This window comes from Lolium perenne, chromosome 6 (genome assembly GCF_019359855.2).
Source record: "Lolium perenne isolate Kyuss_39 chromosome 6, Kyuss_2.0, whole genome shotgun sequence".
Classification (NCBI taxonomy): domain Eukaryota; kingdom Viridiplantae; phylum Streptophyta; class Magnoliopsida; order Poales; family Poaceae; genus Lolium; species Lolium perenne.
The window spans coordinates 239,002,460-239,074,548 of record NC_067249.2 but is presented as its reverse complement, the minus strand read 5'-3'; the positions used below and the strand labels follow the sequence as shown (position 1 = coordinate 239,074,548).

General features: G+C 42.0%; 1 protein-coding gene across 1 annotated transcript; it reads left to right on the top strand.

Moving 5' to 3' along the window:
- Positions 1–38,955: 38,955 nt before the first annotated feature.
- LOC127305730 (subtilisin-like protease SBT1.4) lies at positions 38,956–41,579 on the top strand. The gene has a single exon (XM_051336257.2). The coding sequence runs from the start codon at positions 39,098–39,100 to the stop codon at positions 41,456–41,458; it is 2,361 nt and encodes a 786-aa protein (XP_051192217.1). The 5' UTR covers positions 38,956–39,097; the 3' UTR covers positions 41,459–41,579.
- The last annotated feature ends 30,510 nt before the right edge of the window (positions 41,580–72,089 follow it).

Here is a 72,089-nt window from a genome sequence, read left to right as displayed (position 1 = left end):
CTTTTGATTCTATTATTAGAACAAATTATGATGTTGATACTTCATCTCTTGATAATACTTGATTCACACTTTCTGCGCCTAGCTGAAAGGCGTTAAAGAAAAGCGCTTATGGGAGACAACCCATTATTTTACTTCTGCACTTTTGTTTTACATTTGAGTATTGGAAGTTTTTACTACTGTAGCAACCTCTCCTTATCTTTATTTTATTGCATTGTTGTGCCAAGTAAAGTCTTTGATAGTAAAGATAATACTAGATTTGGATTACTGCGCAGAAACAGAATTCTTACTCTCACGAAATTGAGTAGCCCCGTCTGTAGGTAATTCAGAAAAATCTTCCAATTTACGTGCGTGATCCTCAGATATGTACGCAACTTTCATTCAATTTGAGCATTTTCATCTGAGCAAGTTAAGTGCCCCAGAAAAATTCGTCTTTACGTAATGTTCTGTTTTGATAGATTCTGCCTTTTATTTCGCATTGCCTGTTTTGCTATGTTTGATGGATTTCTTTCTTCCATTAACTTTCAGTAGCTTTGTGTAATGTCCGGAAGTGTTAATAATGATTATGTCACCTCTGAATATGTGAATTTTTGATTATGCACTAACCCTCTAATGAGTTTGTTTTGAGTTTGGTGTGGAGGAAGTTTTCAAGGATCAAGAGAGGAGGATGATACAATATGATCAAGGAGAGTGAAAACTCTAAGCTTGGGGATGCCCCCGTGGTTCATCCCTGCATATTTCAAGAAGACTCAAGCATCTAAGCTTGGGGATGCCCAAGACATCCCCTTCTTCATCGACAACTTATCAGGTCACCTCTAGTGAAACTATATTTTTATTCTGTCACATCTTATGTGCTTTACTTGGAGCGTCTTTATGTTTTTATTTTCGTTTTGTTTGAATAAAATCGGATACTAGCATTCTTTGTGTGGGAGAGATACACGCTCCACTGTTGCATATGAACACATGTGTTCTTAGCTTTACTCTTAATGTTCTTGGCGCAGGTTGAAACTGCTTCGTTCATTGTTATATGGTTGGAAACAGAAAATGCTTCATGTGGTAATTGGAATAATGTCTTGAATAATTTGATACTTGGCAATTGTGTGCTCAAATAGATCATGTTTAAGCTCTTGCATCATGTAGTTTGCACCTATTAGTGAAGAAACACCATAGAGCTTGTTGAAATTTGGTTTGCATGATTGGTCTCTCTAAGTCTAGATATTTTCTGGTGAGGGTTTGAACAACAAGGAAGACAGTGTAGAGTCTTCTAATGCTTGCAATATGTTCTTATGTAAGTTTTGCTGTACCGATTCATACTTGAGTTTGCTTCAAACAACCTTGCTAGCCTAAGCCTTGTATTGAGAGGGAATACTTCTCGTGGATCCAAAATCCTTGAGCCAAAAACTATGCCATTTGTGTCCACCATACCTACCTACCTACTACATGGTATTTTTCTGCCATTCCAAAGTAAATTGCTTGAAGTGCTACCTTTAAAATTCCATTCTTTGTCTTTGCAATATATAGCTCATGGGAAAAAATAGCTTAAAAAAACTATTGTGATATTGAATATGTACTTATGTGTCTTATTTCTTATAAGTTGCTTGTTGAGCGATAACCACGTTTCTGGGGACGCCATCAACTATTTCACCTTTGTTGAATATCGTGTGAGTTGCTATGCATGTTCGTCTTGTCTGAAGTAAGGGCGATTTATCATGATCAAATGGTTTGAGTATGCATATTGTTAGAGAAGAACATTGGGCCGCTAACTAAAGCCATGTATCATGGTGGAAGTTTCAGTTTGGACAACAATCCTCAATCTCTTATGAGAATATTATCTGTTGTTGAATGCTTATGCGTTAAAGAGGAGTCCATTATCTGTTGTCTATGTTGTCCGGGTATGGATGTCTAAGTTGAGAATAATCAAAAAGCGAGAAATCCAATGCGAACTTTCTCCTTAGACCTTTGTACAGGCGGCATAGAGGTGCCCCTTTGTGACACTTGGTTGAAACATGTGCTATGCAATGATAATCCGTGAAAATCCGAGCTAATTAGGACAAGGTGCGGGCACTATTGGTATACTATGCATGAGGCTTGCAGCTTATAGGATATCTTATACATAACACATATGAATTATTACTATCGTTGACAAAATTGTTTCTATGTTTTCAAAATAAAAGCTCTAGCACAAATACAGCAATCCATGCTTCCCTCTTCGAAAGGCCATTCTTTTACTTTTATGTTGAGTCAGTTTACCTACTTCTTTCTATCTTAGAAGCAAACACTTGTGTCAACTGTGTGCATTGATTCCTACATACTTGCTTATTTGCATTCATCATATTACTTTGTGTTGACAATTATCCATGAGATAAACATGATTGAAGTTGAAAGCAACCGCTGAAACTTATATCTTCCTTTGTGTTGCTTCAAAACTTTCTACTAAGAATCTCTTGCTTTATGAGTTAGCTCTTATGCAAGTCTTATTGATGCTTGTCTTGAAAGTACTATTCATGAAAAGTCTTTGCTATATGATTCAGTTGTTTATTCATTGTCTTTACCATTGCTTCGAATCACTACATTCATCTCATATTCTTTACAATAGTATTGATCAAGATTATGATAGCATGTCACTTCAGAAATTATCCTTGTTATCGTTTACCTACTCGAGGGCGAGTAGGAACTAAGCTTGGGGATGCTTGATACGTCTCTAACGTATCTATAATTTATTATGTTCCATGCTACTTTTATGATGATACTCACATGTTTTATACACACTTTATGTCATTATTATGCATTTTCCGGCACTAACCTATTGACGAGATGCCGAAGAGCCAGTTGCTGTTTTCTGCTGTTTTTGGTTTCAGAAATCCTACAAAGGAAATATTCTCGGAATTGGACGAAATCAACGCCCAGGGTCTTATTTTTCCACGGAGTTTCCAGAAGACCGAAAAACATACGAAATGGGGCCACGAGGTGGCCAGACCACAGGGCGGCGCGGCCAAGGAGAGGCCCGCGCCGGCCTGTGGTGTGGGCCCCTCGTCAGCCCTCCGACTCTGCCCTTCCGCCTACTTAAAGCCTTCGTCGTGAAAACCCTATTACCGAGAGCCACGATACGAAAAACCTTCCAGAGACGCCGCCACCGCGAATCCCATCTCGAGGGATTCAGGAGATCGCCTCCGGCACCCTGCCGGAGAGGGGAATCATCTCCCGGAGGACTCTTCATCGCCATGATCGCCTCCGGATTGATGTGTGAGTAGTTCACCCCTGGACTATGGGTCCATAGCAGTAGCTAGATGGTTGTCTTCTCCTCATTGTGCTATCATTGTAGATCTTGTGAGCTGCCTATCATGATCAAGATCATCTATTTGTAATGCTACATGTTGTGTTTGTTGGGATCCGATGAATATGGAATACTATGTCAAGTTGATCATCAACCTATCATATATGTGTTGTTTATGATCTTGCATGCTCTCCGTTGCTAGTAGAGGCTCTGGACAAGTTGATACTTGTAACTCCAAGAGGGAGTATTTATGCTCGATAGTGGGTTCATGCCTCCACTAAATCTGGGACAGTGACAGAAAGTTCTAAGGTTGTGGATGTGCTGTTGCCACTAGGGATAAAACATCGATGCTTTGTCTAAGGATATTTGTGTTGATTACATTACGCACCATACTTAATGCAATTGTCTGTTGTTTGCAACTTAATACTGGAAGGGGTGCGGATTCTAACCCGAAGGTGGACTTTTTAGGCATAGATGCATGCTGGATAGCGGTCTATGTACTTTGTCGTAATGCCCGATTGAATCTCACTCTACTCATCATGATATGTATGTGCATTGTTATGCCCTCTCTATTTGTCAATTGCCCAACTGTAATTTGTTCACCCAACATGCTATTTCTTATTGGAGAGACACCACTAGTGAACTGTGGACCCCGGTCCAATTCTTTTACATCTGAATACAATCTACTGCAAACATTGTTCTTTACTGTTCTTCGCATACAAACATCATTTTCCACACCATACATTTAATCCTTTGTTTACAGCAAGCCGGTGAGATTGACAACCTTACTGTTAAGTTGGGGCAAAGTATTTGGATTGTGTTGTGCAGGTTCCACGTTGGCGCCGGAATCCCTGGTGTTGCGCCGCACTACACTCCGTCACCAACAACCTTCACGTGCTCCTTGACTCCTACTGGTTCGATAAACCTTGGTTTCTTACTGAGGGAAAACTTGCTGCTGTACACATCATACCTTCCTCTTGGGGTTCCCAACGAACGAGTGCTTTACCGTCACAAGGAAGCTACTTTCTGGTGCCATTGCAATCCAACACCCACGTCAGCACCCACCGGGCCCGCTCCCGGGGTCTCCCGGCCCATGTCCGGCACTGTGGTGACCCAGCGTACCACTGCATGGTGTAGTACACAAGTCGTTGACATAACACAAGTGAAACACCGTTCCACTCATATTACATCCCTCAGAGTGGTACAACAGAAACATATGCGAGTCCAAGGTATGTCTATAGAAGGACACATGAACTGTTTACATAAGATCAACACAACCTCCTGCTTTACAGTGAGGTAAAACCTCAAATAAAGATCCAGAAGAATGGCTCGTAGTCTATCTTATTGCTATCACGATCTCCAGAGATACTAGGCTTGCTATAGAATTCTGGCTACTTAGGTGCTAGGATTAGAGAAAAGTTCCCTTCTATTACTAGTCTATGTTTCCACTCTAACTGATGCAGAAGTTGACTTCATTGATTTCTTTGCTTGGATTCTTCATCTTGTTGCAGTTGACTCCTTTGTCTTCGAGTTCCACGGTAGTTTCTCCTTCGGTGCCTTGATGTAAGAAGGGGGATCAAATGGGAGGGAATGAGTACGAGTGTACTCAGCAAGTTCATATTAGGAAATAGGTGTATCATGCACTAGCTACAACCACATACTATAAAGTCATAGGCGAATGCAAGTTTTCGTAAACATTTCTTCAAAAGGTTTATTTTATTCTGAAAACTATGCCCGTCAGTCTTCACAGGTTAAACAGAGCTTCATGGAGTTCCTTTCCTGTCACGTTCGTAGTTCCCTTCCCGGAACAGGGAGTGATAGCCACAATTTGATACACTCTGCAGAGGTGCGTTACTTTTCCCATAAGAGAACTTATCCTTGATACCCAACCGGGTGATCTTTCCCGTCCACACTTCCTTGGTGTGGGGCCAGGTGTAAGGTCCAAGCCAATCACTGCCTTCTCCGCGACCTTGCATACCCACCCTTTTGTCCATCCGTACACCCCCGGTAGACATCTCCCGATCATAAGGCTTTACCCCCGGTGTACTATGGACAATCCCTCATAGACGACGAGCCTCTCATCCACACGAATGTGGATTTTAAAGGATTTTCCCAACCTACTGCAGTGTTATCCCCAACACCCAGCCAGGCTCCATCAAGTCCGTTGATATGCAAGAGGGAAAAGATACAGCTGACTTCCCCAAAGCCATTATAGATCTTATGGTTAACGCGATATGTAGGACACTAGAATCACTGGACGTCATTGGTACTTAGTCTTAGATGAGTAGTACCCTTACAATGGAACCCCCACCAATCAACACATACCATGGTTCCATTGCCCACCACATAGTCATATTCATAATTGTAAAATAATATTTTGCTTTTCAATGAAGGAGTGATAAGTATAGTACTTAATTTACATATAGTTTGATAAAAATAATCAAATGACATGAGCAAGTGATGAACTTACCTTCTTGGCTGCAAGATGATGCAGGCAAAAGCTTCGATACATGATAACTCCAAATGCTGAAATACCATCATCGTCCGGTAAGGACAATGTTTAAAGAACTGGCAAAGATGCTATAATGCATAGTATGAGATGCAATCATCCCGAGCGTAACCTAACCCCGATGATTTAGGATGGATGAGTTGTAAAGATTTCTTTAGGGTGTGTTGCACTTTTAGAATGGTTCCCAAACAAGGTTCCTATTAGGGTTGGTTGTATTAGTATGATAAACAATTGATATAATACATCATAATAAGCATACACATAAAGGATAGTAGTGGAATAATATGTAAAGAGCAGTTGTCAATTTTAAGTTCTATGGTGTATGGTTGACGATTACATATATTACACTTCAAAAGAATGACTTTTGAAGAACATATTAATTAAGAAATAATAAGTAGTTTCAATAAGAATTATTTATTTATATGGTTTACTTGTGTATTTACTTCAAAAGAATAACTTTTGAAGAACATGTTAGATAAGAAAAAGAACTACTATAAATAGGAGCTATGGACTTCTAGGGTTAACTATTGGATTCATTTAGTTTTCTAATAGATACTAGTTGGGTTCTTAAGTAGAATGGTTCTATATGCAGCAAGTATTGGTAGGTTTATTACTGTGGTTGATTATGGGTATCATATCAAATGATGGTTATCAAGTTGATGCTATGAGTTAGGGTTTACTATAACTTCTCATTTGATTCATTAAGTAACACAATAATGGACTTCTAATTTAGGTGGGTTATGATCCTTAAGTAAAGTTTAGTTGAATATGAGCATGTCATGTGAATTACTGCCTAAGGTTGGTGTTATGGTTGATCACTATGGTTCTACTAGGATATGATACTTGAGGTTGATTTAATGGTGTGATACTAAGAATGATGGTTAATGGTGATATATGAGAGTAACAAGCTAGGGTTTGCTTTTAAGTGGTACTAATGGATCATATCAGGTTTATTCAAGGGTGAAGACATGAAATGATGACTTCATGTGAATTTGTTTTATTTTGGTGGATCATGATCATGCATTCATTGGTTGATTATTAGGGTTTTATATGTAAAGTGAAACTCACTTGATCACATGTGGTATACCCCTAGGGTTTTAGAGTTGGAAACAATTTGGGATGACCACATGAAATGATGAGATCCAGATTCTTGTTTATATTAGAACTAGGGTTTCTAAATTTTAATATCATTTTTATAATGATAATTGGTAATGGATTTGAGGGTATTAACTTCTTTGAAGTAAATGAATAATGGACTTAACATTTTACTAATTTAAACAATTTCATAATTAAGATAAATGATACTTAGGGTTTAACTTAGGAACCAGGGTTTTATAATTATTGCTAGGTTTTAAAATAATAACTTGTGAATTAATTTTTTTAAAGTAAACCATTGTTGAATTACCAAAATAATATTAGCTTTTAGTATTTTCTTACTTTACTATATTTAAAGGGAATGGAAAATAGTAATTTGCAAATTAGGGTTTATGAAATACCACTAATATTTTAGTTGATGAAAATAGGATAAGGAAAACTAATTTTGACATTTTATTTTCTTACTGATTATACACTATTTTTTTGAAATTTAAATAATTATTGAATTCAAATTGCATTTAGGATAAATGAAAAGGCATATTTAATAAAGTTAAAATAATTAAATTTTCATTTTGACAAACATTTTTATATTATATTTTATTTGAATAGAGTTTATTTTTGTGAACAATTTGATATCTTATTTACATTTTTCTGAGCTATAATGAATTTGATTTATTTCTGTAAAGTTTCAGATATTTACTGGAATTTAGGATTTATACAAAAGACTACACTTACCCGACCTACTCTTACCCTACAGTCACTGACTAGTGGGTGATACGCGTACAGCACGCGTCCGTTGGGAACCCCAAGAGGAAGGTGTGATGCGTACAGCAGCAAGTTTTCCCTCAGTAAGAAACCAAGGTTTATCGAACCAGTAGGAGCCAAGAAGCACGTTGAAGGTTGATGGCGGCGAGATGTAGTGCGGCGCAACACCAGGGATTCCGGCGCCAACGTGGAACCTGCACAACACAACCAAAGTACTTTGCCCCAACGAAACAGTGAGGTTGTCAATCTCACCGGCTTGCTGTAACAAAGGATTAGATGTATAGTGTGGATGATGATTGTTTGCAGAAAACAGTAGAACAGTATTGCAGTAGATTGTATTCGATTTAAAAGAATGGACCGGGGTCCACAGTTCACTAGAGGTGTCTCTCCCATAAGAAATAGCATATTGGGTAAACAAATTACAGTTGGGCAATTGACAAATAGAGAGGGCATGACAATGCACATACATGACATGATGAGTATTGTGAGATTTAATTGGGCATTACGACAAAGTACATAGACCGTTATCCAGCATGCATCTATGCCTAAAAGGTCCACTTTCAGGTTATCATCCGAACCCCTTCCGGTATTAAGTTGCAAGCAACAGACAATTGCATTAAGTATGGTGCGTAATGTAATCAATAACTATATCCTCGAACATAGCATCAATGTTTTATCCCTAGTGGCAATAGCACATCCATAACCTTAGGGGTTCTTGTCACTCCCCCAGATTCACGGAGACATGAACCCACTATCGAGCATAAGTACTCCCTCTTGGAGTTACAAGCATCAACTTGGCCAAAGCATCTACTAGTAACGGAGAGCATGCAAGATCATAAACAACACATAGATAATAGATTGATAATCAACATAACATAGTATTCTCTATTCATCGGATCCCAACAAACACACATGTAGCATTACAGATAGATGATCTTGATCATGATAGGCAGCTCACAAGATCAGACAATGAAGCACATGAGGAGAAGACAACCATCTAGCTACTGCTATGGACCCATAGTCCAGGGGTGAACTACTCACTCATCAATCCGGAGGCGACCATGGCGGTGTAGAGTCCTCCGGGAGATGAATCCCCTCTCCGGCAGGGTGCCGGAGGTGATCTCCAGAATCCCCCGAGATGGGATTGGCGGCGGCGGCGTCTCAGTATGTTTTCTCGTATCGTGGCTCTCGGTACTGGGGGTTTCTCGACGAGGGCTATAAGTAGGTGGAGGAGATAGGTCAAGGGGTCTGACAGGGGGCCCACACACTAGGGCGGCGCGGGCCCCCCTTGGCCGCGCCGCCTTAGCGTGTCGGCGCCCTGTGGCCCCACTTCGTCTTCCCTCCGGACTTCTGGAAGCTTCGTGGAAAAATAGGAACCTGGGCTTTGATTTCGTCCAATTCCGAGAATATTTCCTTACTAGGATTTCTGAAACCAAAAACAGCAGAAAACAAAGAATCGGCTCTTCGGCATCTCGTTAATAGGTTAGTGCCGGAAAATGCATAATAATGACATATAATGTGTATAAAACATGTGAGTATCATCATAAAAGTAGCATGGAACATAAGAAATTATAGATACGTTTGAGACGTATCAAGCATCCCCAAGCTTAGTTCCTACTCGTCCCGAGTAGGTAAACGATAACAAAGATAATTTCTTAAGTGACAATGCTACCAACATAATCTTGATCATACTATTGTAAGCACATGTAATGAATGCAGCGATCAAAACAATGGTAAATGACATGAGTAAACAACTGAATCATAAAGCAAAGACTTTCCATGAATAGTACTTAAAGACAAGCATCAATAAGTCTTGCATAAGAGTTAACTCATAAAGCAATAAGTTCAAAGTAGAAAGCATTGAAGCAACACAAAGGAAGATTAAGTTTCAGCAATTGCTTTCAACTTGTAACATGTATATCTCATGGATATTGTCAATGTAAAGTAATATAACAAGTGCAATATGCAAGTATGTAGGAATCAATGCACAGTTCACACAAGTGTTTGCTTCTTGAGGTAGAGAGAAATAGGTGAACTGACTCAACAATAAAAGTAGAAGAAAGGTCCTTCAAAGAGGAAAGCATCGATTGCTATATTTGTGCTAGAGCTTTTATTTTGAAAACAAGAAACAATTTTGTCAACGGTAGTAATAAAGCATATGAGTTATGTAAATTATATCTTACAAGTTGCAAGCCTCATGCATAGTATACTAATAGTGCCCGCACCTTGTCCTAATTAGCTTGGATTACCGGGATTATCATTGCAATACACATGTTTTAACCAAGTGTCACAAAGGGGTACCTCTATGCCGCCTGTACAAAGGTCTAAGGAGAAAACTCGCATTGGATTTCTCGCTTTTGATTATTCTCAACTTAGACATCCATACCGGGACAACATAGACAACAGATAATGGACTCCTCTTTTATGCATAAGCATGTAACAACAATTAATTTTCTCATATGAGACTGAGGATATTTGTCCAAAACTGAAACTTCCACCATGGATCATGGCTTTAGTTAGCGGCCCAATGTTCTTCTCTAACAATGCATGCTCTAACCATTAAATGAGTGGTAAATCGCCCTTACTTCAGACAAGACGAACATGCATAGCAACTCACATGATATTCAACAAAGAAATAGTTGATGGCGTCCCCAGAAACATGGTTATCGCACAACAAGCAACTTAATAAGAGATAAAGTGCATAAGTACATATTCAATACCACGATAGTTTTTAAGCTATTTGTCCCATGAGCTATATATTGTAAAGGTGAAGAATGGAAATTTTAAAGGTAGCACTCAAGCAATATACTTTGGAATGGCGGAGAAATACCATGTGGTAGGTAGGTATGGTGGACACAAATGGCATAGTGGTTGGCTCAAGGATTTTGGATGCATGAGAAGTATTCCCTCTCGATACAAGGTTTAGGCTAGCAAGGTTATTTGAAACAAACACAAGGATGAACCGGTACAGAAAAACTCACATAAAAGACATATTGTAAACATTATAAGACTCTATACCGTCTTCCTTGTTGTTCAAACTCAATACTAGAAATTATCTAGACCTTAGAGAAACCAAACATGCAAATCAGATTTTAGCATGCTCTATGTATTTCTTCATTAATAGGTGCAAAGTATATGATGCAAGAGCTTATACATGAGCACAACAATTGCCAAGTATCACATTATTCAATATGTTATACCAATTACCACATATATCATTTTCCAATTCCAACCATATAACAATTTAACGAAGAAGAAACTTTCGCCATGAATACTATGAGTAAAGCTAAGGACATATTTGTCCATATGCAACAGCGGAGCGTGTCTCTCTCCCACACAATGAATGCTAGGACCCATTTTATTCAAACAAAACAAAAACAAAAACAAACAGACGCTCCAAGTAAAGTACATAAGATGTGACGGGATAAAAATATAGTTTCAGGGGAGGAACCTGATAATGTTGTCGATGAAGAAGGGGATGCCTTGGGCATCCCCAAGCTTAGACGCTTGAGTCTTATTGATATATGCTGGGGTGAACCACCGGGGCATCCCCAAGCTTAGAGCTTTCACTCTCCTTGATCATAGTGTATATCATCCTCCTCTCTCGATCCTTGAAAACTTCCTCCACACCAAACTCAAAGCAACTCATTAGAGGGTTAGTGCACAATTAAAATTCACATATTCAGAGGTGACACAATCATTCTTTATACTTCTGTACATTGCACAAAGCTACTGAAAGTCAATGGAACAAAGAAATCCATCAAGCATGACAAAACAGGCAATGCAAAATAAAAGGCAGAATCTGTCAAAACAGAACAGTTCGTAAAGACGAATTTTTAACATGCACCAGACTTGCTCAGATGAGAAAACTTAAAACTAATGAAAGTTGCGTACATATCTGAGGATCACTCACGTAAATTGGCATAATTTTCTGAGTTACCTACAGATAATTAGACCCAGATTCATGATAACAAAGAAAACTGTTTCTGCGCAGTAATCCAAATCTAGTATCATACTTTTATTAGAGACTTTACTTGGCACAACAATGCAATAAAACTAAGATAAGGAGAGGTTTCTACAGTAGTAAACAACTTCCAAGACTCAAATATAAAACAAAATTACTGTAGTAAACACATGGGTTATCTCCCATAAGCGCTTTTCTTTAACGCCTTTCAGCTAGGCGCAGAAAGTGTGTATCAAGTATTATCGAGAGGTGATGCGTTGATATCATTAGCTCCCCCATCTGTAGTGGTACTAAGGGCTTTGTCAATTTTAGGCCTATAATAATATTTTTTTGGTTTAGGCACCTTAGAGACATACATAAACTTTTGCTCCTTACCCACATAAGCTTTCTCCCTGTAATTAAGAGAAGAAAAAGTTGAACCCAAAATTCCCATAGCTTCTTCAAGTTTATTTATCCTATGGGTTTGATTATCATGAGTAGCACAAGTTTCTAAGATAGAAATTCTCTCATTAATTCCTCCTAGAGATTCATCAAGTTTATTAGTGCTACTGAATAGTATTCCCAATTTAGTTTCAATACTCGGAAGGTTTTGCTCTATGATCTCTATCTTTTTCATAATATCTTCAAGAGAGATTTCAGTTTTCACTTCATTAACAGGTGGTTTTCCAAATAGACTCTCAATAATACAACTAGCTTCTAAGGCAGGAGTACCTAGGAAATTACCTCCCGCGAGACAATCAAGAACATACCTATTCCAACTAGAGATACCAACATAAAAATTCCTGAGTAGGATAATGGTGGAGTGTTTCTTAGTGCACCTATTATGAGCATCATTAATTCTATACCAAGCATCTTTTAAACATTCTCCCCCTTGTTGTTTAAACGAACGAACTTCAACTTCCGGATTACTCATTTTAGCAGTAGTAAATAAAGTAAACTAGATAAAGTAAATGCAAGTAAATTTTTTTTTTGTGTTTTTGATATAGCAAACAAGATAGTAAAATAAAATAAAACTAGCAACTAATTTTTTTGTGTTTTGTTTTAGTGCAGCAAACAAGGTAGTAAATAAAATAAAGCAAGACAAAAACAAAGTAAAGAGATTGCGATGTGGAGACTCCCCTTGCAGCGTGTCTTGATCTCCCCGGCAACGGCGCCAGAAAAAGAGCTTGATACGCGTACAGCACGCGTCCGTTGGGAACCCCAAGAGGAAGGTGTGATGCGTACAGCAGCAAGTTTTCCTCGCAAGAAACCAAGGTTTATCGAACCAGTAGGAGCCAAGAAGCACGTTGAAGGTTGATGGCGGCGAGATGTAGTGCGGCGCAACACCAGGGATTCCGGCGCCAACGTGGAACCTGCACAACACAACCAAAGTACTTTGCCCCAACGAAACAGTGAGGTTGTCAATCTCACCGGCTTGCTGTAACAAAGGATTAGATGTATAGTGTGGATGATGATTGTTTGCAGAAAACAGTAGAACAGTATTGCAGTAGATTGTATTCGATTTAAAAGAATGGACCGGGGTCCACAGTTCACTAGAGGTGTCTCTCCCATAAGAAATAGCATATTGGGTAAACAAATTACAGTTGGGCAATTGACAAATAGAGAGGGCATGACAATGCACATACATGACATGATGAGTATTGTGAGATTTAATTGAGCATTACGACAAAGTACATAGACCGCTATCCAGCATGCATCTATGCCTAAAAAGTCCACTTTCAGGTTATCATCCGAACCCCTTCCGGTATTAAGTTGCAAGCAACAGACAATTGCATTAAGTATGGTGCGTAATGTAATCAATAACTATATCCTCGAACATAGCATCAATGTTTTATCCCTAGTGGCAACAGCACATCCATAACCTTAGGGGTTCTTGTCACTCCCCCAGATTCACGGAGACATGAACCCACTATCGAGCATAAGTACTCCCTCTTGGAGTTACAAGCATCAACTTGGCCAAAGCATCTAATAGTAACGGAGAGCATGCAAGATCATAAACAACACATAGATAATAGATTGATAATCAACATAACATAGTATTCTCTATTCATCGGATCCCAACAAACACACATGTAGCATTACAGATAGATGATCTTGATCATGATAGGCAGCTCGCAAGATCAGACAATGAAGCACATGAGGAGAAGACAACCATCTAGCTACTGCTATGGACCCATAGTCCAGGGGTGAACTACTCACTCATCAATCCGGAGGCGACCATGGCGGTGTAGAGTCCTCCGGGAGATGAATCCCCTCTCCGGCAGGGTGCCGGAGGTGATCTCCAGAATCCCCCGAGATGGGATTGGCGGCGGCGGCGTCTCAGTATGTTTTCTCGTATCGTGGCTCTCGGTACTGGGGGTTTCTCGACGAGGGCTATAAGTAGGCAGAGGAGATAGGTCAAGGGGCCTGACAGGGGGCCCACACACTAGGGCGGCGCGGGCCCCCCTTGGCCGCGCCGCCTTAGCGTGTCGGCGCCCTGTGGCCCCACTTCGTCTTCCCTCCGGACTTCTGGAAGCTTCGTGGAAAAATAGGAACCTGGGCTTTGATTTCGTCCAATTCCGAGAATATTTCCTTACTAGGATTTCTGAAACCAAAAACAGCAGAAAACAGCAACTGGCTCTTCGGCATCTCGTTAATAGGTTAGTGCCGGAAAATGCATAATAATGACATATAATGTGTATAAAACATGTGAGTATCATCATAAAAGTAGCATGGAACATAAGAAATTATAGATACGTTTGAGACTTATCAGTGGGCCTTGGCCATGTCAGCTGCCATGTTGGTAGTTGAGTGGTCAAAATCGAGACGTGGCAACGGAACTCTCTACCGGCGGGAAGTCGACGACAACGTCGGCGACTCGGGCCTTCCCCGGACGATTGGAGACTACGATTCGCTTCAGCACACGATAGGGAAGCGAATGATGCTATCGCCGCTACCAAATGGTCACCGGAGCATGATCGACGGCAAGGCGAAGTGGCGACGCTCACGGGCTCACGGTGCGACGATGATATGGGATGCAATTGAGCTGGCCGATGGCACCAGTGGAACGAGTGGCTCACCAGGAATCTGTAGAGCTTGATGGCGTAGCTTGAGGTGGTCGCAATCGACAGCGATCACGGTGACCGGCGTCGGAGAAGAGGGCTCGGTGAAGATGCTCCAGAGATCTTATGCTCGATTCGTAGCGTGGGCTGAGCAAGTCGAGGTCAGGAAGGACGATGGCGTCCACGGTGTGGCTCGGGAGTGCTCCAATCACCGGCGAGAAGAAGTGGCCGGTGAACTAGGGTTTCGGTTTGGGGAAGAAATGGTGCAGAGAGAGAAGAAACGAGAGGCTAGGGTTTCGTCTAGGGCTTTTATAGAGCTCGGTAGTGCGCCTCGTCATGCGGTCGATCAAGGAGAGGGCGACAGCAGCGAGGAGAAGGTGCGCACGTCGTTGTGCTGTCGAGCGCCTATAAGAGGAAGAGGATGAGGACGAGCTCCTCGCTGATCTTTTCGGCCGAAGGGGTAAGTTGGGCTGGGCTACTGGTGGGTTTGGTCATCAGGCTCAGCTGCTGGGCTGCGGCGGCCTACTTCAGCTGCCAAGGTGAGCTTCTCCCTCTCTTTTCTCTTTTCAAATTTTTGTTTTATATTTTTTGTTTTAGATTTTGTGATTTGAATTCAAATTGAATTCTATTTTGTTTTGCACGTTCTAAATTATTTGAATATCAATACAATTTGATAACCATGCTCACTGCCTAGTTTTGTTGTTCAAACAAGTATTGAAATTTTGATTAGATTGATATTTTGTGAGATTTGAGTAAAATGGAAATGGGTTTAAACACTTATATCAATTCCCTTTTTAATTTAAGAACCAAATTTATTTAAATGATTTGAAATTTATAACAAGTGCATAGTGAACACATCATTAGGTTTTGCTAATACTTAACAATATGGATTGTTCACATATAATATAATTATGGTTGAAGTTTAAAATAAATGGTAATGAGGATGGGGTTGGTTCATTATTTTATGTAGAGAATTATTTCTAAGGGTTTAAGGAGATGGTTGGATAAACTTTATGATGACTAAACTCATTTAGCGAACTCTAACTTTATGATGGTTGGATTCCACAGATTGTACATCCAAACCGCATTTGGAATTAGGCAACACCCATTGATTCTAACATCAAATTCCAAGCACACCCAAACGGTAGAATTCAAATTGGAAGCTAATTCATTTCCATCTTGGAATTGGAATCTTCAGGCCAATTCAATTCCAAGCTCAATTCTCTGCATCCAAACACAGCATTAGGGTAGATCCTATGTTTATCATAGTCAATTCACTCTCTCATATGGTGATTCTATTTTATAAAACAATACCTTATTTGGTAAACTAAACAAATTACTTGGATAGAAACAATAGAATTGGATATTGGTTTAACTTTAACTACCTAAATGGTATCTAAGCTTAAGATATATTCATGGCTTGGTTTTATACTTGTGATCCATGATACACAAGTTAGGACATAATATTTTATGTGAAGTGGATCCTATGTGAAAGGGTTTAGGGTTTTGATGATGCTACACTAATTGAAGTATAAATAGGCATGGGGCATGGCAGGGTTCTACTTATAATCCAAGTGGTACTTGGATTGGAAATTCAAATATGGTCTAGGGTTTTAGTAGTGATCACCCATGTGATAACAACTAGGATTAGGATATGGGCATAAGCTTTGATCATGTTTTATTGGCTAGGGTTACTCTCCTTACTTTGTTAGGGTTCATGGATCAAGGCAATGCTAGGATTGTCTCTAGTGTTTGGATAAGCAAGGTTTAAGTACAATGTCATTACTCCCCCACTCAAGGCATGATGATTGGTTTGGGGTGAACTACTAGTGATATACCTATTATTTCATGTGGTAGATGAGATCTATTAATCATACAGGTTTAACTTAACATCTAAATCTACAAGGTATGATCATGCATTAGACATGATCCACTTATTCCTCCTTAATCACTTCTTTATTATTTCTCTCATTGCACTCATTTATATCCTTAGGGTTTATGATCATTACCCAATTTGTAATGATCAAAGCATTGGTCTCCTAATGGTTTATTAATGAATCATGGTTCTCCTCTCCAAGATCAAGTATAAGTCTATATACTTGGGTATACCTCTTTAGCTTAAGCTCTCTGGAATAGGTAGGTTTCCTCTAGGGTTTATGAGCATTACCAATGTGTAATGATCACAACACTTGCCTCTCTTGGATCACTAATAAAATAGGTTCTTAGTTACCATCAAGTACTGGCTAGGTCAAGTAGGGTTTAGTACTTTACTTGTATTTCTTATATCATGAATTATTATCAATAATTACCTCACTTGGATAGGATTTGAATATTAACCTAGAGTTCTACTCAATGAATAGTATAACATATGAATGGTTCTCTCCTCTCTCTAGGGTTTAATGGAAATGAGTTTAGAGAAACAAGATTGGAATGGTCAAGGCTTAATAAGGAACTAGTAGGAATGCCCTTGACATGGATTCAAGTATTGTAGTTGAAAAATATACCATGTGCATTATGGTAGAAGTATTGATTAAGTAAAAGACATGGAAAAGATAAGTTAAGAATAGTTTCTTGTGTATTTGAGTTCTTTGATTTATAGTTGAATCAATATTCATGTGTTGTTGTAAGGAATGTCGTATTGATATCCTTTATAAGATCTTATAGTTGCTTCTGACTTAAGGTGTTGTTTGTTGTAAAGCTAATTCCATTTGATCTAGTCCCTAGATCAAATCATCTCTGCTCAAAACAAGGTTTTAGCAAAGATCACAGTGAAGTTTATAGCGCTTGACTTGATGATCTACTTCTATTCCAGCAAGTCAAGTGAAACTTCAATTGCTGTGGTAAGTTTTATTAGAAAGCGCGAAAATTCCCCGGATTTTCTATGCATGAATGCAATGCAGACTTTGGTGTTCTCTCATTTTATAGCCTCTAAATCTGGGATATTACAGGCACCACAACCGGTGGGCCACCGGACCGGCCGGCCCAGCGCCCGTTCGACCGACCCCTCCGCCGGTTGGGCTCTTTTGGCCGCTATCGGCCTAATGCACCCCGTCCGGCCTATAGTCCCGCGCTGCCGGCCTGTGCGCCGGCCTGTCTGGCGCCCAGCCCGGTGGACCGGCCGACTGGCCGGCTGGGCCGATTTTTCTGCCCATTTTCTCACCCAACGGTTCTATTTTTACTAAGACTATATATAGGCATTCTTCCACCTTGGGCTAAAAATAGTTCTTCCACTCTCTCTCCTCCATTGTTGCATTTGAATAACTTGCCCTATCTCTTGATTCCCCCCATGATTCTTACTCATTCTTGATGGATCTAAGAGAGGAGATCTAGATCTACAATCCCCACCAATCCACTTCTCCTCTAAGTGAAGGAAACCCTTTGGATCTAGATCTTGGAGTCATTTGTTGATTTCCTCCATTGTTCTTCCTCTCTAATCTCATCCTAGCATTTGTTGCTTTGGTGGGATTTGAGTGTGAAGGACTTGAACACCTTTGGTGTTCTTGCTTCGCATCATTGCATAGTGTTGAGCTCTCCACCATGATTAGTTCGAGTGAGAGACCGTGAGCTTGTTACTCTTGGAGTGTGACCTCCTAGTTGGCTTGGTTCCTGTCCCAGTGACCTCTTTGTGGAAGATTGTGAAGATGCCCGGGCTTCTCCTTCGTGGAACTTGTGAAGTAGTTGTTGAGCTTTCCATCTCCGGAGTGGAGGAAAAGCTAGCCATAAGGAAAGGGCTATTCTTTCGTGGGATACTGATACGTCCATTTTGCATCACTATTTTATATCATAATTTACTGTTATTCATTGATATATTTCATATTTAGAGGTGATAATTATGTTATTTCATCTATTTTGCATGTTTCATGATTATTGGAGAATCGCGCACCGGAGTCAGGATTCTTCGTCCCGGAAACCTAAGCTCCAGGGGATAGTCTCGAAGAGTCACAGCCGCCTCTGCGGGGCGGAAAACACCAGAGAGAAAAGAGCTCTCCGGCAGGCTGAAATCTGCCGGGGAAATTCCCTCCCAGAGGGGGAAATCGACGCCATCGTCACCGTCATCGAGCTGGACATCATTGGGATCATCATCACCATCATTTCCATCATCATCATCGCCATCTCCACCGCCGCACCTCCTCACCGATGTAACAATTAGGGTTGGATCTTGATTGTTTGATAGGGGAAACTCTCCCGGTATTGATTTCTACTTGTTATTGATGCTATTGAGTGAAACCATTGAACCAAGGTTTATGTTCAGATTGTTATTCATCATCATATCACCTCTGATCATGTTCCATATGATGTCTCGTGAGTAGTTCATTTAGTTCTTGAGGACATGGGTGAAGTCCAAATGTTAGTAGTGAATTATGTTGGGTAATATTCGATGTTATGATATTTAAGTTGTGGTGTTATTCTTCTAGTGGTGTCATGTGAACGTCGACTACATGATACTTCACCTTTATGGGCCTAGGGGAATACATCTTGTACTCGTTTGCCAACTGCGGGGTTGCCGGAGTGACAGAAACCTAAACCCCCGTTGGTATATCGATGCAGGAGGGATAGCAGGATCTCAGAGTTTAAGGTTGTGGTTAGATTTATCTTAATTACTTTCTTGTAGTTGTGGATGCTTGCAAGGGGTATAATCACAAGTATGTATTAGTCCTAGGAAGGGCAGTGCATTAGCATAGGTTCACCCACACAACACTTATCAAAACAATGAAGATTAATCAGCTATATGAAGCGAAAGCACTAGACTAAATTCCCGTGTGTCCTCAAGAACGTTTGGTCATTATAAGTAAACAAACCGGCTTGTCCTTTGTGCTAAAAAGGATTGGGCCACTCGCTGCAATTATTCTCTCGCATTTTACTTACTCGTACTTTATTTATCTGCTATATCAAAACCCCCTGAATACTTGTCTGTGAGCATTTACAGTGAATCCTTCATCGAAACTGCTTGTCAACACCTTCTGCTCCTCTTTGGGTTCGACACTCTTATTTATCGAAAATACTACGATACACCCCCTATACTTGTGGGTCATCAAGACTATTTTCTGGCGCCGTTGCCGGGGAGTGAAGCGCTATTGGTAAGTGGAATTGGTAAGGGAAACTTTTACTGTTTGTGCTGATTTTATTTCTGGCTGCTGCTATAATTCATTATGGAGAGATCTTCTCTTGAATTTCTATTTGGAAAATCTATTACTACTGCAAAGGTAGTGGATGAGGCGCCAGGTGAGAAGGAGGTTCCATACAAAATACCTATGAAAATTATTGAACGTGTTGTGGATAACCACTATGAAGGGGATGGAACTGTCCATCCTGGAGATCATTTACTGTTCTTACATGAGTTATGCGGTTTATTCAAGTGTGCAGGTATTGCTATGGATGAAGTTAGGAAGAAACTATTCTCTATATCGCTGTCTGGAAAGCGGTGCATTGGTATAATTTACTGAAGAATGGGGATTCTCTTGAATGGAAAGATATTGTGCCCCTATTTTATTCTAAATTCTATCCTCCAAGTGAAATTCACAAAGACCGGAACCGCATATATAATTTCTGGCCTCATGATGGAGAGAGTATTGCCCAAGCATGGGGGAGATTGAAGTCTTTAATGCTCAAATGCCCCATTCATGAGCTTCCTGGTAATATTATCATTGATAATTTCTATGCAAGACTTTCTTTTCAAGATAAGACCTTGTTGGATACTTCTTGTTCTGGATCATTTACACGCAACAAAGAAGAGTTTATGAGGGGCCTTCTTGATCGGATTCAGGAGAATACTGAAGGATGGGAGAACGACAAAGGTAGAGAGTCAGGTATAAACTATGATTATAAATGCATTGAAGTTTTTATGGATACTGATAAATTTTGTAATATTAGTGCTACTTATGGTCTTGATTCTCAAGTCGTTGCAAATCTTTATAAAGCTTTTGCCTCTCATTTTGAATTGCCTAGGAAGAATTTTGATAAGTATCATGAACCGTATAAAGATAAAACTGATTCATCTATAAATAAATGTGTTGTAATTGAAATTATTGATCATGTTCTTCCTGAAGCTTATATTGAAAAAACTCCTTTCCCTGCTAAAATGAAGGAGTATTCTGTTATAAATAGTGCGGTTAATAAAAGTGCAAAGAAACCTATAGAACCTGAAGAGCAAATAAAGGTTGAACATGCTATTGCAATAGTTAAGGATCTTGTGACTGAAAATGTGGAAGATGGTCATATTATTTTCTGTGAAGATGCTTCTAATATTGTTTCGCATCCTAATAAGTCTAGGAAAACCAGTGTTCCTATGCTCTCTGTTAGAATTGGTGATCATTGCTATTATGGTTTATGTGATATTGGTGCAAGTATTAGTGCTATTCCTTATGAGCTTTACACGGAGATCAAGCATGAAATTGGTTCTTGTGAACTTGAAGATATTGATGTGGTTATTCGGCTAGCTAATAGAGAGATTATCTCTCCAATTGGTATTGTTCGAGATGTGGAAGTTCTATGTGGTAAGATTAAATATCCTGCTGACTTTTTAGTACTTGGTTCTGCTGCTAGTAAGTCTTGTCCTATCATTTTTGGTAGACCTTTTCTAAATACTTGTGGAGCTGTTATACATTGCAAGAAAGAGAAAATTGTGACTAAATTTGCTGGTGAATCTTATGAGTTTAATTTCTCCAAATTTGCCAAAACTCCTTATAAAGCTGATTTGCCTAATAATGATTTTAGAGTTGAAAATGTGCGTCTATTGCTCTTGCTCCTAGTAATCCTTTGCAGCAACATTTGGAGAACAGTGAGAGTGAAGTTTTTAGGGAAGAAAGAAATGAGCTTGATGAAATTTTCCTTCGTCAACCTATTCTTAAACATGACTTGCCGGTTGAAGATCTAGGTACAACGCCACCACCAAAGGAAGATCCTGTTTTTGATTTAAAACCATTGCCTGATAATCTTAAATATGCTCATATTGATGATAACAAAATATATCCTGTTATTATTAGTTCTAAGCTTTCAGAGTTCGAGGAAGAAAGGTTGTTGGAAATATTGAAGAAACACAGAGGAGCTATTGGCTACACTCTTGATGACTTGAAGGGGATTTCTCCCTCTATTTGCCAACATGCCATTAATATGGAAGATGATGCAAAGCCTGTTGTTGAACATCAGCGTCGTCTAATTCCTAAGATGAAGGATGTGGTAAGAAATGAGGTATTAAAACTTCTTGAAGCTGGTATTATATATCCTATTGCAGATAGTAGATGGGTTAGTCCTGTACGTACATTGTGTTCCTAAGAAAGGAGGAATGACTGTTGTACCTAATGATAATGATGAGCTCATCCCTCAAAGAGTAGTTGTAGGGTATAGAATGTGCATTGATTATCGAAAAGTTAATAAGGTTACTAAGAAAGATCATTACCCTTTGCTTTTTATTGATCAAATGTTAGAAAGGTTGTCTAAAAATACTCATTTTTGCTTTCTTGATGGTTATTCTGGGTTTTCACAAATTGCTGTTAAAACTAAAGATCAAGAGAAAACCACTTTCACTTGTCCCTATGGAACTTATGCTTATAGACATATGCCTTTTGGTTTATGTAATGCTCCTGCTACTTTTCAAAGATGCATGTCTGCTATTTTTCATGGCTTTTGCGAGAATATTGTAGAGGTATTCATGGATGATTTTTCGTTCTATGGGAATTCTTTTGATAATTGCTTGCGAAACCTTGATAAAGTTTTGCAGAGATGTGAAGAAACTAACCTTGTTCTTAATTGGGAGAAATGCCACTTTATGGTTAATGAAGGAATTGTATTGGGACATAAAATTTCCGAGAGAGGTATTGAAGTTGATAGAGCTAAAGTTGAAGCAATTGAGAAGATGCCCTATCCTAGGGATGTTAAAAGTATTCGTAGTGTTCTTGGTCATGCTGGGTTTTATAGGAGATTTATTAAAGATTTCTCCAAGATTTCAAAACCTCTTACTAATCTTCTTCAAAAAGATGTACCTTTTGTTTTTGATGATGATTGTAAGGAAGCTTTTGAAACTCTAAAGAAAGCATTAACAACTGCTCCTATAGTGGAACCTCCTGATTGGAACTTACTTTTTGAAATTATGTGTGATGCTAGTGATTTTGCTGTAGGCGCTGTTCTTGGACAGCGAGTAGATAAAAAATTGAATGTTATTCATTATGCTAGTAAAACTCTTGATGCTTGTCAAAGAAATTATGCTACAACTGAAGAAGAATTGTTAGCTGTAGTCTTTGCTTGTGACAAGTTTAGATCCTATATTATTGATTCAAAAGTTACAATTCATACTGATCATGCTGCAATTAGATACCTTATGCAAAAGAAAGATGCTAAGCCAAGGCTTATTAGATGGGTGCTTTTGTTGCAAGAATTTGATTTGCATATTATAGATAGGAAAGGTGCTGATAATCCTGTTGCTGATAATTTGTCTAGATTGGAAAATATTGCTTATGATCCTGTTCCTGTTAATGATAGTTTTCCAAATGAACAATTGGCTGTAATAAAGGTGAGCTCGCGAGATAGTCCTTGGTATGCTGATTATGCTAACTTTATTGTTTCCAAGTACTTGCCTCCAACCTTTTCAGCTCAGCAAAGGAGGAAATTCTTTTATGACTTGAGGCATTATTTTTGGGATGACCCACACTTATATAAAGAAGGAGTGGATGGTATTCTGCGAAGATGTGTTCCCGAATATGAACAACAAGAGATATTGAGTAAGTGCCATGGTAGTGCTTATGGAGGACATCACGCCGAAGATAGAACCGCGCAAAAAGTTCTACAATCAGATTTTTATTAGCCAACTCTCTTCAAAGATGCAAGGAAGTTTATTTTATCTTGTGATGAATGTCAAAGGGTTGGTAATATCTACAGACCCAATGAAATGCCTATGAATTATACTCTTGTTATTGAACCATTCGATTGTTCGGGATTTGACTTCATGGGTCCTTTCCCTTCTTCAGAAGGTAACACTCATATACTTGTTGATGTTGATTATGTTACTAAATGGGTGGAAGCCATACCCACAAAAAGTGTTGATGGTGAGACCTCTTTAAGAATGCTTTTAGATATTATTTTTCCTAGATTAGGAGTTCCTAGATATCTTATGACTGATGGAGGTTCTCATTTTATTCATGGTGGTTTTAGAAAAACTCTTGCTAAATACGGTATTAATCATAGAATTGCTTCCGCTTATCATCCTCAAACTAGTGGGCAAGTAGAATTATCAAATAGAGAGATTAAATCTATCTTGCAAAAGACTGTTAATAAATCTAGAAAGAATTGGGCTAGTAAATTGAAGGAAGCACTATGGGCTTATAGAACTGCTTATAAAAATCCCATGGGTATGTCACCTTATAAAATGGTTTATGGGAAAGCTTGTCATTTACCTTTAGAACTAGAGCACAAAGCTTATTGGGCTATAAGAGAACTAAATAAAGATCCTAAACTTGCCGGTAAGAAGAGATTGCTACAATTGAGTTCTCTAGATGAATGGAGAAGTGAAGCTTATGAAAATGCTAAACTCTTTAAAGAGAAAGTTAAGAAATGGCATGATAGAAGAATCATTAAAAGAGAATTTAATGTTGGGGATAAAGTCCTATTGTATCGGTCTCGTCTCAGATTTTTTGCAGGGAAATTACTCTCAAAATGGGAAGGACCATATGTCATTGTGGAGGTGTATCGTTCAGGGGCAATTAAAATTAGTTCTCTGCAAGGCGATGCCACACAAGTGGTGAATGTACAAAGACTCAAGCATTATATCTCTGGAGATTCTTATAATGAAGATGTTGATGTTATTCGAGTGGTAACTAGTTCCTACTCGCCCTCGAGTAGGTAAACGATAATAACAATAATTTCTGAAGTGACATGCTACTTACATAATCTTGATCATACTATTGCAAAGCATATGAGATGAATGCAGTGATTCAAAGCAATGGTAAAGACAATGAATAAACAACTGAATCATATAGCAAAGACTTTTCATGAATAGTACTTTCAAGACAAGCATCAATAAGACTTGCATAGGAGTTAACTCATAAAGCAATAGATTCTTAGTAGAAAGTTTTGAAGCAACACGAAGGAAGATATAAGTTTCAGCGGTTGCTTTCAACTTCAACATGTTTATCTCATGGATAATTGTCAACACAAAGTAATATGATGAATGCAAATAAGCAAGTATGTAAGAATCAATGCACAGTTGACACAAGTGTTTCCTTCTAAGATGGAAGGAAGTAGGTAAACTGACTCAACATAAAGTAAAAGAATGGCCCTTCGTAGAGGGAAGCAGGGATTACTATTTTTGTGCTAGAGCTTTTATTTTGAAAACATAGAAACAATTTTGTCAACGGTAGTAATAATTCATATGTGTTATGTATAAGACATCCTATAAGTTGCAAGCCTCATGCATAGATTACCAATAGTGCCTGCACCTTGTCCTAATTAGCTTGGATTTACATGGATTATCATTGCATAGCATATGTTTCAACCAAGTGTCACCAAGGGGTACCTCTATGCCGCCTGTACAAAGGTCTAAGGAGAAAGTTCGCATTGGATTTCTCGCTTTTGATTATTCTCAACTTAGACATCCATACCGGGACAACATAGACAACAGATAATGGACTCCTCTTTAATGCGTAAGCATTCAACAACAGATAATATTCTCATAAGAGATTGAGGATTGTTGTCCAAACTGAAACTTCCACCATGGATCATGGCTTTAGTTAGCGGCCCAATGTTGTTCTCTAACAATATGCATACTCAAACCATTTAATCATGATAAATCACCCTTACTTCAGACAAGACGAACATGCATAGCAACTCACACGATATTCAACAAAGGTGAAATAGTTGATGGCGTCCCCAGGAACATGGTTACCGCTCAACAAGCAACTTATAAGAAATAAGATACATAAGTACATATTCAATACCACAATAGTTTTTAAGCTATTTTTCCCATGAGCTATATATTGCAAAGACAAAGAATGGAACTTTAAAGGTAGCACTCAAGCAATTTACTTTGGAATGGCAGAAAAATACCGTGTGGTAGGTAGGTATGGTGGACACAAATGGCATAGTTTTTGGCTCAAGGATTTTGGATGCACGAGAAGAATTCCCTCTCAGTACAAGGCTTTGGCTAGCAAGGTTGTTTGAAGCAAACACAAGTATGAACCGGTACAACAAAACTTACATAAGAACATATTGCAAGCATTATAAGACTCTACACTGTCTTCCTTGTTGCTCAAACACTTTTACCAGAAAATATCTAGACCTTAGAGAGACCAATCATGCAAACCAATTTCAACAAGCTCTACGGTAGTTCTCCACTAATAGGTTCAAACTACATGATGCATGAGCTTAAACATGATCTACTTGAGAGCTCAAAACAATTGCCAAGTATCAAATTATCCAAAACAATATGAGGCATTTTCTGTTTCCAACCAAATAACAATAAACGAAGCAGTTTCAACCTTCGCCATGAACATTAAAGTAAAGCTAAGAACACCAGTGTTCATATGAACGAGCGGAGCGTGTCTCTCTCCCACACAAGCATGAATTTATTCAAAGAATGAAAATAACAAAACGAAAATAAAAGCACACAGACGCTCCAAATAAAGTACATAAGATGTGACGGAATAAAAATATAGTTTCAATAGAAGAAACCTGATAAATTGTTGATGAAGAAGGGGATGCCTTGGGCATCCCCAAGCTTAGACGCTTGAGTCTTCTTGAAATATGCAGGGATGAACCACGGGGGCATCCCCAAGCTTAGACTTTTCACTCTTCTTAATCATATATCATCCTCCTCTCTTGACCCTTGAAAACTTCCTCCACACCAAAATCAAAACAAACTCATTAGAGGGTTAGTGCATAATCAAAAATTCACATGTTCAGAGGTGACACAATCATTCTTAACACTTCTGGACATTGCCCAAGGCTACTGAAAGTTAATGGAACAAAGAAATCCATCCAACACAGCAAAAGAGGCAATGCGAAATAAAAGGCAGAATCTGTCAAAACAGAACATTCCGTAAAGACAAATTTTTCAGGGGCACTTAACTTGCTCAGATGAAAAATCTCAAATTGAATGAAAGTTGCGTACATATCTGAGGATCACGCACGTAAATTGGCAGATTTTTCTGAGTTACCTACAGACGGGGCTACTCAATTTCGTGACAGCAAGAAATCTGTTTCTGCGCAGTAATCCAAATCTAGTATCAACCCTACTATCAAAGACTTTTCTTGGCACAACAATGCAATAAAATAAAGATAAGGAGAGGTTGCTACAGTAGTAACAACTTCCAAGACACAACAAAATAGTAGCAAAATAAAAACATGGGTTATCTCCCAAGAAGTGCTTTCTTTATAGCCATTAAGATGGGCTCAGTAATTTTAATGATGCTCGCACAAGAAATAAGAGTTGAAGCAAAAGAGAGCATCAAAATCAAATTCAAAACAAATTTAAGCCTAACCCACTTCCTATGAAAAGGAATCTTGTACACAAATAAATTCATGAAGAACAAAGTGACAAGCATAGGAAGATAAAACACGAGTAACTTCAAGATTCTCAACATAAAGAGGGGAAACTTAATTAATATTATTAAGATGCATATAACCATGTTTCCCTCTCTCATAATAACTTTCAGTAGCATCATTGATGAAATCCACAATATACCCATCACTTAAAACATTCTTATCATGGTTCATATGCATAAAAGTATCATTAATTTTGGCATAAGAAGAGTTCTTCTCATTAATAGTAATTGGAGCAAGATTATTATCAAGAATTTGAACATGGTAAACAAGTTGCATACTAAGGGAATTTTTTTTGGCAATCCAATCATAACTATGACAAGTTTCATAAGGATAGTTATAACCTATATCATAGCATTCTTTATAATAATCATCAAAGGTCGAAGGCATAGTGTCATCATAAGAAATAGAATAGTTATCTTTCACAGTATGTTCATCTGTGACCATACCATCATTGTTACTAGAAGGAGATGTATCAAACATATAATGATCAGTAGCAAAAGGATTTTCAAACAACTCATCCCCAAGCTTAGAGCTTTCTATATCATTATGGGAGGAAGCATGGATAATACTGATACTATGGCAATTATTAACATCATCATTTTTAGAGTTAGTTTCCCAGAGATTTTCAATATCAAAAGTAGTGTGCTCTTTCAAATCATGATCACTAATGTAGGTAAAGGGCATAGGAAGATCATTGTACTCAGATTCATTATCGTAATAATCATTAGGAGCAACATACTTACGGTTACCTATCGTTATCTCATACACGCTGGGATATGCCGTTACCTCTTTCTCTTTATTCCCCTTCTTCTTCTTCTTCGTTACCTTCTTCTTCTTCTTCTCTTCCTTCTCCTCGATCCCTTCTTTAGGAGGAATAGGCTTGAAGGGAGGCTTCTCCACATAACCTGATTTATTTCCAGAAACAATAGAAGAAACTTGGGAGGATTCCTCCTTTTCATCAACAAGTTCAAAACACACAGCGGTCCTATCATATTTTGGCAAAGTGTCATCTTCTAAAATATTTTGTATGTAAGTATTTGTATGGCAATTATCAATGCAATAAGAAAAACACCCATGCAGGACATCATCAATATCAAGATCACTCATATGTAACAAAGAGATTTTTCTTGATAACTCTTCACACCACAAAAATAAAGTAAGTTCATCATGCTGATTAGGAGTAATTTCATCATCACAATACAAATTTGCAGCACTCATGGGGTTCGAATTATCATTGGAGGAGCATTGAAAATTAAAATGACCCACTCTATGACAAAGTTCACAAATAAAAGGATAGATGGCACAAACTTTTTTACCAAGATCATCTAGAGCCCTAGACCACTTTCTAGTTTTTTCATTCATATGATGGATACAATATTCATCTTCGATTTGATTAATTCCACAGGGTCTATGCATTCCACAAAAATTAACATGCTTATAAGAAATAGCATTTTCAGAAGTTTGGGCATGTTTATTGCAATCATTAACAACAATTCCATTTTCCATGCAAGTGTCTTTAAAAGGTTCATGATACTTATCAAAATTCTTCCTAGGTAATTCAAAATGAGAGGCAAAAGCTTTATAAATATTTGCAGCAACTTGAGAGTCAAGACCATAAGTAGCACTCATATTTCGAAATTTACCAGTATCCATAAAAGTTTCAATGCATTCATAATCATAATTTATACCTGACTCTCTACCTTTGTCGTTCTCCCAATCTTCAGTATTCTCCTGAATCCGATCAAGAAGATCCCATATAGCTTCAACCTCCTTGCTTGTGAAAGATCCCTCCAAACAGGCATCTAGATAGTCCTTGTGATGTCCTGAAAGCCTTGCATAAAAATATTAATAATAACATTACGGGGGAGCTCATGAATGGGACATTTGAGCATTAGTGACTTCAATCTCCCCCATGCTTGGGAAATACTCTCTCCATCACGAGGATAGAAGTTATAAATCTAATTCCTATCAATATGCACTTCATGAGGAGGATAGAATTTAGAATAAAAGAGAGATACAATTTCCTCCCAACCAAGAGAATGACTATTCTTCAGCAATTTATACCAATGCGCCGCTTTACCAGACAACGAAATAGAGAATAGTTTCTTCCTCACTTCATCCATAGAGATACCTGCACACTTGAATAACTCGCATAATTCATGCAAAAACAGTAAATGATCTCCAGGATGGACAGTTCCATCCCCTTCATAACGGTTATCCATAACACGTTCAATAATTTTCATGGGTATCTTGAAAGCAGTACTTGCAGTAGGTGGATTTAAAATATCACAAGCATCATTAGAGTTATCGCATATGGGAGATAAAGTATTATCAGAGCAAATTTTCTCCCCTAAAGATGGGAAGCTAAAAAGATCATAAAAACTAGCTTCCCCAAGCTTAGACTTCTCCATAGCATTAGCAGTAATTGCGTTCATACTAATAACATTGCTACTAGCATGCAAATAAGGTTCCATAGGTTTTTTAATTTTCGCATCAAATAATTCATGTCTTAACTCAGGAAAAAGATTAAAAAGCTCACCAAATTTTTTGTTGTTTTCCATTATGCCTAACTAGTGATAAACAAGAAACAAAAAGATGCAATTGCAGGATCTAAAGGAAATAGCTTCGAGCACTCACACACCGGCAACAGTGCTAGGAAATAGCTTAGTAGTCGGAGGATGTGAATACCTTTTACCTTACCTCCCCGGCAACGGTGCCAGAAAATAGCTTGATGTCTACGCACGCTTCTATTCCTGTAGACAGTGTTGGGCCTCCAAGAGCAGAGGTTTGTAGAACAGCAGCAAGTTTCCCTTAAGTGAATCACCCAAGGTTTATCGAACTCAGGGAGGAAGAGGTCAAAGATATCCCTCTCAAGCAACCCTGCAATCACGATACAAGAAGTCTCTTGTGTCCCCAACACACCTAATACACTTGTCAGATGTATAGGTGCACTAGTTCGGCGAAGAGATAGTGAAATACAATTAATATGGATGTATATGAGTGGTAATAGCAATCTGAAATAAATATGGCAGTGAGTAAACATGCAGTGGAACAGTAAATAAACGGAGATTCGATGTTTGGAAACAAGGCCTAGGGATCCTACTTTCACTAGTGGACACTCTCAACATTGATCACATAACTTAAACTACTCTACACTCTCTTGTTGGATAACAAACACCATTCATTGTGTAGGGCTACAAAAGCACCTCAATGCCGGAGTTAACAAGCTCCACAACATCCGGAGTTCATATTTAAGTAACCTTAGAGTGCATGATAGACCATTGCAATTATACCGAGTACTAACATAGCATGCACACCGTCACCGTCAGGCTATGAAAGGGGGAATAGATCGCATCAATACTATCATAGTAATAGTTAACTCCATAATCTACGAGAGATTACAATCATAACCTATACCAAGTACTACATGATGCACACACTGTCAACATTACATCATGGAGGAGGAATATACTACTTTAATAACATCACTAGAGTAGCACATAGATGATATTCAACTAGATCACAAAGAGAGAGAGATGAACCACATAGCTACGGTAGAGCCCTCAGCCCCGGGGGAGAACTACTCCCTCCTCATCATGGAGACAACGATGGCGGTGAAGATGGCAGTGGAGATGGCTTCCGGGGGCAATTCCCCGTCCCAGCGGCGTGCCGGAACAGAGACTTCTGTCCCCTGAATCTTGGCTTCGCGATGGCGGTGGATCTGGAAGGTTTTCTGGGGTTTCGTCAATCGGTGTCGAAGTTTTAGGTCACGACGACTTATATAGGCGAAGAAACGGAGTCGGAAGGGGTCTGGGGGACCCACACACCAGGGGGCGCCCCCCCTCTGGCCGCGCCGCCACCATGTGTGGGGGCCCTGGGCCTCCCCTCTGGCCCCTCTTCGGTGTTATGGAAGCTTCGTGGAATTATAAGATCGTGGGCCTTGATTTCGTCCAATTCCGAGAATATTTCCTTACTAGGATTTCTGAAACCAAAAACAGCAGAAAACAGGAACTGGCACTTCGGCATCTTGTTAATAGGTTAGTTCCGGAAAATGCATCAAAACGATATAAAGTGTGAACAAAACATGTAGGTATTGTCATAAAACAAGCATGGAACATAAGAAATTATAGATACGTTGGAGACGTATCAGTAACTCCGGAAGCTTTCATCAAAGGTCAAATTGACAGTTCTGCAGAGTTCGACTTTGAATAGGTAACAGTACTGGTAATAAAAAGTCCGCGTTTAACTTTCCGAACAATGTTTTTGCTGTTTTTGGAAAATATGAAAAATTACGAGATCGAAACGGAGTGGAGGAGACACACGAGGGCGTGCCCCCATAGGCCGGCGCGAGCCCCAGCCTGGCCGCGCCACCCTATGAGGAGAGCCCCTCGTTGCTCCTCTCCGACACTGGTTCGACCTGGTACTTTCCTTCTGTCGTAAAAATTTCTGCTATATAATCCCCCGGACCCCTGGAGGTCCGTATATTGTTTTCTCGACGTGTTTTGTTTTGAGCTGTTTTCTGCCAGGATCTGTTTTTGATCTAGAAGCACCATGGTCTCCAACAACAAGGGCAAGGGGCTTTCGGATGAAGATATTCAAGATCTCGAGTGGAAAGAGGTGGATGAGAGCGTCAAGGATGAAGATGAAGAAGAAGTGGAGGAAGACTCGCATGCATACCCGCGTGCCACCGTCGCAAGTGTCGAGGTGGTGGAAAACCCTTTCAGTACCAAGAAGAGCGCAAGAACTCGCACCAGAGGAAAGGTTCCACGTCACTACCTAGCTCCAAAGACATCTCCTCCAGGCACCTACAACCCCTTCCGCAATCTAATTTACAATAGTCAAATTGAAAGGATTCCCAAGGCAGTATTGCCTAGCAATTGGGATATAGATCATTCTAACACTGCAGGAAGGATGAAGCCTGAAGCTGAAGAGTGGGGAAACAACTCTAAGAGTTGGGACTCGCCGTCAGACATACTTCTTAACCGCGTCGAGCACAATTCAGAGATGATCCACAACCTCACGTGCGAGATTGATGAGCTAAAGGAGCTTGTTAGGAAGCTTATCAAGAATTCATCACCACCACCGCCGAAGGAGTAATTCATCATCGGTATTGGCATCCCCTTGGTTTGTTCCAAGCTTGGGGGAGTGCCATGGTATCACATCATCACTATCTTTTACTTTTTACTGTCAAGTAGTGTCATATCATGAGTAGGGAAGTTATCATATAAGATGGGTTGCAGTGTGGAAGTATCTCTCTTTAGTTGGTTGTCTATGTATCCCTTGGTGTGAGTTATCGTTATGGAATATTAATGAGAAGTCTTATCATTTACATATTGCACATCTTATTTCAGTTTGCAATTTCTACTATATGATTGATCTTGTTGTTAGTATTGGTATCACTTTGGGAGCATTGAGTAAATCTATTTGGTTTTGGCAAACTTAGCATTGGTCAATAGCAACAACACTTTAAGTTTAAGTAGAAAAGAGAAATACATGTAGATATGTTGTTTCATTGTCTTTCTTTCTTGTTAGCTCTTAGCTTATTATTCTGAAGTTAAGATTGTTTGTGCTTACAAGGAAGATGCTTGATTGTTTCTATCATATGTATATTTGTTTGTTTCCCTCAAATCTTATGCTTGCTAATCAACCTTGCTAGCCAAAAACCTGTACTGAGAGGGAATGCTTCTCGTGCATCCAAACCTTAACCCAAACCTATGCCATCAGTGTCCACCATAACTACCTACTATGTGGTATTTCCGGCCATTCCAAGTAAATACTTCATGTGCTACCTTTAAACAATTCAAAATGTATCATCTCTTATTTGTGTCAATGTTTTATAGCTCATGAGGAAGTATGTGGTGTTTTATCTTTCAATCTTGTTGGGCAACTTTCGCCAATGGACTACTGGCTTCATCCACTTATCCAATAATTTTGCAAAAAGAGCTGGCAACGGGGTTCCCAGCCCCAATTAATTAACTTTCATAATTTTACAAATAGACACTCCTCCATGGTATGAGATTGTTGGAAGGCACCCGAGGATTCGGTTAGCCATGGTTTGAGAAAGCAAAGGTTGGGAGGAGTGTCATCTCTAATAAAATTAAAATAAATAGACACTCCTTCATGGTATGAGAATGATTGGAAGGCACCCGAGGATTCGGTTAGCCATGGCTTGTGAAAGAAAAGGTTGGAAGGAGTGTCACCCAAAAATAAAAATTTCATGGGAGCCGCTCTTTGAAAGTCTGTCTGGCAAGGGGGATAGAGTACCCACTACCATTCGTTGACAACAACAAATACCTCTCAAAATTTTACTTTTATACTCACTATATGATTTCAAAACTGAAAAAGCTCTAGCACATGATTTAATCCCTGCTTCCCTCTGCGAAGGGCCTATCTTTTACTTTATGTTGAGTCAGTAAACCTATTTCCCTCCATCTTAAGCAACCAATTGAGTTGTTGTGATCAAACTATTTATATTGTGATCTAATTAATCATGCCTTTTATTCTTCCTTGTTTAGTACAAGTTTTATCTGAATGAATATAGCTTTGAAAGTTATCAATGATTATGAGGAGATTATTATGATTGAGTATGCAAGTTGTGCCATATAAGCTTTAACATAAGAGCGCTGCTCGACAGATAAGTACAATCTGTTAATTGTTCTCTGACCAAGAACGAAATTTGCCATCACCAATTATGATTTCTTATGCACCTTTATTTGTGATTACCTTCTACTTGTTTCAAGTTGAATTATATGAGGAATTTGTTCACTAGAATGTCTTGTGTGAATTAATATGATGCTTCTTGTCCGTATTTGGTTTATCGACTCTTCACTCCATAAACATGTGGTCCTGTTTACCGAGTTCAGTTTCGCTTGGGGACAAGCGAAGTCTAAGCTTGGGGGGAGTTGATACGTCCATTTTGCATCACTATTTTATATCATAATTCACTGTTATTCATTGATATATTTCATATTTAGAGGTGATACTTATGTTATTTCATCAATTTTGCATGTTTCATGATTATTGGAGAATCGCGCACCGGAGTCAGGATTCTGCTGGAAAAAGCACCGTCAGAATGCAATATTTTGGAAGATCAACAATTGACGGAAATTATACGGAAAATCCTATTTTTCCAGAAGACGGAGATAGCCAAAAGGAGGAGCCGAGGAGGGCCGCCATGGGCCCCCCATAGGCCGGCGCGGGCCCAGGCCTGGCCGCGCCGCCTTGTGGGGAGGGGGCCCACAGCCCCCTCTGGCCTCCTCTCCTTCGCGTATTTCTTCGTCCCGAAAACCTAAGCTCCGGGGGTAGTCGCGAAGAGTCACAGCCGCCTCTGCGGGGCGGAAAACACCAGAGAGAAAAGAGCTCTCCGGCAGGCTGAAATCTGCCGGGGAAATTCCCTCCCGGAGGGGGAACTCGACGCCATCGTCACCGTCATCGAGCTGGACATCATTGGGATCATCATCACCATCATCTCCATCATCATCATCGCCATCTCCACCGCTGCACCTCGTCACCGCTGTAACAATTAGGGTTGGATATTGATTGTTTGATAGGGGAAACTCTCCCGGTATTGATTTCTACTTGTTATTGATGCTATTGAGTGAAACCATTGAACCAAGGTTTATGTTCAGATTGTTATTCATCATCATATCACCTCTGATCATGTTCCATATGATGTCTCGTGAGTAGTTCGTTTAGTTCTTGAGGACATGGGTGAAGTCTAAATGTTAGTAGTGAATTATGTTGGGTAATATTCAATGTTATGATATTTAAGTTGTGGTGTTATTCTTCTAGTGGTGTCATGTGAACGTCGACTACATGATACTTCACCTTTATGGGTCTAGGGGAATACATCTTGTACTCGTTTGCCAACTGCGGGGTTGCCGGAGTGACAGAAACCTAAACCCCCGTTGGTATATCGATGCAGGAGGGATAACAGGATCTCAGAGTTTAAGGCTGTGGTTAGATTTATCTTAATTACTTTCTCGTAGTTGCGGATGTTTGCAAGGGGTATAATCACAAGTATGTATTAGTCCTAGGAAGGGCAGTGCATTAGCATAGGTTCACCCACACAACACTTATCAAAACAATGAAGATTAATCAGCTATATGAAGCGAAAGCACTAGACTAAATTCCCGTGTGTCCTCAAGAACGTTTGGTCATTATAAGTAAACAAACCGGCTTGTCCTTTGTGCTAAAAAGAATTGGGCCACTCGCTGCAATTATTTCTCTCGCATTTTACTTACTCGTACTTTATTTATCTGCTATATCAAAACCCCCTGAATACTTGTCTGTGAGCATTTACAGTGAATCCTTCATCGAAACTGCTTGTCAACACCTTCTGCTCCTCGTTGGGTTCGACACTCTTATTTATCGAAAATACTACGATACACCCCCTATACTTGTGGGTCATCAGATACGCTCGGAGAAGAATGTGAGAATTCGTGGCGTTGGGAAATCCTCGTGGGATCCCACCTCTCCAAACGTGACGTACCTTCTTGCATAGGAAGGGAACAGGGGAATACATCTTCGTCTCCTCGTGCCTCAGTTATTTCTATACCCAAGCTTACTTTCCTTGTGATAGCCATCGAGTTTGAAGTATCTATTATATCTTGCTATCACTTGTTGTTCATATATATATATATATGTATATATATATATATCTTGTGCCTATCTTGCTTAGCTCTAATTGTTGTTATCACACTTAGTTGAGCCTAGCATATTTAGGGTTTGTGTTTGTAAAATAAACATTAGTTTAATTCCGCATTCTTACAAGTCAAATCCGTAAGAGTTTTTAAAAGCCTATTCACCCCCTCTAGGCGACATCTCGTCCTTTCAAAAAGTATTTCTCGAATTTATAGTTCGACTCAAGGGAAACAGAAGAATACCAGTAAGACTTTAGAAATTGAGGCATCACTCTCAACCATATCCGTGTATCAATATTCTCAAAAAGGAAATAATGATTGCATCAGTTGAATCAAAGCAGTAACACAAAACAGTAAACAATAGTAGCAGATTTCTAATTTTCACCGGAAGTAGTGAATTTGTAACTTTAGTGGCTAAAAGCGTAGGCATGAGGTGATAGCAAGGTGTTGCATGAATAAGGTTGATCATAAAATATAATGGAAATAACATAGTGTTCATCTCTAACTTCGTTATGTGTAGGTATGTATTCAAAATATAGTGATGCGTAGGAACCAAGAGAATTTGCACAACATATGTTGTCCCACATGCTCATTTCATCGGGGCCAACTTAGAACTACATGTAATTAATGTCTACCCTTTTTGAATAGCCCATAACAATGCATTAGCACTACACGAACACAGAATATCCTCAAATTATCACATATTCCCCTTGTTTTCCCTAACTGTCACTTTAGGGTTACATGTTTAACATAATCATAGGTAATACACTTTGCATATACATACCATACTCAAATATAGGATGGGGCAATGAAACTCAGTACTGAAATAATGTCACTCCGACCTTAGCAACAAGCATTAAGCATAGCAAAGGTGTATCAACACCATACAAGAATACCTCAAGATAAACACATCAAATCTCGATACACATGCATGATTACATGATCAATCTTATCCAATCCCCATCCACCTCACATGCCTAAAGAGAACTACTCACTCATGGTGATGGAGATTGAGCACATGGTTGATGGAGACGGTGTAGATGACGATGATGGTGAAGACGGCGTCGAAATCCCCCTCTCCAGCGTGGAGAGTAGGAACAATTGAACGCCCGAAACAAAGATTGTGGTGGTGGCGATGCTCTGTTTCGTGAATATGCTCCATCCTCCTCGGTGAATAGGTTTTCGGGGTATATAATGAGGTATGCAAAAGAGGAGGCGAGACGGTGTCCAAGGGCTGAAAGAGCCCATGTGGCGTCCCCTAGGGTGGGGCATGTGCCAGCTAACCTAATACCCAGCCTATTGATCTCCTGGTAGCCCACTTTAGCTCATTTTGTTTGTCTCAAAAATTCTAAAGCGTGGTCTCTAACTTTGTCCTTTTTAAGTCTTGTAGCCCCTGTAATCTAAAAAAATACGCGCACCAGATTGACAGATCTGATGCGGAGTGTGCTAATCACGTTAAAATTTAGATGTATCTAGATTCTAGAATGACAGAGGAAATATATTACTCCCACTATTCTAAATATAAGCCATACAATTTTTGGTACGGAAATTAAGAAACAAATATTTTGAAAAAATTACAACATATTTGGCTGGGATTAACCCTAGACAATTGACGTGAGCTAATAGAGGGTTTTGCATATGATAAGAAACCTAATCAAATCCCTAAAAATGTTGTCCAAACGAGTAGGACAACGCAGTAAACCTTATATTTTGGAATTTTTCTTAAAAAACTATATGGTTTATATTTAAACGGAGGGAGTATGTAAGAGCATCTCCACTCGTCCCCGCGAACAGGCCCCCGGCGTGCCCTTTTTTTCATCCGGACGGCGAAAAATGGCCCAGCCGCGCCCCCGGTTCCTCGTTTTTCGCCGGATTTGGGCTTTCATCCATCCGGCGAGCCCACGCCAACCCCGGCCTACCGGGGAGCGCTCGGGGACTCCGGACGAAGTGAAAGCGCGCGAAATGCCGAGATATTTCTCCCGCGCTTTTCGCTTTGTCTTCGCCGCAGAGGTGGACCCGACCGGTCAGCGACACGCGCATCGTCTTCTGCGCGCACTAAAGGCTGTCGCCGGTCAGCTCGCCGCGGACGCGTCGCATTCCACGCGGCATTTAATCGCCGGCACCAGCCGCGCCTATATACCCCGCTCCACTCGCCGCGACACGTATCCCCGTTCCACTCTCCCTCCACTCTCCCGATCCATGGCGTTCAACGACGAAGACGGCGCAGCCAACAATGGCTTCCCCCGCCGGTCGCTCCACGCGTAGGAGGGGCACCTCCTCCACCAGGCGGGGTACTCCTGCCCGCCGAACACGAGGCCTCCCGGCGGCGGGTGGCGGCTAAGTGCTGGCGGCGTACCAATCCTCCCGCCGCCCCGGGGCCACGCCCTCGATGTCGCCATCGAGGAGGCTCGGATGACGATGACGGACGAAGAGCGCGCCGACCCGCGGCACCACCCCGACAACTACACGAGCTGGAACTCGTTCTTCCTCCGGCGGTGGGAGCGGGAGCTGGCGGCCTAAGACGGCCCGCCGCCTCCGCCTCCGCGCAACAACGCCGCGGGTCGCCGACGTTGGTGGGGAGACGCCGTCCAAGGCAGCAGCCAGGCGGCTTCGGCGCCGCCGCAGTTCGACGACGACGGCTCCGACGACGATGGCGCCGGCGACGACGGCGACTACACGGTGTTCTACCGCCATTTCGGCATGTAGAGCGCCGTGTTTTAATATTTACAGTTGTATTCCCCTAGCCGAATTCGAAATATAGTCGAATTCGGCCTCTATGTATGAACTTCGCCCTCTATATAGTAAATATCATTAAATTTAGTCTAAATTCAATCGTTTTTGCCGTATTTTATCAAGTTTCCGATTCCTAAATTTAGATCGCCGTCTTCGCCTGAGCACGCGGCTGGGAAACTACTCCTTCCCACGCTAAATTTATGTCCAATCCAGTGTAAATTTCCCCGGATTTCGGTGGGGAGGGCAAAGGAGTGGAGATGCTCTGGTAACCGAAATTCAATGACCTTATCTGTATCGACCGGGAGACTGATGGAGCACGAGCGAGGAGCGATGAGGCCACTAGATGATCTCCAGATTCCATCGGCGTGTCTCCAATCCCATCCGAAGAAGCGAATCCAAGATCCACACGACCGCGCACCCCACCCACCCTTCACGCGCGGGCCCGACTCCTTTTAAATCGTCTCCCGATTGGTTTCTTTTACGCCAACCTTCTCTATCATCTGCTGCAGAGGCATTGACCAATCTGCTTCTACTGAGCTCAACGCCATGGCTATGTCCATCGGGCCGGTTCTCGCCGCCGTCCTCATCGTATTCGTCGTCGCGGCCACAGCGGTAGCGGAAGAAGCCAAGGGCGCGCAGTCCACGTACATCGTCCACCTCGCGCCGGACCACCCGGCCCTGGCCCTGTCCGCCGCGCGCAGCGGCAGCCACGGTGCGCTGCTCGGCCGCGTCCTCCAGCTCCCGCGCCACCTGCAGGCGCCGCGGCCACGTCTGATATACTCGTACGCGCACGCAGCCACCGGCATCGCGGCGCGGCTCACCACCGCCCAGGCGGCACACATCGCTACCCAGCCCGGCGTGCTCTCCGTCCACCGCGACGAGGCGCGCCAGCTCCACACGACCCACACCCCGGCGTTCCTCAGCCTCAGCCAGGCGGCCGGGCTCCTGCCCGCCGCGTCCGGCGCGTCGGGAACCGCGTCGGACGTCGTCGTCGGCGTGCTCGACACCGGCATCTACCCCATCGGCCGCAGCTCCTTCGCGCCGGCCATCGCGCTCGGCCCGACCCCGTCCACCTTCTCCGGCGGCTGCGTCTCCGCGGGCGCCTTCAACGCCTCCGCGTACTGCAACACCAAGCTCGTCGGCGCCAAGTTCTTCTACAAGGGCTACGAGGCGGGCCTCGGCCACCCCATCGACGAGTCCAAGGAGTCCAAGTCGCCGCTCGACACCGAGGGCCACGGCACCCACACCGCCTCCACCGCCGCGGGCTCGGCCGTGCCCAACGCCGGGCTATTCGACTACGCGCGCGGCCAGGCGCTGGGCATGGCCCCCGGCGCGCGCATCGCGGCCTACAAGATCTGCTGGAGCTCCGGCTGCTACGACTCTGACATCCTCGCCGCCTTCGACGAGGCCGTCGCCGACGGCGTCAACGTCATCTCCCTCTCCGTCGGCTCCAGCGGCTTGGCCCCCAGCTTCTTCCGCGACTCCATCGCCATCGGCGCCTTCGGGGCGGTCAAGAAGGGCATCGTCGTCTCCGCCTCGGCCGGGAACTCCGGCCCCGGGGAGTACACCGCGACCAACATCGCGCCGTGGATACTCACCGTTGGCGCGTCCACCGTTGACCGTGAGTTCCCCGCCGACGTGGTCCTCGGCGACGGTAGCGTGTACGGCGGCGTGTCGCTCTACTCCGGGGAGCCGCTGGGGTCGACGCAGCTGCCGGTCGTCTACGCCGCGGACTGCGGCTCCCGGCTCTGCTACCTGGACGCGCTTGACAAGGAGAAGGTCGCCGGAAAGATCGTGCTTTGCGAACGTGGAGGCAACGCCCGCGTGGAGAAGGGCGCGGCGGTGAAGCAGGCCGGCGGCGCCGGCATGATCCTCGCCAACACGGAGGAGAGCGGCGAGGAGCTGCTCGCCGACTCCCACCTCGTCCCGGCGACAATGGTGGGGCAGACCTACGGCGAGAAGATCACGCACTACGTCAAGACCGACCCGTCCCCGACGGCCACCATCGTGTTCCGCGGCACGGTCATCGGGAAGACGCCGTCGGCGCCGCAGATCGCGTCCTTCTCGAGCCGAGGGCCCAACTACCGCGCGCCGGAGATCCTCAAGCCCGACGTCACCGCGCCCGGCGTGAACATCCTCGCGGCCTGGACCGGCGAGGCCTCCCCCACCGACATCGACATCGACCCGCGGCGCGTGGAGTTCAACATCATCTCCGGGACGTCCATGTCGTGCCCGCACGTGAGCGGCCTCGCCGCGCTGCTCCGGCAGGCGCACCCGGACTGGAGCCCCGCGGCGGTCAAGTCAGCGCTCATGACCACGGCGTACAACGAGGACAACTCCGGCGAGACCATCAAGGACCTGGCCACCGGCGTCGCGTCCACGCCGTTCGTCCGCGGCGCCGGCCACGTCGACCCCAACCGCGCGCTGAACCCAGGCCTCGTGTACGACGCGGACACCGCAGACTACATCGGCTTCCTCTGCGCGCTCGGCTACCCGCCTTCCCTGATCGCAGTGTTCACCAGGGACGGCTCCGACGCCGACTGCTCGGCGAAGCCCGCCCGCTCCGGCGACCTCAACTACCCGAACTTCGCGACCGTCTTCTCCTCCTACAAGGATTCCGTCACCTACCACAGGGTGGTGCGCAACGTCGGCAGCAACGCGAGCGCGGTGTACGAGGCCAAGATCGAGAGCCCCGCCGGCGTGGACGTGTCGGTGACGCCGAGCAAGCTGGTGTTCGACGAGGAGAACGGGAGCCTGGCGTACGAGATCACGCTGGCCGTGGCCGGCAACCCGGTGATCGTCGAGGCCAAGTACTCGTTCGGGTCCCTGACGTGGAGCGACGGCGTGCACGAGGTGAGGAGCGCCATCGCCGTCACGTGGCCGAGCGGCGGAGCGTCGTCCATGTAAAGAGATGTACAGCGACTTTGGTTTGGTGTCACACTGTCACGCGATTGCTCTCGTTTTACTCTGCACGCGCCTGTGAATTTTACTCCATTTAACTCTGGAATAAATTCTCTTTGATACAATATATATACGAGTATTTCGTCCTCCATTTTGGTTCGGCTGTCACTGCCACGGCAGTGCCACCCACCATGGTTTATTGCACTCTCGGTCCTCTGCGAGATAATGCACATGAAGCAATCGGCATGGACCTTGCATTCTCTTTATTTATCATAATACATTAAAGTAGCATATATATAACAATTCGATGATGGGCATGTATGACCTTTTTTCTTAAGCGATTGACTACACAGTGGTCAACCACTATTGGGCCTACCCGGTGGTCAGTTCGGACAGCCCATTAGAGGCAAAACACGTTTGTTGTTCTTTCCCGAAAAGGAAATCACGGGACCACACAGCCCACGTTAAAAAACAACGGAGAAACGACCCACGCACTTTGTCTCGACGGAAGCAGCTAAAAAAGAGGATCCTACCTAACCAGATCTAGGTTCTTCTTCCTCCCCTGTTTCTCCACCACCGCCAGCAGCAACAGCAGCCAGCAGGAAGGGGAGGCAAACCCTAGAACCTCCATGAATTGATCCCCAGATCCTCCAGGAAGTAACACAGCAGGAGCTGCTTCATCTGGACGACGCCCAGAGAAGTAAGAAAGGTAAACAAAGGCAAAAACATGATTCAAATTCATCTAGCAGTTCCATCCAGTTCTACCAGTTTTCATCTAGCAGTTTCATCCAGTTCTAACAGTTCCATCCAGATCCACCACAGATTCTTTAGCCCAAAGTTACATACTGGATGGAACTCACATGTTACTCACATGGAAAGTAACACATAGTCATGCCTGACTTGTTGTCTGTACCAAAGTCAGTAGAAGTCTTCAGGAAAGTAATCTACTTGACGATCTAGCCTGCAGGAAGTAATCTAGTTGATGACCTTTGAATTCTGTAGAAGTCATCAGGGAGTTGCAAGCTGAGAACCTGGTTGTGTTGATCTTGTAGACAGCAGGAAGTATTCAACCAGTAAACAAACATGGCGTTCTTGGAACACTGATGTAGGCATCAATGATATCTGCATGAAAAAAGAAAGAAAATTAGGGTGTAAGAACCATAAAACAATACTTGTATAAAGCTAACAGTAGCTGATGCTTGTTAATTAAACAATGTGAAGAAGTAATTTGCCCTTTGCTGTTTTATTTTGATGCCCAACATGGGTGAAGTAACAAAAAAATGTTAACTTGTTTCTTCATTGCAGGCAATGGATTGGTTTAACCTGCATGGTATTGACCTGAACCATCCGCCTGGCTATGATGGCTTCATTGAACCTGATGGAACTGAAGCACCAGTCCAAGGCACATCAGTAGATGGAACTGGTGCTAATTCTGGATTCATGTCAGTAGATGATACTACTGATGGTGCTCCGACTGGTCAAACACTGTCTAGTGAAGAAAGTGGCAGTGATGGTGAGGTGCAGTCAATGCCAGAAGGATTTGCACCACGTAAACCATACCTAGGGATGAAATTTGATACGTGGGAGGCTGCTAAAGTGCACTACAACAGGTATGCCGAACATGTTGGTTTCTCTATGAAGATGAGTTCTTCCAGAAATTCAGTATTGGACAAGCAGAAGGACATCATTTTCTTTCTCCTCCACGTGCTCCGCCTGCACGCGAATCCTCTGTTGCTCATCATCAGAAACATCAGAAATATCAATATCATCAGAAACATCTATAGATGAACTCTTATAAAACATGACAACCTCATTAAAGACAACATTCCTACTATGCAAAATTTTCTTAGTTTCAGGATTCCACAACTTATATGCCTTAACTCCTGAACCATAACCAAGAAACACACACTTAACAGCCCTAGGCTCTAGCTTTCCATTATCAACATGAGCATAAGCAGTGCAACCGACAACTCTCAATTGTGAATAATCAGCAGGTGAACCAGACCATACCTCAATAGGAGTTTTCTTATCAAGCGGAATACAAGGTGACATGCATGTTTATCAAGTAACATGCGGTGGAGGCTGCTTCAACCCAGAAGCATCTATGCATGCCAGAATCGGACAACATGCAACGAGCTTTGGAGATGATGGTTCTGTTCATCCTCTCCGCACACCATTCTGTTGAGGAGTGTATGGGATGGTGTGGTGCCTGACAATGCCTTCATCGCTGCAATAATCATTAAAAACTGTAGAACAAAACTCCATGCCATTGTCAGTACGAAGCAATTTAACTTTCTTTTCTGTTTCTTTCTCTATCATAACTTTCCACTTTCTAAAAGCATAAAACACATCAGATTTATGTTTCAGAAAGAAAGGCCACACTTTTCTAGAGTAATCATCTATGATAGTAAGCATGTAATTTGCACCACCAAGAGAAGTCTTGCGGGAAGGTCCCCACACATAAGCATGCACATAATCTAGAATCCCTTTAGTGGTATGAACGGAAGCATTGAATTTAACTCTTTTATGCTTACCAAAAATATAGTGCTCACAGAACTCAAACTTACTCAAATTGCAGCCATCTAGCAGGTCTCTCATGTGCAATTCTGCCATGCCATGTTCACTCATATGTCCAAGACGGATATGCCACAGATTAGTTTTACCAGGTTCATGAGGAATAACAGCAGCAGCAATACCAGACAAAGTGCTACCTCTAAGAACATATAACTTTGCAGAATTCATATCACCTATCATGTGAACGAGACAACTTTTTGATACCTTCAGAACTCCGCGAGAACCGGAGTGTTTGTACCCATCAACATCAACAGTACTGAGAGATATCAGATTTCTTGCCATGCCAGGTATGTGTCTCTCATCGGTCAGAGTGCGTGTCATGCCATTGACACGCGTACAACACGCGACCGTTGGGAACCCCAAGTGGAAGGTGTGATGCGTACAGCAGTAAGTTTCCCTCAGTTAGAAACCAAGGTTTATCGAACCAGTAGGAGTCAAGAAGCACGTTGAAGGTTGATGGCGGCGAGATGTAGTGCGGCGCAACACCAGGGATTCCGGCGCCAACGTGGAACCTGCACAACACAACCAAAGTACTTTGCCCCAACGAAACAGTGAGGTTGTCAATCTCACCGGCTTGATGTAACAAAGGATTAGATGTATAGTGTGGATGATGATTTTTTGCAGAGAACAGTAGAACAAGTATTGCAGTAGATTGTATTCAATGTAAAAGAATGGACCGGGGTCCACAGTTCACTAGTGGTGTCTCTCCCATAAGATAAATAGCATGTTGGGTGAACAAATTACAGTTGGGCAATTGACAAATAGAGAGGGCATGACAATGCACATACATGATATGATGAGTATTGTGAGATTTAATTGGCATTACGACAAAGTACATAGACCGCTATCCAGCATGCATCTATGCCTAAAAAGTCCACCTTCAGGTTATCATCCGAACCCCTTCCAGTATTAAGTTGCAAACAACAGACAATTGCATTAAGTATGGTGCGTAATGTAATCAATAACTACATCCTCGGACATAGCATCAATGTTTTATCCCTAGTGGCAACAGCACATCCATAACCTTAGGGGCTTCTGTCACTCCCCCAGATTCACGGAGACATGAACCCACTATCGAGCATAAATACTCCCTCTTGGAGTTACAAGCATCAACTTGGCCAAAGCATCTACTAGTAACGGAGAGCATGCAAGATCATAAACAAGACATAGATTGATAATCAACATAACATAGTATTCTCTATCCATCAGATCCCAACAAACACAACATATAGCATTACAGATAGATGATCTTGATCATGTTAGGCAGCTCACAAGACCCGACAATGAAGCATAATGAGGAGAAGACAACCATCTAGCTACTGCTATGGACCCATAGTCAAGGGATGAACTACTCACTCATCACTCCGGAGGCGACCATGGCGGTGTAGAGTCCTCCGGGAGATGAATCCCCTCTCCGGCAGGGTGCCGGAGGCAATCTCCTGAATCCCCCGAGATGGGATTGGCGGCGGCGGCGTCTCTGGAAGGTTTTCCGTATCGTGGCTCTCGGTACTGGGGGTTTCGCGACGAAGACTATATGTAGGCGGAAGGGCAGAGTCGGGAGAGTCACGAGGGGCCCACACGCTAGGCCGGCACGGCCAGGGCTTGGGCCGCGCCACCCTAGTGTGGCGCCGCCTCGTGGCCCCACTTCGTCTTCTCTTCGGTCTTCTGGAAGCTTCATGGCAAAATAGGCCCCTGGGCGTTGATTTCGTCCAATTCCGAGAATATTTCCTTACTAGGATTTCTGAAACCAAAAGCAATGACAAAGAATCGGCTCTTCGGCATCTCGTTAATAGGTTAGTGCCGTAAAATGCATAAATATGACATAAAGTATGCATAAAACTTGTAGATATCATCCATAATGTGGGATGGCAGATAAGAAGTGATCGATACGTCGGAGACGTATCGGCATCCCCAAGCTTAGTTTACGCTCGTCCAGCGGTGTAAACGATAACAAAGATAATTTACGGAGTGACATGCCATCATAACCTTGATCATACTATTGTAAGCATATGTAATGAATGCAGCGATCCAAACAATGTAAATGACATGAGTAAACAAATGAATCATATAGTAAAGACTTTTCATGAATAGTACTTCAAGACAAGCATCAATAAGTCTTGCATAAGAGTTAACTCATAAAGCAATAATTCAAAGTAAAAACATTGAAGCAACACAAAGGAAGATTAAGTTTCAGCGGTTGCTTTCAACTTGTAACATGTATATCTCATGGATAATTGTCAACATAGAGTAATATAACAAGTGCAATATGCAAGTATGTAGGAATCAATGCACAGTTCACACAAGTGTTTGCTTCTTGAGGTGGAGAGAAATAGGTGAACTGACTCAACAATAAAAGTAAAAGAAAGGTCCTTCAAAGAGGAAAGCATCGATTGCTATATTTGTGCTAGAGCTTTGATTTTGAAAACAAGAAACAATTTTGTCAACGGTAGTAATAAAGCATATGTGTTATGTAAATTATATCTTACAAGTTGCAAGCCTCATGCATAGTATACTAATAGTGCCCGCACCTTGTCCTAATTAGCTCGGATTACCTGGATTATCATTGCAATGCACATGTTTTTACCAAGTGTCACAAAGGGGTACCTCTATGACGCCTGTACAAAGGTCTAAGGAGAAAGCTCGCATCGGATTTCTCGCTATTGATTATTCTCAACTTAGACATCCATACCGGGACAACATAGACAACAGATAATGGACTCCTCTTTTATGCTTAAGCATGTAGCAACAATTAATTTTCTCATATGAGATTTGAGGATATTTGTCCAAAACTAAAACTTCCACCATGGATCATGGCTTTAGTTAGCGGCCCAATGTTCTTCTCTAACATTATGCATGCTCTAACCATTTTAGTGGTAAATCTCCCTTACTTCAGACAAGACAAACATGCATAGCAACTCACATGATATTCAACAAAGAGTAGTTGATGGCGTCCCCAGGAACATGGTTATCGCACAACAAGCAACTTAATAAGAGATAAAGTGCATAAGTACATATTCAATACCACAATAGTTTTTAAGCTATTTGTCCCATGAGCTATATATTGCAAAGGTAGAGGATAGAAATTTTAAAGGTAGTGATACGTCTCCGATGTATCGATAATTTCTTATGTTCCATGCCACATTATTGATGTTATCTACATGTTTTATGCACACTTTATGTCATATTCATGCATTTTCTGGAACTAACCTATTAACAAGATGCCAAAGTGCCAGTTGCTGTTTTCTGCTGTTTTTGGTTTCAGAAATCCTAGTAACAAAATATTCTCGGAATTGGACGAAATCAACGCCCAGGGTCCTATTTTGCCACGAAGCTTCCAGAAGTCCGAAGAGGAGACGAAGTGGGGCCACGAGGTGGCCACACCCTAGGGCGGCGCGGCCCCCCCTTGGCCGCGCGGCCCTGTGGTGTGGGGCCCTCGTGCCGCCTCTTGACCTGCCCTTCCGCCTACTTAAAGCCTCCGTTGCGAAACCCCCAGTAAAGAGAGCCACGATACGGAAAACCTTCCAGAGACGCCGCCGCCGCCGATCCCATCTCGGGGGATCCAGGAGATCGCCTCCGGCACCCTGCCGGAGAGGGGAATCATCTCCCGGAGGACTCTACGCCGCCATGGTCGCCTCCGGAGTGATGTGTGAGTAGTCTTCCCCTGGACTATGGGTCCATAGCAGTAGCTAGATGGTTGTCTTCTCCCCATTGTGCTTCATTGTCGGATCTTGTGAGCTACCTAACATGATCAAGATCATCTATCTGTAATTCTATATGTTGCGTGATACGTCTCCGACGTATCGATAATTTCTTATGTTCCATGCCACATTATTGATGTTATCTACATGTTTTATGCACACTTTATGTCATATTCGTGCATTTTCTGGAACTAACCTATTAACAAGATGCCGAAGTGCCGATTCTGTTTTCTGCTGTTTTTGGTTTCAGAAATCCTAGTAAGGAAATATTCTCGGAATTGGACGAAATCAAAGCCCAGGGGCCTATTTTCTCACGAAGCTTCCAGAAGTCCGAAGGAGAGACGAAGAGGGGCCACGGAGGGGCCACACCCTAGGGCGGCGCGGCCCCCCCTTGGCCGCGCGGCCCTGTGGTGTGGGGCCCCCGTGCCGCCTCTTGACCTGCCCTTCCGCCTACAAATAGCCTCCGTGACGAAACCCCCAAGCATCGAGAGCCACGATACGGAAAACCTTCCGAGACGCCGCCAACGCCGATCCCATCTCGGGGGATCCAGGAGATCGCCTCCGGCACCCTGCCGGAGAGGGGAATCATCTCCCGGAGGACTCTACACCGCCATGGTCGCCTCCGGTGTGATGTGTGAGTAGTCTACCCCTGGACTATGGGTCCATAGCAGTAGCTAGATGGTTGTCTTCTCCCCATTGTGCTATCATTGTCGGATCTTGTGAGCTGCCTAACATGATCAAGATCATCTATCTGTAATTCTATATGTTGCGTTTGTTGGGATCCGATGAATAGAGAATACTTGTTATGTTGATTATCAAAGTTATATCTACGTGTTGTTTATGATCTTGCATGCTTTCCGTTACTAGTAGATGCTCTGGCCAAGTAGATGCTTGTAACTCCAAGAGGGAGTACTTATGCTCGATAGTGGGTTAATGCCTGCATTGACACAGGGACATGTGAGAAAGTTCTAAGGTTGTGTTGTCTTGTTGCCACTAGGGATAAAACATTGATGCTATGTCTAAGGATGTAGTTGTTGATTACATTACGCACCATACTTAATGCAATTGTCTGTTGCTTTGCAACTTAATACTGGAGGGGGTTCGGATGATAACCTGAAGGTGGACTTTTTAGGCATAGATGCAGTTGGATGGCGGTCTATGTACTTTGTCGTAATGCCCAATTAAATCTCACTATAATCATCATGATATGTATGTGCATGGTCATGCTCTCTTTATTTGTCAATTGCCCAACTGTAATTTGTTCACCCAACATGCTGTTCGTCTTATGGGAGAGACACCTCTAGTGAACTGTGGACCCCGGTCCAATTCTCTTTACTGAAATACAATCTACTGCAATACTTGTTCTACCGTTTTCTGCAAACAATCATCTTCCACACAATACGGTTAATCCTTTGTTACAGCAAGCCGGTGAGATTGACAACCTCACTGTTTCGTTGGGGCAAAGTACTTTGGTTGTGTTGTGCAGGTTCCACGTTGGCGCCGGAATCCCTGGTGTTGCGCCGCACTACATCCCGCCGCCATCAACCTTCAACGTGCTTCTTGGCTCCTCCTGGTTCGATAAACCTTGGTTTCTTTCTGAGGGAAAACTTGCTGCTGTGCGCATCATACCTTCCTCTTGGGGTTCCCAACGAACGTGTGAGTTACACACCATCAAGCATATTTTCTGGCGCCGTTGCCGGGGAACTAAAGAAAAGTTACACCACAGAGATCTCTAACTCCCATGTCAACTTTGCGCCAGCAATAAATTTCTGGCGCCGTTGCCGGGGAGATCAAGACACGCTGCAAGGGGAGTCTCCACTTCTCAATCTCTTTACTTTGTTTTTGTCTTGCTTAGTTTTATTTACTACTTTGTTTGCTGCACTAAATCAAAATACAAAAAAATTAGTTGCTAGTTTTACTTTATTTGCCATCTTGTTTGCTATATCGAAAACACAAAAAAATTAGTTTACTTGCATTTACTTTATTCATCATGTTTCCTTTTAATTTTACCACAAAAGACATACCGGTAGGACGTGAGTCTATAATTGGGAGAAATAATATAGAAGAATTCTTCAACCATGTTAGTACCGTTGATGATTTTGAGGATAGACACTTGGTAGACCTTGCGCCTACTTATGAAATTGCTGCTGCGCATTTAGTTCGCCTGTTGGAAACTAAATTTGTTAATCTTAATCCTATAATCCAACACATGTTTTTCACACTTGGTGATATGGAAGAAGGGGAAAAGAAAGATTTTGTTTTAGAAACCCTTCTTAGAGAATTTGGTGGTCTAGCAAGAGAAGCTAGAAAGGTCTTTGCTACATTTAATATGCTTGGTTCTCATACTAATTTTATTATTCTCCTTGAAAAGATGGACATGGATAGAATAAGATACACTAATAATATTGATGATGGTGGGGAGATCAAAGCACCAATACCATGTAAACTCTTAGCTATGAATGATGCACTAGAAAATAACTATGCTTGGCTTGTTCCTGAAAATTTGTTTGATGAGAGTAGCACACCTAAGACTAATGAAAAGGGAGATGCTAAAACTTATGTATCTAATATACTATGCCTGGTTGAGAAAACTCCGCACCCCGCTGAGGACACACCATCTCTTGATAATACTTGATACACACTTTCTGCGCCTAGCTGAAAGGCGTTAAAGAAAAGCGCTTATGGGAGACAACCCATGTTTTTACCTACAGTACTTTGTTTTTATTTTGTGTCTTGGAAGTTGTTTACTACTGTAGCAACCTCTCCTTATCTTAGTTTTGTGTTTTGTTGTGCCAAGTTAAGCCGTTGATAGAAAAGTAAGTACTAGATTTGGATTACTGCACAGTTCCAGATTTCTTTGCTGTCACGAATCTGAGTCCACCTCCCTGTAGGTAGCTCAGAAAATTAAGCCAATTTACGTGCATGATCCTCAGATATGTACGCAACTTTCATTCAATTTGAGCATTTTCATTTGAGCAAGTCTGGTGCCATTTTAAAATTCGTCAATACGAACTGTTCTGTTTTGACAGATTCTGCCTTTTATTTCGCATTGCCTCTTTCGCTATGTTGGATTAATTTCTTTGATCCATTAATGTCCAGTAGCATTATGCAATGTCCAGAAGTGTTAAGAATGATTGTGTCACCTCTGAATATGTCAATTTATATTGTGCACTAACCCTCTAATGAGTTGTTTCGAGTTTGGTGTGGAGGAAGTTTTCAAGGATCAAGAGAGGAGTATGATGCAACATGATCAAGGAGAGTGAAAGCTCTAAGCTTGGGGATGCACCCGGTGGTTCACCCCTGCATATATCAAGAAGACTCAAGCGTCTAAGCTTGGGGATGCCCAAGGCATCCCCTTCTTCATCGACAACATTATCAGGTTCCTCCCCTGAAACTATATTTTTATTCCATCACATCTTATGTGCTTTTTCTTGGAGCGTCGGTTTGTTTTTGTTTTTTGTTTTGTTTGAATAAAATGGATCCTAGCATTCACTTTATGGGAGAGAGACACGCTCCGCTGTAGCATATGGACAAGTATGTCCTTGGTTTCTACTCATAGTATTCATGGCGAAGTTTCTCCTTCGTTAAATTGTTATATGGTTGGAATTGGAAAATGATACATGTAGTAATTGCTATAAATGTCTTGGGTAATGTGATACTTGGCAATTGTTGTGCTCATGATTAAGCTCTTGCATCATATGCTTTGCACCCATCAATGAAGAAATACATAGAGCATGCTAAAAATTTGGTTTGCATATTTGGTTTCTCTAAGGTCTAGATAATTTCTAGTATTGAGTTTGAACAACAAGGAAGACGGTGTAGAGTCTTATAATGTTTTCAATATGTCTTTTATGTGAGTTTTGATGCACCGGTTCATCCTTGTGTTTGTTTCAAATAAGCCTTGCTAGCCTAAACCTTGTATCGAGAGGGAATACTTCTCATGCATCCAAATACTTGAGCCAACCACTATGCCATTTGTGTCCACCATACCTACCTACTACATGGTATTTTCCGCCATTCCAAAGTAAATTGCTTGAGTGCTACCTTTAAAATTCCATCATTCACCTTTGCAATATATAGCTCATGGGACAAATAGCTTAAAAACTAGGGATTTCTATTTTCGTGCCCTCGGTTCCTTAGTTGTGCTCAGTTTTCCCCAGCTCCTTAGTTTTTCCTCAGTTTTCCCCAAGACCTTGTCTGAAACCATCACACGTGATATAACGTCCGGTTGCCCGACGGTTGACCGTTATCTTCTGACTAGTGGGGCCACGTAGAGCCTGCAAAGACACGTTAGACCATCCATCTTTGTTTGACCGTAAGCATCGCTGTATCCCTGACCAAAACGCGAACGAGTGGGGCTTCGCTATATCAAATGACAAGTGGGGCCATGGCGCTGATACAAGGGGCAATACACGGGTAGGATTAGATTTTTAAACGGAGCTCTACAGCGATGGCACGGAGGAGGTGGCCTGCGGAGTGCCGAGATGAGATCGACGTCCACAAAGAACTGCATGAGGCGAGACCAGACGCATTAGATAGATATGAACTAGATGCGTTTAACCATGCAAAGAAGAGAAGAAATGGTCAACGACATCGACGACTACCTCAAAACTTTGACTGACCGTGTCCGACACGAACGCGAGCAATGTAGAGAAAACTAGTGTCTCTCCTTTCTGGCGTGTATAGATGGGTGCTAGAAGAGTGTGGTGGCGAAGGGAAAGACCTCGCGGTGGTCTGTGGCGTCCAACATAGCGGGGCGGCGTGGCCGTGCCCACATCGGCGTGGATGCATGTTCGGCATTGGCATCAGCATGTACGTTCGGCATTGGCCTCGGTGGTATCTCTGGTATGTCAGTGATCGAATGAGGGGACGGGATTGAGGGTGCATCCCGACGGTGACCTAGCAGTGGCGTCGAGCATAGCCCTTCTGACCATGCCGATATCGGCATCGGCAAAGTTTGGAGGCTGTGGTGCTCGAATCAAAGAGGGATTTGTTTCTTGTACGCCAAAAGTGATTTGAAACAAGTTTCGTGTTGAAGGTTAGGTAACGAAAGTTTGTAACTAAGCCCAAAATTATACTAGCGCCATGGTGAGGTTCTTTTTGATAGAGCTATACGGTTGGGCAAACTTTTTTGACACTTTTTAGATAGGGTTCCTTGTTGTTACACGTATGGCATCATGTATGGCAAATTTGGGATCATTTGGAGATGTTCGAAAAAATCACTTTGCTTAAACGCATGCCGTTTCGTCTCACTGAAACCAGCTTTTCTAACAAGGTGATTTATTCTACCTCCTCTAAATGACCTCAAATTTCATACAGCTGATCTTCTATACATAGATAGATAGATTGTTTCGTTTTTATATTTTTCGAACTTTTTATTTCCCTTTATAATATCCAATTGATTTTCAGGTCAAAACCTCGAAAAACAGCATCATGTATGGCATCATTTTCGCCATAAATTTCAAATTTTGTGAAACTTTCCCTTTTAGATATTCCTTGTTGTTATAGATATGGCATAATGTATGCCAAATTTGGTTAGGTCTCACTTGAAACCAGCTTTTGTAACAAGTTAGGTTTTTCGACCTTCTCAAAAGGGATTTTTTCTACCTTCTCTAAATGACCTCAAAAATCATACAGACGATCTTCTATACAAAGATAGGTAGATTGTTTCGTTTTTACATTTTTTGAACTTTTATTTCCCTTTATAATACCCATTTGTTTTCAGATCAAAACCTCGAAAGTTAACATAACTAGATGGTGAACCCTTCCAAACTTCAAATACGAGAGATAGATAGATTGGTTCGTTTATCATTTTTACCGTGAATAGTAATGGCTACAAGAAATCGGTGATGGTCTATCATTTTTTGCGTGAAAAGTAATGGCTACAACAAATCGGTGATGGTTTATCATTTGGGATTTTCGTGAAAATTAATGGCTACAACAAATCGGTGACGGTTTATCATTTTTTGCGTGAAAATTTATGGCTACAACAAATCGGTGATGGTTTATCATTTTTTGCGTGAAAAGTAATGCCTAAAAGAGTTTATAATTTTTAGCGCGTGAAAATAAATACGAGAAAACCGCCATTTAGCAAACTTAGAGAGTGGAAGGTAACCGCCGACAGAGAGAGGGAGGTTATCCTGCCCGTTAGATCATACGATCAACGGTCGGCGGGCACGATCCGCGTGACATGGGCTAGACCAATCGGGGCAATGTTGCACGTGTGAGAGAATTTGTGGAGGGAGAGGGCAAAACTGAGTAGTATCAAGAAACCAAGGGCACCTATGTAATAAACAGACTAAGGGATTCAAATATGAGATTTAAAAAATGAAAAATGCGTGTTTTGTAGAATAAAACCCATCTTGGCCTATCTCAAACTATTTGCAATACAAATATACATGAGTGTGAGAATTGTGGCCTCATTTAGACAAAGTATGTTTTGGGGAAAGCTGTTTTGGGAAGGGCTTATTGTGGAAAACCATGCACCTTCATAGCTACTAGGTGATTTGAGAAGGCCTTTGAGAAGTGGCAATTTGTGGTAAAACTTGATTTATCTATGACTTATCTATGTTTTGAGAACTGGAAATTTGTGGTAAAGACTCCATGAGTATGTGCCACTATTTTTCGGAATTTTTTGCACATTAAATGACTCATTTAACTAGTTAATCCCATTTGTTGACTGTCTGTTGACCAGCTACTTGAGGGTAAACTGAGCATATTGCACTAGCCAAGTACTAGCACTCAAGGGGAAAACTGAGCACACAAAAAATGCTAGTATAATGCTCGAGGTTATAACCGAGTATATCTAAATTTTCAGGGTTAGACTCGAGGACGCGTGTTGCGGTGCAGAAATGAAAGACGTGCAATATTTGACGCGTAGACGCCGGTCGCGGTGCTGAAGTCGAAGACGTGCAATCGTGGACGCGTGGCGCATTGCAGAAGTCCAAGACGTGCAGACGTGCAGCGGTGGACGCGTAGGGACGCGGGTCGCATTAACCACCACTAGCCTTTATAGACGCCTCCTCCCACTATCTCTGTCACTCTCACTCGCCTACGCAACGCCGCCTCTCTCACGTCCCATCATCTTCTCCAAAGCAAAAACCCTTTCCCTCTCCCTCTCCTCTGCCGGCGAGATGGACAAGGAGAATGCCAATCCCATCGTCCACGGCGCCGTCGGCTCCAAGCGCGACGCCTCCTCTTCGACGCCATCCCCTCAACGGACGTCGCCGCCGTCCCCTCAACGGACGTCGCCGCCGCCTCCGCCGGTGCATCGGAGGCTGCTGCCGCCGGTCGCGGTCAGATCCCACCGGGATGGGACCCCTACGAGCCGGTGCCGTACGTCCCGCCCCGAACCGCTACGACACCTCCATAGAGGACCCATGGAACGAGGTAATAACTACGGTTTGCTTCCTTTTTGTTCCCCCTTCCTTTTTGAACCCTATTTGTGCTGGTGTAGATGGATCTGTGGATGGATGAGTATTGGGCTAATATTTGCGCCGATTTTATTCCATTTTGCTTTGATCCCTCCTTGATTTCGTTCAAGATTTGGGTTTCGGCCGTTCGGTTAATTTATGCAAGTAATAATGGGATCTCAATCGGTTAATTTATGCAAGTAATCATAGGATCTCAATCAGTTATTTTATGCACGAATCAAAAGATATCAACCGTTTAATTTTGCAAATAATCTGGAATGTGTTCAAGTTCAGATCTGGAATCTGTTTCTTTGCCTATGATGAATCGGTGGGCACAGATTTTTACAGGAGGGTTCAGCGAACCATTTCTGTGTACAAATCTGTTGTGCATGAGCTTTGGTTCGCTTACACCGTCCCTCGTAGACATATAATCGTGTCCACTCTAACCGAGGCTGCCTCTGCTTTTTCCTAACTTTGTTATCATGCACGTTTGCAACTCATTCACTAATAAATTCCCGTTTGATATGGATCAGCTGTTCGGCAGCGACGTCGGCAGCGACGACGAGCACCATGACGTCAAGACTCGCCAGTCTGCGGAGGCTGCAGGTCGGCCAAGATGTCTCCTACCTCGACGTCGCCAAGGGTGTCTACAGGTGCCCCTTACGCACTAGGAGGCTCGGCGGCACCGACTTCAATCGCGTCCTCACGCATGCCGAGAACATCGGCCACACCAACCCCAAGGTCGGCGCGTCGGTGAACCCCAACTCCTTCCGCGCCAAGCACTTGGCGCTCGGCATGCACCTCCGCAGCATCCAGCGGGTGGAGATCTCCGGCGGGCGCATGCCTCCGCTCAAGCCCAAGGCTCCCAAGGGGAGCAACAAGTGGAGGCAGAGGCAGATGGGGTAGGCGGAGTCTGGACGTGTCTTCTGCTGCCTCCTCCATTTTGTTGTTGGGATCCCTTTGTTGTTAGTTAGGGATCCCTCGTTGTTATGTTGTTAGTATGATGGTGCTGTACTGCTGTGAAGAACCTCGAACCCTACTATGTTTGGCTGCTGAATGCAGCTTATTATCTATATTATCTATCCCTATTCTACTATATGACCTTGTGAATTTATCGTACATTCCCTGTAGATTTGCTTCTAGATTTAACTACATACATATGGACCAGATGGAGTACTAGATTGGGCTCCCTACTAGATTTGCTGCCATATTGGGAAAACAACCAGGGCCAAAAGGCACAAATAATAATTGAAGAAAGACAGAAATGCAAGCTTCTCTAGATTTGATACTAATTATGTGAAAAAAGGCGAGAGAGAAGGAGGCGAAAAAGGTACTCTTAAAAGGGAAATGCCAATGGCCGAGAGAGACAAAACCCAGCTCTGCTCACGTGCAACCAAACGCAATCTCGTCCTGTCCCACGCGGTCCCTTTCTACCAGCCCCACGCGACGCGGGCCCACACGACGCGGCCCCACACGTCAGAACGGAGCGGTCAACTTAACGGGAATCCTGCCGTCTGAGCTGCCTTCTGCGGGTTTCAAACAAGGACTTGGGGAAAAGTGAGGAAAAACTAAGGGGCTGGGGAAAACTGAGTACAACTAAGGAACCGAGGGCACGAAAATAGAAATCCCTAAAAACTATTGTGGTATTGAATATGTAATTATGCACTTTATCTCTTAGTAAGTTGCTTGTTGTGCGATAACCATGTTCACTGGGGACGCCATCAACTATTCATTGTTGAATTTCATGTGAGTTGCTATGCATGTCCGTCTTGTCTGAAGTAAGAGAGATCTACCACCATATGGTTAAGCATGCATATGTTAGAGAAGAACATTGGGCCGCTAACTAAAGCCATGCTCCATGGTGGAAGTTTCAGTTTTGGACAACAATCCTCAAATCTCAAATGAGAAAATTATTAATTGTTGGTATATGCTTATGCATAAAAGAGGAGTCCATTATCTGTTGTCTATGTTGTCCCGGTATGGATGTCTAAGTTGAAGAATAATCAATAGCGAGAAATCCAATGCGAGCTTTCTCCTTAGACCTTTGTACAGGCGGCATAGAGGTACCCCTTTGTGACACTTGGTAAAAACAATGCATTGTGTTGATCCGGTAGTCCAAGCTAATTAGGACAAGGTGCGGGCACTATTAGTACACTATGCATGAGGCTTGCAACTTATAAGATATAATTTACATGATGCATATGCTTTATTACTACCGTTGACAAAATTGTTTCATGTTTTCAAAATCAAAGCTCTAGCACAAATATAGCAATCGATGCTTTTCCTCTATGGAGGACCATTCTTTTACTTTCAATGTTGAGTCAGTTCACCTATTTCTCTCCACCTCAAGAAGCAAACACTTGTGTGAACTGTGCATTGATTCCTACATACTTGCTTATTGCACTTATTATATTACTCTATGTTGACAATATCCATGAGATATACATGTTACAAGTTGAAAGCAACCGCTGAAACTTAATCTTCTTTTGTGTTGCTTCAATGCCTTTACTTTGAATTATTGCTTTATGAGTTAACTCTTATGCAAGACTTATTGATGCTTGTCTTGAAGTGCTATTCATGAAAAGTCTTTGCTTTATGGTTCACTTGTTTACTCATGTCAGATACATTGTTTTGATCGCTGCATTCACTACATATGCTTTACAAATAGTATGATCAAGATTATGATGGCATGTCACTCCAGAAATTATCTGTGTTATCGTTTTACCTGCTCGGACGAGCGTAACTAAGCTTGGGGATGCTGATACGTCTCCGACGTATCGATAATTTCTTATGTTCCATGCCACATTATTGATGTTATCTACATGTTTTATGCACACTTTATGTCATATTCGTGCATTTTCTCGGAACTAACCTATTAACAAGATGCCGAAGTGCCGATTCTGTTTTCTGCTGTTTTTGGTTTCAGAAATCCTAGTAAGGAAATATTCTCGGAATTGGACGAAATCAAAGCCCGGGGGCCTATTTTCTCACGAAGCTTCCAGGAAGTCCGAAGGAGAGACGAAGAGGGGCCACGGAGGGGCCACACCCTAGGCGGCGCGGCCCCCCCTTGGCCGCGCGGCCCCGTGGTGTGGGGCCCCCGTGCCGCCTCTTGACCTGCCCTTCCGCCTACAAATAGCCTCCGTGACGAAACCCCGCATGCCGAGAGCCACGATACGGAAAACCTTCCAGAGACGCCGCCAACGCCGATCCCATCTCGGGGGATCCAGGAGATCGCCTCCGGCACCCTGCCGGAGAGGGGAATCATCTCCCGGAGGACTCTACACCGCCATGGTCGCCTCCGGTGTGATGTGTGAGTAGTCTACCCCTGGACTATGGGTCCATAGCAGTAGCTAGATGGTTGTCTTCTCCCCATTGTGCTATCATTGTCGGATCTTGTGAGCTGCCTAACATGATCAAGATCATCTATCTGTAATTCTATATGTTGCGTTTGTTGGGATCCGATGAATAGAGAATACTTGTTATGTTGATTATCAAAGTTATATCTACGTGTTGTTTATGATCTTGCATGCTTTCCGTTACTAGTAGATGCTCTGGCCAAGTAGATGCTTGTAACTCCAAGAGGGAGTACTTATGCTCGATAGTGGGTTCATGCCTGCATTGACACAGGGGACAAAGGATGAAAGTTCTAAGGTTGTGTTGTGCTGTTGCCACTAGGGATAAAACATTGATGCTATGTCTAAGGATGTAGTTGTTGATTACATTACGCACCATACTTAATGCAATTGTCTGTTGCTTTGCAACTTAATACTGGAGGGGGTTCGGATGATAACCTGAAGGTGGACTTTTTAGGCATAGATGCATGCTGGATGGCGGTCTATGTACTTTGTCGTAATGCCCAATTAAATCTCACTATAATCATCATAATATGTATGTGCATGGTCATGCCCTCTTTATTTGTCAATTGACCAACTGTAATTTGTTCACCCAACATGCTGTTTATCTTATGGGAGAGACACCTCTAGTGAACTGTGGACCCCGGTCCAATTCTTTATACTGAAATACAATCTACTGCAATACTGTTCTACTGTTTTCTGCAAACAATCATCTTCCACACAATACGGTTAATCCTTTGTTACAGCAAGCCGGTGAGATTGACAACCTCACTGTTTCGTTGGGGCAAAGTACTTTGGTTGTGTTGTGCAGGTTCCACGTTGGCGCCGGAATCCCTGGTGTTGCGCCGCACTACATCCCGCCGCCATCAACCTTCAACGTGCTTCTTGGCTCCTCCTGGTTCGATAAACCTTGGTTTCTTTCTGAGGGAAAACTTGCTGCTGTGCGCATCATACCTTCCTCTTGGGGTTCCCAACGAACGTGTGAGTTACACGCCATCATTGCGTTTGTTGGGATCCGATGAATAGAGAATACTTGTTATGTTGATTATCAAAGTTATGTCTATGTGTTGTTTATGATCTTGCATGCTCTCCGTTACTTGTAGATGCTCTGGCCAAGTAGATGCTTGTAACTCCAAGAGGGAGTATTTATGCTCGATAGTGGGTTCATGCCTCCATTGATATCTGGGACAGTGACAGAAAGTTCTAAGGTTGTGGATGTGCTGTTGCCACTAGGGATAAAACATTAGTGCTATGTTCAAGGATGTAGTTACTAGTTACATTACGCGCAATACTTAATGCAATTGTCTGTTGTTAGCAACTTAATACTGGAGGGGGTTCGGATGATAACCTGAAGGTGGACTTTTTAGGCATAGATGCATGCTGGATGGCGGTCTATGTACTTTGTCGTAATGCCTAATTAAATCTCACTATACTCATCATAATATGTATGTGCATGGTCATGCCCTCTTTATTTGTCAATTGACCAACTGTAATTTGTTCACCCAACATGCTGTTTATCTTATGGGAGAGACACCTCTAGTGAACTGTGGACCCCGGTCCAATTCTTTATACTGAAATACAATCTACTGCAATACTATTCTACTGTTTTCTGCAAACAATCATCTTCCACACAATACGGTTAATCCTTTGTTACAGCAAGCCGGTGAGATTGACAACCTCACTGTTTCGTTGGGGCAAAGTACTTTGGTTGTGTTGTGCAGGTTCCACGTTGGCGCCGGAATCCCTGGTGTTGCGCCGCACTACATCCCGCCGCCATCAACCTTCAACGTGCTTCTTGGCTCCTCCTGGTTCGATAAACCTTGGTTTCTTTCTGAGGGAAAACTTGCTGCTGTGCGCATCATACCTTCCTCTTGGGGTTCCCAACGAACGTGTGAATTACACGCCATCAAGCTCTTTTTCTGGCGCCGTTGCCGGGGAGATCAAGACACGCTGCAAGGGGAGTCTCCACTTCTCAATCTCTTTACTTTGTTTTTGTCTTGCTTAGTTTTATTTACTACTTTGTTTGCTGCACTAAATCAAAATACAAAAAAATTAGTTGCTAGTTTTACTTTATTTGCTATCTTGTTTGCTATATCAAAAACACAAAAAAATTAGTTACTTGCATTTACCTTACTTGATTCATCATGTTTCCTTTTAATTTTACCACGAAAGACATACCGGTAGGACGTGGGTCTATAATTGGGAGAAATAATATAGAAGAATTCTTCAACCATGTTAGTACCGTTGACGATTTTGAGGATAGACACTTGGTAGACCTTGCCCCTACCTATGAAATTGCTGCTGCTGCTTTAGTTCGCATGTTGGAAACTAAATTTGTTAATCTCAATCCTATAATCCAACACATGTTTCTCATACTTGGTGATATGGAAGAAGGGGAAAAGAAAGATTTTGTTTTAGAAACCGTTCTTAGAGAATTTGGTGGTATAGCGAGAGAGGCTAGAAAGGTCTTTGCTAAATTTAATATGCTTGGTTCTTACACCAATTTTGTTAGTCTCCTTGAAAAGATGGATATGGATAGAATAAAGTACACTAATAATATTAATGATGGAGGGGAGATCAAAGCACCAATACCATGTAAACTCTTAGCTATGAATGATGCACTAGAAAATAACTATGCTTGGCTTGTTCCTGAAAATTTGTTTGATGAGAGTAGCACGCCTAAGACTAATGAAAAGGGAGATGCTAAAACTTATGTATCTAATATACTATGCCTGGTTGAGAAAACTCCACACCCCGCTGAGAATGCACCACCCTTTGATAATACTTGATACACACTTTCTGCGCCTACCTGAAAGGCGTTAAAGAAAAGCGCTTATGGGAGACAACCCATGTTTTTACCTACAATACTTTGTTTTTATTTTGTGTCTTGGAAGTTGTTTACTACTGTAGCAACCTCTTCTTATCTTAGTTTAGTGTTTTGTTGTGCCAAGTAAAGTCGTTGATAGAAAAGTTCATACTAGATTTGGATTACTGCGCAGAAACAGATTTCTTTGCTGTCACGAATCTGGGCTGTTTTCCCTGTAGGTAACTCAGAAAATTATGCCAATTTACGTGAGTGATCCTCAGATATGTACGCAACTTTCATTCAATTTGAGAATTTTCATTTGAGCAAGTCTGGTGCCTCGATAAAATTCGTCAATACGAACTGTTCTGTTTTGACAGATTCTGCCTTTTATTTCGCATTGCCTCTTTTGCTATGTTGGATGAATTTCTTTGATCCATTAATGTCCAGTAGCTTTATGCAATGTCCAGAAGTGTTAAGAATGATTGTGTCACCTCTGAACATGTTAATTTTTATTGTCCACTAACCCTCTAATGAGTTGTTCTAAGTTTGGTGTGGAGGAAGTTTTCAAGGATCAAGAGAGGGAGATGATACAACATGATCAAGGAGAGTGAAAGCTCTAAGCTTGGGGATGCCCCGGTGGTTCACCCCTGCATATATCAAGAAGACTCGAGCGTCTAAGCTTGGGGATGCCCAAGGCATCCCCTTCTTCATCGACAACATTATCAGGTTCCTCCCCTGAAACTATATTTTTATTCCATCACATCTTATGTGCTTTGCTTGGAGCGTCGGTCTGTTTTTGTTTTTATTTTGTTTTGAATAAAATGGATCCTAGCATTCACTGTATGGGAGAGAGACACGCTCCGCTGTAGCATATGGACAAGTATGTCCTTAGTTTCTACTCATAGTATTCATGGCGAAGTTTCTCCTTCGTTAAATTGTTATATGGTTGGAATTGGAAAATGATACATGTAGTAATTGCTATAAATGTCTTGGGTAATGTGATACTTGGCAATTGTTGTGCTCATGTTTAAGCTCTTGCATCATATACTTTGCACCCATTAATGAAGAAATACATAGAGCATGCTAAAATTTGGTTTGCATATTTGGTTTCTCTAAGGTCTAGATAATTTCTAGTATTGAGTTTGAACAACAAGGAAGACGGTGTAGAGTCTTATAATGTTTTCAATATGTCTTTTATGTGAGTTTTGCTGCACCGGTTTATCCTTGTGTTTGTTTCAAATAAGCCTTGCTAGCCTAAACCTTGTATCGAGAGGGAATACTTCTCATGCATCCAAAATACTTGAGCCAACCACTATGCCATTTGTGTCCACCATACCTACTTACTACATGGTATTTCCCGCCATTCCAAAGTAAATTGCTTGAGTGCTACCTTTAAAATTCCATCATTCACCTTTGCAATATATAGCTCATGGGACAAATAGCTTAAAAACTATTGTGGTATTGAATATGTAATTATGCACTTTATCTCTTATTAAGTTGCTTGTTGTGCGATAACCATGTTCACTGGGGACGCCATCAACTACTCTTTGTTGAATTTCATGTGAGTTGCTATGCATGTTCGTCTTGTCTGAAGTAAGAGAGATCTACCACCTTATGGTTAAGCATGCATATTGTTAGAGAAGAGCATTGGGCCGCTAACTAAAGCCATGATCCATGGTGGAAGTTTCAGTTTTGGACATATATCCTCAATCTCATATGAGAAAATTATTAATTGTTGTTACATGCTTATGCATAAAAGAGGAGTCCATTATCTGTTGTCTATGTTGTCCCGGTATGGATGTCTAAGTTGAGAATAATCAATAGCGAGAAATCCAATGCGAGCTTTCTCCTTAGACCTTTGTACAGGCGGCATAGAGGTACCCCTTTGTGACACTTGGTTAAAACATGTGCATTGTGATGATCCGGTAGTCCAAGCTAATTAGGACAAGGTGCGGGCACTATTAGTACACTATGCATGAGGCTTGCAACTTGTAAGATATAATTTACATGATACATATGCTTTATTACTACCGTTGACAAAATTGTTTCATGTTTTCAAAATCAAAGCTCTAGCACAAATATAGCAATCGATGCTTTTCCTCTATGGAGGACCATTCTTTTACTTTTATTGTTGAGTCAGTTCACCTATTTCTCTCCACCTCAAGAAGCAAACACTTGTGTGAACTGTGCATTGATTCCTACATATTTGCTTATTGCACTTATTATATTACTCTATGTTGACAATATCCATGAGATATACATGTTACAAGTTGAAAGCAACCGCTGAAACTTAATCTTCCTTTGTGTTGCTTCAATACCTTTACTTTGAATTATTGCTTTATGAGTTAACTCTTATGCAAGACTTATTGATGCTTGTCTTGAAGTGCTATTCATGAAAAGTCTTTGCTATATGATTCACTTGTTTACTCATGTCATATACATTGTTTTGATCGCTGCATTCACTACATATGCTTTACAAATAGTATGATCAAGGTTATGATGGCATGTCACTCCAGAAATTATCTGTGTTATCGTTTTACCTGCTCGGGACGAGCAGAACTAAGCTTGGGGATGCTGATACGTCTCCGACGTATCGATAATTTCTTATGTTCCATGCCACATTATTGATGTTATCTACATGTTTTATGCACACTTTATGTCATATTCGTGCATTTTCTGGAACTAACCTATTAACAAGATGCCGAAGTGCCGATTCTTGTTTTCTGCGGTTTTTGGTTTCAGAAATCCTAGTAACAAAATATTCTCGGAATTGGACGAAATCAACGCCTGTGGTCCTATTTTGCCACGAAGCTTCCAGAAGTCCGAAGAGGAGACGAAGTGGGGCCACGAGGTGGCCACACCCTAGGGCGGCGCGGCCCCCCCTTGGCCGCGCGGCCCTATGGTGTGGGGCCCTCGTGCCACCTCTTGACCTGCCCTTCCGCCTACTTAAAGCCTCCGTTGCGAAACCCCCAGTACCGAGAGCCACGATACGGAAAACCTTCTAGAGACGCCGCCGCCGCCGATCCCATCTCGGGGGATCCAGGAGATCGCCTCCGGCACCCTGCCGGAGAGGGGAATCATCTCCCGGAGGACTCTACGCCGCCATGGTCGCCTCCGGAGTGATGTGTGAGTAGTCTACCCCTGGACTATGGGTCCATAGCAGTAGCTAGATGGTTGTCTTCTCCCCATTGTGCTTCATTGTCGGATCTTGTGAGCTGCCTAACATGATCAAGATCATCTATCTGTAATTCTATATGTTGCGTTTGTTGGGATCCGATGAATAGAGAATACTTGTTATGTTGATTATCAAAGTTATGTCTATGTGTTGTTTATGATCTTGCATGCTCTCCGTTACTAGTAGATGCTCTGGCCAAGTAGATGCTTGTAACTCCAAGAGGGAGTATTTATGCTCGATAGTGGGTTCATGCCTCCATTGATATCTCGGGGACAAGGATGAAAGTTCTAAGGTTGTGGATGTGCTGTTGCCACTAGGGATAAAACATTAGTGCTATGTTCAAGGATGTAGTTACTAGTTACATTACGCGCAATACTTAATGCAATTGTCTGTTGTTAGTAACTTAATACTGGAGGGGGTTCGGATGATAACCTGAAGGTGGACTTTTTAGGCATAGATGCATGCTGGATGGCGGTCTATGTACTTTGTCGTAATGCCCAATTAAATCTCACTATACTCATCATAATATGTATGTGCATGGTCATGCCCTCTTTATTTGTCAATTGCCCAACTGTAATTTGTTCACCCAACATGCTGTTTATCTTATGGGAGAGACACCTCTAGTGAACTGTGGACCCCGGTCCAATTCTTTATACTGAAATACAATCTACTGCAATACTGTTCTACTGTTTTCTGCAAACAATCATCTTCCACACAATACGGTTAATCCTTTGTTACAGCAAGCCGGTGAGATTGACAACCTCACTGTTTCGTTGGGGCAAAGTACTTTGGTTGTGTTGTGCAGGTTCCACGTTGGCGCCGGAATCCCTGGTGTTGCGCCGCACTACATCCCGCCGCCATCAACCTTCAACGTGCTTCTTGGCTCCTCCTGGTTCGATAAACCTTGGTTTCTTTCTGAGGGAAAACTTGCTGCTGTGCGCATCATACCTTCCTCTTGGGGTTCCCAACGAACGTGTGAATTACACGCCATCAGGTAGCACTCAAGCAATTTACTTTGGAATGGCGGAGAAATACCATGTAGTAGGTAGGTATGGTGGACACAAATGGCATAGTGGTTGGCTCAAGGATTTTGGATGCATGAGAAGTATTCCCTCTCGATACAAGGTTTAGGCTAGCAAGGCTTATTTGAAACAAACACAAGGATGAACCGGTGCAGCAAAACTCACGTAAAAGACATATTGTAAACATTATAAGACTCTACACCGTCTTCCTTGTTGTTCAAACTCAATACTAGAAATTATCTAGACCTTAGAGAGACCAATTATGCAAACCAAATTTTAGCAAGCTCTATGTATTTCTTCATTAATGGGTGCAAAGTATATGATGCAAGAGCTTAAACATGAGCACAACAATTGCCAAGTATCACATTACCCAAGACATTTATAGCAATTACTACATGTATCATTTCCCGATTCCAACCATATAACAATTTAACGAAGAAGATTCAACCTTCGCCATGAACATTATGAGTAAAGCCTAAGGACATATTTGTCCATATGCAACAGCGGAGCATGCCTCTCTCCCACACAATGAATGCTAGGATCCATTTTATTCAAACAAAACAAAAACAAAAACAAACAGACGCTCCAAGCAAAGTACATAAGATGTGATGGAATAAAAATATAGTTTCACTAGAGGAACCTGATAATGTTGTCGATGAAGAAGGGGATGCCTTGGGCATCCCCAAGCTTAGACGCTTGAGTCTTCTTGATATATGTAGGGGTGAACCACCGGGGCATCCCCAAGCTTAGAGCTTTCACTCTCCTTGATCATATTGTATCATCTCCCTCTCTTGATCCTTGAAAACTTCCTCCACACCAAACTCAAAACAACTCATTAGAGGGTTAGTGCATAATTAAAATTTACATGTTCAGAGGTGACATAATCATTCTTAACATTTCTGGACATTACACAAAGCTACTGAAAGTCAATGGAATCGAAAAATCCATCAAGCATAGCAAAACAGGCAATGCGAAATAAAAGGCAGAATCTGTCAAAACAGAACAGTTCGTAAAGACGAATTTTATTGAGGCAACATACTTGCTCAAATGAAAATGCTCAAATTGAATGAAAGTTGCGTACATATCTGAGGATCACTCACGTAAATTGGCATAATTTTCTGAGTTACCTACAGAGAATTAGGCCCAGATTCGTGACAGCAAAGAAATCTGTTTCTGCGCAGTAATCCAAATCTAGTATGAACCTTACTATCAACGACTTTACTTGGCACAACAGTGCACAAAACTAAGATAAGGAGAGGTTGCTACATTAGTAACAACTTCCAAGACTCAAATATAAAACAAAAGGTACTGTAGTAAAAACATGGGTTGTCTCCCATAAGCGCTTTTCTTTAACGCCTTTCAGCTAGGCGCAGAAAGTGTGTATCAAGTATTATCAAGAGACGAAGTGTCAACATCATAATTTGTTCTAATAATAGAATCAAAAGGTAACTTCATTCTCTTTCTAGGGAAGTGTTCCATACCTTTGTTGAGAGGAAATTGATATTTAATATTACCTTCCTTCATATCAATGATAGCACCAACAGTTCGAAGAAAAGGTCTTCCCAATATAATGGGACAAGATGCATTGCATTCAATATCCAAGACAACAAAATCAACGGGGACAAGGTTATTGTTAACGGTAATGCGAACATTATCAACTCTCCCCAACGGTTTCTTTGTAGAGTTATCTGCAAGACTAACATCCAAATAACAATTTTTCAATGGTGGCAAGTCAAGCATATTATAGATTTTCTTAGGCATAACGGAAATACTTGCACCAAGATCACATAAAGCATTACAATCAAAGTCATTGACCTTCATCTTAATGATGGGCTCCCAACCATCCTCTAACTTCCTAGGAATAGAAGTTTCGCGTTCTAGTTTCTCTTCTCTAGCTTTTATGAGAGCATTTGTAATATGTTTCGTGAAAGCCAAATTTATAGCACTAGCATTAGGACTTTTAGCAAGTTTTTGTAAGAACTTTATAACTTCAGAGATATGACAATCATCAAAATCTAAACCATTATAATCTAAAGCAATGGGATCATTATCCCCAACGTTGGAAAAAATTTCAGCAGTTTTCAGCAGTTTTAGCAGTTTCAGGCAGTTTTTCGCGCTTTGCATTGGAAGTGGGAACATTGCCAACACCAATTCTTTTACCATTATTAGTAGGAGGTGCAGCAACATGTGTAGCATTAGCATTGCTAGTGGTGGTAATAGTCCAAACTTTAGCTATATTATCTTCTTTTTCATTTTCTTCTTTTCCCCACCTAGCACGCAACTCGGCCATCAATCTTATATTCTCATTAATTCTAACTTGGATGGCATTTGCTGTAGTAGCAATTTTATGATTATGATTTTCATGAGGCATAACTTTCGATTTCAAAAGATCAACATCAGCAGCAAGACAATCGACTTTAGAAGCAAGTATATCAATTTTTCCAAGCTTTTCTTCAACAGATTTGTTAAAAGCAGTTTGTGTACTAATAAATTCTTTAAGCATGGATTCAAGTCCAGGGGGTGTGTTCCTATTATTGTTGTAAGAATTCCCATAAGAATTACCATAGCCGTTGCCATTATTATAAGGATATGGCCTATAGTTGTTACTAGAATTGTTCCGGTAAGCATTGTTGTTGAAATTATTATTTTTAATGAAATTCACATCAACATGTTCTTCTTGAGTAACAAATGAAGCTAACGGAACATTATTAGGATCAATATTTGTCCTATCATTCACAAGCATAGACATAATAGCATCAATCTTATCACTCAAGGAAGAGGTTTCTTCGACATAATTTACCTTCTTACCTTGTGGAGCTCTTTCCGTGTGCCATTCAGAGTAATTAATCATCATATTATCAAGAAGCTTTGTTGCTTCACCAAGAGTGATGGACATAAAGTTACCTCCAGCAGCTGAATCCAATAGGTTCCGCGAAGAAAAATTCAGTCCTGCATAAAAGGTTTGGATGATCATCCAAGTAGACAGTCCATGGGTTGGGCAATTTTTAACCAAAGATTTCATTCTTTCCCATGCTTGTGCAACATGCTCAGTATCCAATTGTTTAAAATTCATTATGCTACTCCCCAAAGATATAATTTTAGCAGGGGGATAATATCTACCAATAAAAGCATCCTTGCATTTAGTCCATGAATCAATACTATTCTTAGGCAGAGATAGCAACCAATCTTTAGCTCTTCCTCTTAATGAGAAAGGGAACAATTTTAATTTTATAATGTCACCATCTACATCTTTATACTTTTGCATTTCACATAATTCAACAAAATTATTGAGATGGGCAGCATCATCATCAGAACTAACACCAGAAAATTGCTCTCTCATAACAAGATTCAGTAAAGCAGGTTTAATTTCAAAGAATTCCGCTGTAGTAGCAGGTGGAGCAATAGGTGTGCATAAGAAATCATTATTATTCGTGGTTGTGAAGTCACACAACTTAGTATTTTCAGGAGTACCCATTTTAGCAATAGTAAATAAAGCAAACTAGATAAAGTAAATGCAAGTAACTAATTTTTTTGTGTTTTTAATATAGCAAACAAGATAGCAAATAAAGTAAAACTAGCAACTAATTTTTTTGTATTTTGATTTAGTGCAACAAACAAAGTAGTAAATAAAATAAAGCAAGACAAAAACAAAGTAAAGAGATTGGGATGTGGAAACTCCCCTTGCAGCGTGTCTTGATCTCCCCGGCAACGGCGCCAGAAATTTAGCTTGACACGCGTACAACACGCGACCGTTGGGAACCCCAAGTGGAAGGTGTGATGCGTACAGCAGTAAGTTTCCCTCAGTTAGAAACCAAGGTTTATCGAACCAGTAGGAGTCAATAAGCACGTTGAAGGTTGATGGCGGCGAGATGTAGTGCGGCGCAACACCAGGGATTCCAGCGCCAACATGGAACCTGCACAACACAACCAAAGTACTTTGCCCCAACGAAACAGTGAGGTTGTCAATCTCACCGGCTTGCTGTAACAAAGGATTAGATGTATAGTGTGGATGATGATTGTTTGCAGAGAACAGTAGAACAAGTATTGCAGTAGATTGTATTCAATGTAAAAGAATGGACCGGGGTCCACAGTTCACTAGTGGTGTCTCTCCCATAAGATAAATAGCATGTTGGGTGAAAAAATTACAGTTGGGCAATTGACAAACAGAGAGGGCATGACAATGCACATACATGATATGATGAGTATTGTGAGATTTAATTGGGCATTACGACAAAGTACATAGACCGCTATCCAGCATGCATCTATGCCTAAAAAGTCCACCTTCAGGTTATCATCCGAACCTCTTCCAGTATTAAGTTGCAAACAACAGACAATTACATTAAGTATGGTGCGTAATGTAATCAATAACTACATCCTCGGATATAGTATCAATGTTTTATCCCTAGTGGCAACAGCACATCCATAACCTTAGGGGCTTCTGTCACTCCCCCAGATTCACGGAGACATGAACCCACTATCGAGCATAAATACTCCCTCTTGGAGTTACAAGCATCAACTTGGCCAAAGCATCTACTAGTAACGGATAGCATGCAAGATCATAAACAACACATAGATTGATAATCAACATAACATAGTATTCTCTATCCATCGGATCCCAACAAACACAACATATAGCATTACAGATAGATGATCTTGATCATGTTAGGCAGCTCACAAGACCCGACAATGAAGCATAATGAGGAGAAGACAACCATCTAGCTACTGCTATGGACCCATAGTCCAGGGATGAACTACTCACTCATCACTCCGGAGGCGACCATGGCGGTGTAGAGTCCTCCGGGAGATGAATCCCCTCTCCGGCAGGGTGCTGGAGGCGATCTCATGAATCCCCCGAGATGGGATTGGCGGTGGCGGCGTCTCTGAAAGGTTTTCCGTATCGTGGCTCTCGGTACTGGGGGTTTCGCGACGAAGACTATATGTAGGCGGAAGGGCAGAGTCGGGAGAGTCACGAGGGGCCCACACGCTAGACCGGCGCGGCCAGGGCTTATGCCGCGCCGCCCTAGTGTGGCACTGCCTCGTGGCCCCACTTCGTCTTCTCTTCGGTCTTCTGGAAGCTTCGTGGCAAAATAGGCCCCTGGGCGTTGATTTCGTCCAATTCCGAGAATATTTCCTTACTAGGATTTCTGAAACCAAAAACAGCAGAAAACAAAGAATCGGCTCTTCGGCATCTCGTTAATAGGTTAGTGCCGGAAAATGCATAAATATGACATAAAGTATGCATGAAACATGTAGATATCATCAATAATGTGGCATGGAACATAAGAAATTATCGATATGTCGGAGACGTATCAGCCATCATGCATCTTGATCTGAACGGAGCCAATGCCCACGATCTCACGAGGGTTGTTATCTCCCATACGCACAACATCTCCACTCTGCACAAACTCATAAGAACTGAACCAGTCTTTGTTACAGCAAATATGAAACGAACATGCAGAATCAAGGATCCACTCATCATTACCAGAAACACAACCAGCAAACACAACTAGGCAATCACCATCAGAATTATCACTGGAAACAACAGCAGCCTTACCATCACCCTCAGATTTGTTTTTCGGTTGGTAAGTACCGTTTCTTTTCTCTTTGTTCTGCAACTTCCAGCAATCATAAATATTGTGGCTAGTTTTCTTACAATACTTGCAGAACTTACCATCTCGTCCCTTGGACTTTGAGCGACCTCTGTCGGTCTTGCTCTTATCTCTGTTGTAGTTGTTGTTCCTATTCTCGGTCCTGCCTCGGACCTGCAATGCTTCTGCCTTAGATGACGAACCCTCTGCCTGCACCATAGATTTCATCTTTTCCCTCTGCTGGAGGGCCTCATAAACTTCGGCAAGGGTTAGTTCATCACGGCTGTATAACAAGGTGTCTCGAAAATTCGCAAAAGAATTAGGCAACAAGACTAACAGTATAAGAGCGAGATCCTCATCATCATATTTTACCTCCATGGACAGCAAATCAGAAACGATCTCTCTAAGGATTGATAGGTGATTCATTATTGACGCACCTTCTTGCAGCTTGTGCGAGAACAACTTCATCTTCACGTGCATCTTATTGGTTAGATCTTTGGACATGCAGATCGATTCCAGTTTCAACCACAGTGTCGGGTCTTTTCTCTTTTCATTATCGGTCCAGGTCTTGGCATCTTTCTTGCCAAATCCATCAAGAGCTTCATCCAGATCAGAAGATTGGGTAAGGATCGCCCTCATCTTCACTTGCCACAGAGAAAATCTCGTGGTGTAATCCAGCTGCGGTAGATCGAACTTCAAAGAAGACATGTCGCAAACCCTAGGTTGAAACCTGGGCTCTGATACCACTTGTTATAAAAGCGACAAACAAATAACGAAGAACGATAAAGGAAAACGCAGCGGAGACACAAGATTTAACGTTGAAAATCCCTCCCAACACAGAAGGGGAAAAAACCACGGGCGCCAGCCAGCAAAACTTCACTATATCGGGGAGTGTTTACAAACGCCGTGGGTTATCTTATAATCTGATAAACCCTAGCCGGCGGCTTACAAGATGTATATATAGGCGGTGCCAACGATCCGTACCCTATGCTTCGGCCCAAGCCTCCAG

Coding starts and splice junctions, on each gene's coding strand:
- LOC127305730 (XM_051336257.2), top strand. CDS start 39,098: ATGGCTATGTCCATCGGGCCGGTTCTCGCCGCCGTCCTCATCGTATTC.